Source organism: Cupressus sempervirens, chromosome 7 (assembly GCF_028749045.1).
Source record: "Cupressus sempervirens isolate cs-2001-9-10 chromosome 7, ASM2874904v1, whole genome shotgun sequence".
Taxonomy (NCBI): Eukaryota; Viridiplantae; Streptophyta; class Pinopsida; order Cupressales; family Cupressaceae; genus Cupressus; species Cupressus sempervirens.
The window spans coordinates 258,284,498-258,356,586 of record NC_143124.1 but is presented as its reverse complement, the minus strand read 5'-3'; the positions used below and the strand labels follow the sequence as shown (position 1 = coordinate 258,356,586).

General features: G+C 36.0%; 1 protein-coding gene, 1 long non-coding RNA gene and 1 pseudogene across 13 annotated transcripts; 1 reads left to right on the top strand and 2 right to left on the bottom strand.

Moving 5' to 3' along the window:
- The first annotated feature begins 17,440 nt into the window (after positions 1-17,440).
- On the top strand, positions 17,441-60,860 carry LOC149546429 (uncharacterized). 12 transcript variants are annotated; one of them, XR_016353717.1, is made up of 4 exons: positions 17,441-18,980; positions 26,849-26,920; positions 54,432-58,407; positions 60,305-60,860. It is a non-coding gene; the product is annotated as an uncharacterized LOC149546429 (long non-coding RNA). The 12 variants fall into 12 exon arrangements; XR_016353714.1 differs by lacking the exon at positions 60,305-60,860 and having other exon boundaries at positions 17,441-18,791; positions 18,909-18,980; positions 54,432-56,215; XR_016353724.1 differs by lacking the exons at positions 26,849-26,920; positions 54,432-58,407; positions 60,305-60,860 and adding an exon at positions 24,840-25,609 and having other exon boundaries at positions 17,441-18,791; positions 18,915-18,980.
- On the bottom strand, positions 28,480-31,602 carry LOC149546430 (wall-associated receptor kinase 3-like; annotated as a pseudogene).
- On the bottom strand, positions 58,102-62,004 carry LOC149546428 (wall-associated receptor kinase 2-like). The gene is made up of 3 exons (XM_089791205.1): positions 61,067-62,004; positions 60,293-60,475; positions 58,102-60,027 (listed from the first exon to the last, which is right to left on the bottom strand). The coding sequence occupies exons 1-3, from the start codon at positions 61,932-61,934 to the stop codon at positions 58,835-58,837; spliced, it is 2,244 nt and encodes a 747-aa protein (XP_089647331.1). The 5' UTR covers positions 61,935-62,004; the 3' UTR covers positions 58,102-58,834.
- Between the last annotated feature and the right edge of the window lie 10,085 nt (positions 62,005-72,089).

The following is a 72,089-nucleotide window of genomic DNA, read 5'->3' as shown; positions in this document are numbered from 1 at the left end:
TGAGTATATTCTTCCTTAGGATAGTCCTTTATTTGTTTCGATACAGGAATGTTAGGTGTGGTGGCATGAATAGGAGATATGGTGATGACTAGGTTCATCAGACTTGGTCCTTTCTACATCTTTCTCTTCAATATCTTTATGCTTTACTAGCCTTCTTCTCTTTGTCTAGCCTATAGTGGCTGACATTTTCCTCTTCTCTACACTTGTGACACTAGGTTTGGTGATCTTTACCACTCCTTTCTTGACTAGTGGCTTGTCACTCATTGTTGCCACTACCCTGGTTCTTGGTATCTGTGGTGCAGGAGGATAGAGGGGCTTGGGTGTTACCTTCTTTGCAACCTTCCTCACCTTTTGGCCTTCTTTACTAGTGGGGTGGCTAGTTCTAGGGCTTTACCCTTTTTCTTTGCACTCTCTTCCTCTTCCTCTTCACCACTGTCATTTTCTTCATCTTCTCCAAGACCTTGAGTAATCATCAAAGGTTCTTTTCTTTTGGACTATGTGCCTAGTTAACCTTCTAGGTCTTCAATCATCTTCTTTCTCTTCTTATTAGTAGAAACAAACTTGATATCTAATGTTATTCTAGCCTTTTCTTCTTCATACTTTCCAAAAGGGTCAAACTATGCATCAATTTCCTCATTAAGCAGTGCGGTAATTGTTGCACTCACATCTTCGCTATCAATTCCATAGCCAAAAGGTTTAAGCTAGGCTTTACTCGGCTTAACTGCCTATATAAATGTATTATCAATATCAACTAGAAAACATATATCATTATAATTCTTCATAACTAATGATGTTGATATCCTCAGTCTCTTTCTCATTTTCTATTTGAATTCTTCAAAGTATCCAACTAGAATATCTTCAAAACTTTCTCCCAAATTTGTTATATACTCACTAATCTACCTTGTAATAGGTTTTTCATTTCCTATACAACACTCCCAATAGCCAGAAAATTAATTATGAGTGTAAAAGAAAATATACAACATAAGACACTATCTAGTTGACTCGATTGATGAAACTTATGAGAGATCACAATCATAGAAAATTTGATTAATGGATCACTGGTGGTAGAAATGGACATCTCGCATCCATTCCACTTAGCTTTGGTATTTTACTTGATAATTTCTTTGGTTTAGAAACACATTTTCTTCTTTTTGTCAAATTTTGGGTAACCAATAACAACATGGATTATCTTCTTTGTAATCTTAACTAGTCCATTTTCTAGCCATAACTCCATATCATGAATTCTGCTAAGCACAACTTTAATTCATTCAATCTTAAAATTCCCAATAAAATCTAGGGCATGAATTAACCCTTTCCTCTCAACAATTTTAAAGTTATCCTTTAATATTCCTTCATCACATAATTTTTCATATGCAATATGAATCTCATAGTCTCCAACTTAACCAATTTTACACATGTAACAACTCCTCACATCATGAATCATAATGAATTTAGGTGGTATTAGTGATAATGTACCCATTGAGTCTCCTTTCATGGAAATTTTAGGGATAACATGAAACTTATGTGGAGGATAAGTGTCACTCTTCACCAATTGAACATTGCTTACCTCTACTCCTTGATTATTTGTTGTAGATGATGAAGATGCCATTTTCTTGTATTAGGGTTTTGAAATCTTTCTTTTCTAAACAACTCAGTACAACAATACTTGATCACTCTTCTAGTTTTAATTCATTTTCAGTTGCCTTAGAATTGCTTTGCAAGTTGCTAAAATTGCTCTATGCTCTCGAAATCTGAATGCAAGGTGTGTATAATATCTTCAAATTCTTGATATATACCTCCATTCATTCAATTTAGGGTCTCCATTAATGTTGTGTTCACTATTAGGTGGAATCCAGCTCTCTTGGTCGTTACTAAACTTTTCAACTTGGTATCCATTATAAAGCTCAGTAAATTCCATCCAACTCAACCTATTAATCAGTTTGACATTGGGATACTTGATCCATATTGCAATGCTTGGTCAATATAGACAGTGTTACTAATGCTCGACATCCAAAATTTAAATGATTCTTTTGCACTATTCTTTCCATAGATATGTTCTAATGCATCCTTTCTCATGCAAATATGAATTTTTGTACATTTTATGTTTGGAACTAATGTAAGATAAATCATTAAGTATATAGTTCCTTATATACCTTTTTTGATCAACTTGAGGTGGTGTGATCACATTCTCCATTGGATTGGATGATCTTGACTTCATTTCTTCCACTACTTTCAGCTTCCACCTTTTTCTTCTAGGTTTGATTCATCTTGGGATGACACCCACAAATTTTCACTATTGCAGTAACAAAGTTAACCTATTAGGGTTGCAATTTTGATCACTTCTAATGATCTACCCTATGAGGGGTTCACTTTGTTAAAAGCTTTAAGACTCTCAGGTCTACCTTGATTAAAGGATTTTACACTTAAAATGAAGTAAGGACTATGTTAAGAGATTTGCAAAGGTTTGTTAAAACCACTTTGTTAAGAGATTTTCCCCGATTCAATTTGTCAAAACTAATTCAGTACCTAATTCTTCAGTCTACACTTATAATTGTTGATTATAGATATCCTCCTTCCAATATTTGATCTCCTATCTAATATATCTTTTCTCAGTCATTCACTTCTTCATCGGGTTGTTAACTATGTTCACTTCACAACTTTCTCTTGCAACATCCAAAACTTAACTCCTTCACACGCTTTGCATTCTCTTCTACAATAGATCACTCCATGTATGAAAATAGGGTTTGGATCTACCTATTTAAAGACTTTTGTAGAGTCTTCTAGACACTTCCCATTTTTCTTCTTCATCTTATTGGTTGTTCATTCCTTAGATGGAACAATGATCCATGTCAAAATGTGTAACAACCTTTGTAACAAACTCTACGATCATTAAATGTTGTGTCCAAGTTGGCTCAAAACAATTTACCTCAAAGTTTCTATCATTCTAGACTTCTATGTTCTCTATGTGTTACTCAACACTCACTATCTATGATACTCAGTCATAATAGTTCTTCCTATTGTTGCTCGACCTTAACTGGACTTGGCTCGTGTATAGCTTGACATCTATGTGATCTTATCTGCTCAGCATTCACTATACTCGATGACCAAAGACTTTCTTGGCTCCTACAGAGCTCAGCTTATACATGATTATTTTTGAGTCTTTACATGATTTGGCCTATATAGAGTAGCTCATTTGCAGTGATGACTGACTTACTCTACCTTTTATGACTAGAAGTGTTTGACACTAATAGACAACAAGACTTAGAGATACCAAAAAATCCATGGCTACTCCATTTGATCAGTGATTTTTATTTCTCTTTTAGTCAAATTTTTTCTTATTTAGTCAAGAAACATCTCAATTTGTTGTCCCTCCTCATTATGCAATTCTCTCTCCTCATTTATCTAAAGTCAATTGGTAACTATCCATTTGGATCTAGATATAAAAAAACATATAGATATATCCCTTTCCATTCTAGTTTATAGATGACACTCCAATCAAGATCACAAGCTTTTGAAAAGACTATGATTATGTCTCTACTAGTGAAACATTTAGGACCACCATTTTACTTAATTATAACATCAAAATGTTGTGGGGAAGGGAATTAGACTTTCACTTCTTATGTTCATATCTATAAATTGTGAGCCCATGGATGGTATTTGCACCTACATTTTTATCAACTAGGTTGTTTGAGAGAACCCCTGCTACATTTGTATGAGGATCATTTTAGTTGTGCAAGATATCCCCATCTATCTTTCTTTTGACACCTTTTAATGTTTCAACCATTTTTAGGAACTTATGTGTTTTGTAGACAAAGGAATATTTTTTCCTAATAGAATTATTTTTTTATAAATCTAATATTATAATAATGGAAAATATTATTCTTAAACACCATGAAACATATTCAAACACATTCAAAAGAAAAACATCTATGCATTTGTAAGTAAATTAGGGCACATACAAAGAAATTAGACAAACATAAAAATGTGAATCCTAATCAATGGAGAGTATACCCTCAACTTCAACTTCAACAATTGAAAGTGACACTTCTTCATATAATTTGAGGTGATAAAGAATGCACATGAATAAGAAACAACTAGCCAAATTAGTTTTCTAGTAATTCAAGATGAAATTAATTTCATACACATGAGATGGTTGCCAAAATTAGGCATTTTTCTAGGTTTAAATAATAGCCTTTGAATTTGAGGATTGAATATTTTGATTTCTTTTAGATTCTTTTTAAAATTTTACATTAAATAATGACAATACTTCTCTAAATTGGTTTTGTTAAAGTAGGATCATTCTATCATTTGTTGTAACTTGCAATAGCACTTGTAGAATTTTATGTGTATTTCAAGTTACCTTCTCAAAGCATATGTATATGATTTTTAGAGGCACGCCTCCATAGAGACATGTCTCTTTAACTCTCATTATTTATCACTAGCATTTTCTTATTGTCATGACAAAGAGTAAGATATTGATCTCTCTCTCTCTCTCTCTCTCTCTCTCTCTCTCTCTCTCTCTCTCTCTCTCTCTCTCTCTCTCTCTCTCTCTCTCTCTCTCTCTAATGAATTAACTAGATATATCTCACACACACACACACACACACACACACACACACACACACACACAAAGTGTTAAATATATTTACATATATATTTTAAAATATCTTCAGTGCATTTTATCTAGCTGAAACTACACTACTATTAACACTTCCTCTTGGTTAGGGAGGATAAACACATGTAAATAAGACACCATTGGTAATATTTAAGCATAAAACATCAAGGAAATCTTTGATTAGAAGACTTCCACTATTTGATATCATATGAGTATTGACCTATCAAAATATCAACACATGATATTCACCAGATACTATTATGATATCATATTAGGTCACATGAGTATTGATCTATCTGAACACCAATCAAATGATATTCACCAAGTACTCAATGTAGTAATGGCCTATCAAAATATCAAGGCAAGATATTCAATCATATATCTATACAAACAACTTATAGACAATAGAATTAGTCACATTAAAAAGGGAGGTGATTTGATTAGGGAAGATAATGAGATAGCTAAGGAGGCCATTAGGTATTTCTCCTCTATTCTCACTAAAGACCTCAATTTGGCTAAAGAAGATCAAAATATTATCATTGATACTATCCCCTCGATTATCAATGAAGCTCAGAATAGGGCCTTATTGGCCATCCCCAAAATGGAGGAAATTAAAGAGGCAATTTTTGCTTTGCCTGCTGAAAAGGCCCCTAGTCCTGATGGATTTCCTACCTTTTTCTTCTAGATATACTGGGATATAATCCACTATGAACTAGTCAAAGATGTTCAGGAATTCTTTGGTGCTAAGAATCTGCTTAAAGAAATTAATGCTACCTTTTTAGTTTTGATTCTGAAAGTCACAAGGGCTGACTCTTTTGGAGCTTTCGAGCTTATTAGCCTTTGCAACTCCCTCTACAAGATTTTTGCTAAAGTCTTAACCAATAGAGTTATCAATTTACTTCTTGGGATTATTGCTCCACAACAATCTGGGCTGGTGCCTAGTAGACAAATTCTTGACTCTATCATAGAGGTCCATGAAGTTATTCATTCTCTACAAGTAGGTAAACAGGAGGGCTTCCTACTTAAACTTGATCTTTCTAAAGCTTATGATAGGGTAGATTGGGGGTTTTTAGATAGGATGCTTGAGGCTTTTGGGTTCAATTCAAGAGTGAGAAAGCTAATTTCTCAACAGTTCTCCTCCCCTACCTTTGTGATTCTTGTTAATGGTACCCCTTCGAATTTTTTCAAATCTTCTAGAGGTCTTCCTTAAGGGGGTCCTTTATCTCCTATTCTTTTCATCATTCTTGTTGAAGGTCTAGGTAGACTAATTAATTCTAAGAGCAGTAGGGGGGACTTGGTGGGTTTGAAACCTTCTTCAGGTCCTCTGGTCTTTACTCATTAGTAATTTGTGGATGATACAATTTTGGGAGGTGAGGCCTCAGTTCAAGAAGCTTGTAATGTCAAAGGGATCCTCAACATCTATTCCAAGGCCTCTGGTTAACTCATAAACTGGGATAAGAGCTCAGATTTTTTTTCAACACTCCTCCTAATAGATAGAGAAAAATTGCTAGCATCTTGGGCTATAATATGGGGACTCTTCCCTCCACTTACTTAGGCCTTCCTTTGGGTACCAAACCACCTAACTGGTTTTGGGATAATCTCATTGATAGGTTTAATAGAAAATGGACAGGTTGGAAAGGTGTTACTCTTAGCCAGGTTGGTAAAGTTTTATTGATCAAGTATACCCTCCAAGACCTTCCTACTTATGCTCTCAATCTCTTTACTATCCCTCCCAAGGTTGCAGAACATTTGGAGGCCATTCAGAGGCATTTCATGTGGTATGGAACCAAGGAGAACAAAAAATACCCTCTAGTGGCTTGCGAGAATATATGTAGACCCAAGAAAAAAGAGGGCCTAGGGATTAGAAAGCTAAAACAGATTAACAATTCTCTCTAAGAAAAACAAATATGGAGAATCTTCAATTCTAATGGAGAATGGAGAGATATTATGGAGCTCAAGTACATGGCAAACCTTAGTCTCATACAATTCATCAATAGAGTTGTGGATCCTAGGGGTTCTATTATTTGGAATGGTATTCTGAGGAATAAGAGTTTTGCCTTCAACAAAGCTAAATGGAAACTTGGAAATGGAGAAGATATCAACTTTTAGCATGATAATTGGCTCAGTGTTGGTCCTATTTGGGAAATTGGACCTTTCAGTAAATGGGCTAATGTTTGCATTAATAGGATTGGGAGTAGGGTAAGAGATTACAAGAATTAGAATGAATGGATTGATTTGGCTGAGATATCCTTGGATCTCAAGGAACTCATGGACCTAATTAGACATATTATGTTATCTCACAAGAAAGACTCCATCATCTAGGGAGAGACTATTAATGGCATTTACACTATGGCCTCAGGCTATGAGAATCTTCAAAATTTTGGTCCTCCCCCAGTGTGGGCCAAAGCCTAGTTCTCGGGGATCACTCCAAAAATCAACATCTTCTTCTGGATTATGCTTCAAAATTGCATCATGATGGTGGATAATCTCAAAAAGAGGGGAAATATGATGTCTAACAGATGCATTATTTGTAAAAATAAATGTGAGAGTGTTGACCACCTTTTCATCCACTACCCTTTCATTAACAATATATGGTCTCTTTTCATGTCCTTTATTAACATATCCTAGTGTTTTCCTTCCAACACCCTTGATGTGTTTGAGTAGTGGATCCAGGGGAGATTTGGGTGTGAAGACAAGGTTTTGTGGAATTGGACCCTTCCCCATGTTTGTTGGGGGGTCTAGAAGGAGCGTAACAATAGATTTTTTAGGGACAAGGAAACTAAGGCCGAGGTTGTTTTCCACAAATGCTTTAATTCTTTGATGGAGAATTATTCTACTATCAAAGGTCATATCCCCTCTATTAGCACCAATGAAAATAATAAAAGCAAGAGGGATGGGTGTATTTGGTCAATGTCACCTGAGGGATGGTGTAAAGCTAACTTTGATGGGGCAACCAAAGGCAACCTAGGGAAGGTTGGAGTAGGTGGTGTTATTAGAAACAACTTTGGCAAAGATATTGTTGCAGTGGTTACTCCCCTTGGAACTCAAACCAACCATTATGTAGAGGCTATAGTGGCTCATTATTCCATTAAATTGGCTTTGGATATGGGTTTGAAAAAGCTTTGGCTTGAAGGTGATTCAAAAAACATTATAGATTGCCTTAAGGAGAAGAATAAACCTACCTGGACAACATAGAACATTATAGAAGATTGCATTCTTCTCCTCAAATCTTCTAAAGAAATTCATGTGGCACATGAGTACTGTGAGGCCAATCATGTGGCTAATAGCCTGGCTAATTAGGCTATCAAGTACAATGGGATGGCCAAGTGGACAGAAGGTAATAATCTCCCATTAGAGATTAAAGATATGATTGAACAGGAAAGGATCCTGGGAAGATTGAGCATAATTTAATATCATTATGTTAGATAATACGACTTGGAGGAGGGTCAAAAATTTGATGTATAAATTAATTATGATAGTTAGTGCTTTATGGGGAATGTGCAAAAATGTGATGTAGAAGTACAATATCACTCGTACTTCTCACATCAATCATCTCTATCCTCTTAATTCAATGATAGACTTTAGATTGTTGGACAATAAAATTGATAACATTTTCAAGAAAATGAGAAGAAGCTCATTTGATACCAGGTTTCAAGTTAGCAATGAGAGTAAGATGGTTGGGGAAAGGCACATGAGGGAACCAGAGGATGAAGCCCAGAAATGGTGCTGGAGGTTGAAGGTCAGGGAAATTTTGAAAAAATGGGATCTCACAACTTTTATAAAAAGGCTTCATGGTTGGAAACCCTCAGTCACCAAGGTTATAGTGAAAAGTTGGAATGAGGGAATCATGCAAATTGATGGAGTTAAATTTACTGTGATAGAGGACATTATTTCCAAGTTCATTGGTATTCCCATCATGGGGAAGAAATTTTATAGAGACCAAAAAATCTCAACCCAAGTGGTGGTGGAATTTACCAAGGACCAAGAGGAGAAGAAAGCTCTTGCAAAGAGAGGTACCCATTATCTCCCAAGTTCCATAAAGAGGCTATGAAGGTTTGTTTTAAGGGCTATTATCAAGTATATTACCCTTGATACCAGATTTGATCGGCTATGCACTTATCACTTCATGATTTTAAATCACTTCATGTATGGGGCCAAAATTTCTATCCCCTTTTACCTTTAATCTTCAATGAATGAGAATATAAATGAATTTCAAGAGAAGCACACTAGGAATCTTGTGCCCCATGAGGGGCTTTTACTTTTAATTTATGAATTCTTCAAAGCTAGGACAATTGGTAAAAAAATTAAACCTACAAAGGATGAGAAGAAGGACATAGAGGTCTCAGAAGAGTTGGAAGATAACTATCTATTATCGGACACTAACGATAGCCAAGACATGTACACAAAGTCAGATAAGGATGATACTCCATTGAGAGGCTCTGGGAAACACAACACCAGATAGGAAAATAAAATTGATTCCACTCTGTAACCCAAGCAAGACCTTGATTCAGCCTCTGATAGGGAGTATAATGAAGGGGCTGAAGGAATGGACACAGGGGAAGAGAGTGAGGAAGGTGCCGAGGAGAATAGAGAAGAGGAGGGTTTGGAGAGGAAAAAGGGAAAGAAAATAATCACTATTAAAATGCCAAAAAATAGGGAGGATTCTGAGAATACTTGTCAAGGGTCAAAAAAGGAAACACCTTGAGTCAAAGAAGGAGAAGAACAGGTTCAAGGGGGGATGTATCAAAAGGTAGTAAAATGGATGATCAAATTCAAGGCTTTGAGGACTATGGCACCAGTCGATAGAAGTGCTCGATCGCTGGCAAAGACAGAGGTGATCTGGAGAAATTTTGAAACCGCCTTGGCCAAGATGGGGTTAAACAAAGAAATTATTAGAACTAAAGTTAAAGAGGATGATGAAGGAAAAATTCTAATGGAGCAATTAATCGATGTGGCCTTGATTATTTTTAGTGACATTGCAAAGGAGCACCCGGATATGAACGTCATCAACAATGCTAAGAACAATGCTGTCGAAAGCTTTCGTACAATAAAATGGATCTTCCATGAACTCCAAGACCTAAAGTACAAGGTGTGCAACCTTGAAAGAGATAACTTCAGCCTGAAGAATAGAATCATTGAAGAAGAAAAGAACAAGGATGACAAGGTGTAGGAAATCAAAAAATGGGTTGAAACTATGGAAAGATCCTTGAGGATTATTGTGGAACAAAGCTACAATATTCTTAAGGAAACCAATGAAAACCTCAAAATCCTTAACAAAAATATAGAAGACAAGAGAGCCAATAGGGATGAGGATCCGACCTCCCACAACACCAAGGAAAAGACCTCGAAGGATTGCTCTAGGAAGCGCACAAGATCTAGCATGAGGAAGAAGGATACTCTAGATTTTGATAAAGAGCATTTAGAGATGAGGGAGGTGGCAAGCAGACTTTCCAAGCTTGAAATTAATTCAGTTGAAATGTTAAGAGAGATTTCTTGAGCGCCCTGGCTTTTTTTGGGGTGGCCTGGATTTTTGTGCTTCCTCTTTGGCTTTCATTGGTTCTTGTCTTTTTGCAGGGAGTTGTTTCTTTTGTTTGCTTTTACTTACTATTGTTACTTTAAGCGATCTTTTATGACTATTCCTCTTTTTGTATGGGTTTCAAGGCCCTGTTAAATCATATTTTCCTTAATAAAAAACTTATAGACAATTAATTTAATGACATCTAACACTTAGTTGTTGATTTACAAGATAAAGCCCTTCATGATCTATTTCAACATTTATATAAAATGTAGATCATGATTTAAATTATTGTAAGATCGCCACCTTCCAATAACTTCTGCAAATATGAGTGATAATCATTTGGAAGTCATTGCTTCCTCATAATGTACATAGGGAGAAGGCTCGTACATGCATTACATCGAAAGTTCAAATGAATTCACCACAAATACTATCATGTGGTGTCATCATGACATCCACCATGAAACATATCAAAGAATAAGGTTTTACACCTCAAACTTATCTCTCATGGAAAAAAAATGTAATACAAAGGATAACACTTGGAAATTCTTCTTCATGAAGAAACACCAACCTTTTAACCTCCTTGTCAAGGTTACTAATAAAGTGTCAAAACTCCCTCTAAGTCTGATATCAACTATTATGATCTCTTAGTACAAGGTTCTTTCTAATGAAGTGTTAGACTCCCTCTAAATTTGTTATCATCCTTCTAACCTCCTAGTAGCAAGTCATGTCATGCTTCCCTAGTTTAGTAGGTATCCTAATAGTATAAGGTCTTACATACATGAAACTTTATCTCATGAATTATAGTCCTTTAATTGCTATAATTTCTGATCACTAGAGAATCCATCTCAACATGGTCTACTCCCTTTCAATCAATATGAACAAGATCATCAAAATTTTGACTGAACCATATCATCTACATGTTCCTTTTCTTTGTCGAAGATTGCCTCTAATAAACTATCAAACTCCCTCTTGATATATAAGGTTACTTCATAATCCTCATCATCAAAGATATTTGATTTAAGAGCCTCAATTTATCTAGCATGATCACTAGATGACAGATTAATTTTAGATCAAAACTACTTTGGACCCATTGTTGTAAGATTGCATTCTGTACAATATTTGGTAACATGTGTAAAGTAAAAAACCTTCCTTTCCTACAAGAACTTCTCCAGAGATAAAGGAAAATATCAAGGAAAATAGCTCTTATAGTAAGTATAAAATTATAAGTAAGGGAGAGATTATAGTGAGTAGATAAATGTAATACTCAATTATAATACATACGTATGTGCACATCAACATCATTGGTAAGATCCATATGCAATAAATCAAAAAATGCCTCCATATAGGTATATGTCAAACCATAATTTTCTTTTCATGAGGCCTTGTGCCAACCACAATTGTATCAATAGATCTGCATCAATTTCCTCATGTTCTCTATAAGCTTCCTAGACATGAGCTCACCTACTTCCACGATATGGCAACTATGCCTCAATGAGCTGAATAATTCTCTCAAAACATGTTCACGAATGAGAAGAAACAAAAAAAATAATTTCCTTTATCTTTTTCACATTGTATAACCATTTAGATGAAATATTATTTTGAGGCTTGGGAATTACCTAAGAAAGCATCTTAATGGCTAAGTATTGGCCGTTGTACTATCTTGTAATGCCTTTTGTGAAGGGCTCAATCTAGCTATCAATAATCTGATCTACACTAGTTTGGAGGGCTCCATTATGTAATAGCTCCCAATCATCATCATTTGATAAATGCTTCATTGCAATCATTATGTATGCTTCCATGCTATTGCACACTTCTCTATTCCTAGAAGTTAGTACGACTTCTACTCTACTCTCATATAATAAATTTCCAATCTATTAAAATCTATTCTTCTCTACACATCATCCAAATGAGCACCAATTTACTCTCTTTTAAAATTGAATGGAGAAACCATTTTTCCTTGACAATGCTTGGGTTGGATGGTGAAGGCAATTAAATTCTCCCACAAATATGTAACACCATCGAACCATTTACCATGACTTGATGATGAATCCATTGGACTTCATGAAATCACATAAATCCTCCTCAAAGAAGATAAAAACCTTACAAATGCACTTGAATTTGAGAAGAGCACTCGTCTACATATAGCTACTATGAAGTACCATGCGAAAATGTGTAGACTCCTCCTTGAACCAAAACACAAGAATAACCTCCATAGATGATGATGGTAAGAACCTGTTTCATTGGGCTTTCCTGGACAATAATGATAACTCTCTCACAAATACGTCTCTTTTCATTGTTGATGTGTTTGTAATGCATATGTAAATATTGATCATAGTATAATCCCTACAATCTCTCTAATGTGATGATGCTCGATACTCATATAGTAATCTATCACCTTCATCTGGGGGATTATGATTTCTCAATATTGATAGTGAAGAAGATAGTCAATATCTCTTTTTGGTTTTGACGTTAACATTCTTTATCATTGATACCAATAATATAATTTATATGATAATCATTCTCTCTGTAGTTAAACATGATTGTTTCTAGTGGCTTGGCTGTCGAACTTGGATCAAAGTTTTTCTATACCATTGGTCTTCATTATGATTCTATGCATATTCTCCCATGCAACAAAAATTTACCACATATATAAAACCATATTATCTTAATAATTCTTCATTTTACTTTATTTTCTTTATTATTTCGTCCACTTCAATCCACATTATGACATGTTTTTAAATTTTCAATGCCCCATCTATTAAATAAACTGATTCAAGATGAGCTCTATAATGTAATAAAATATTTACCACCACTGTAACAATTTTAAACTTATTAACAAAATTGTCGTGGCTAAAGCGAATAAAAGCTTGTTTAGGAGGTCATAATTTCCAATCTAGATGTTGAATCTCCACATTGCATTTCTTTGTAGTGTTTGGATTAATTATGGATGGTCATCTGTCCCACAAATTAAAGCCAAGTGCCCTATCATCTTTGTAGCACGGTCCTATATTGGCATCATTTAGAGAATTTGGTATTATACATCAATGAAATCAATAATGATAACAAATTGGCATCACTCATTAATATGAGCATGGAGCGATATCCTGATTCTGATAGATTTATCATTGCTGCAATAATGTTAACTTTTAAAACTTATGATGTCAAGCTTTAGGATTATCGATCGAAAAAGAATCTTGGACCTCTTGATGAAAAAAAACAGCCACCATCAACACCTCTTTTGATGCCAAAAAAAGATTGCCCTAAAACCTAGTTGTGGCAGTAAGTATTTTCTTGGAGCTTTATAAGCTTTAATGGTGAGTCTAACCCATGTAAATCATTAACAAAACATGGCTATCTCATAAGTTTTGCCTACCACCATTAATATTCATGTGTCTTTCGTTATTTTGACAATGCCACTTTTCTCTACCTGCACTATAAAGCCTCATTAAACACCACAATTTTCCCAATGATGTCACTAGAGTTCATGTTGTTGTTCAAACATAAGTTCTTGTTCACAGTGATAATGTTGAGCAGGGGCAATGAGTTCACAATGCTCATGCTTTGGTATAGAGATTCTCTGTACGATAAAACTCTTGTCCATATTGATGGCGCCGATTATTATGATCCACGGTGGCTCATTTTGAAGAGGTGGAGTAACCAGGACCATTGTTGCTTATGTAGTAGGAAATAAAGATCCATAAATATATAGATTCCTTTGGTATTATCAAGTGATATGGTAGTGCAGGGTATTAAACAATTCAGAGATGAAAACTAAGAATATGTATTAAATTTGTTTCATCATTTTCTCAATAATCTTATATTTCCGATCATAATCTTCAACCTTGCTCTGATACCATGTTAAATTAAGATCGTTCTATCATTTGTTGTAACTTGTACCAGCACTTGTAGAATTTTATGTGTATTTCAAGCTACCTTATCAAAGCATATATATATGATTTTAAGAGGCATGTCTCCCTAGAGACATGTCTCCTTAACTCTCATTATTTATCAATAACATTTTCTTATTGTCATGATAAAGAGTAACATATTGAATTTATTTTCTATTTATATAATGAATTAACTATATATGTCATATATATTAAATATTTCTAGTGCATTTTATCTAACATAAACTACACTAACATTAACAAGTTTGGTGGTGAAGAACTTGTACTCTTGAAAGAGAATTTGCAAGTTCAAATATCACATACGATAAAGTATACATGCTTCGATTGTTGCACAATTAGATGTATTGTTTATATATATAGATCTAAAAACAAATGACTATAATACTATTCAGAGGTTGGAAGTTCAAATATCATAGCAGATAAAGTATGTACATGCTTCATTTCTTGCACAATTAAATGCCTTGTAACTATACATAGATCCAAAAAGAAATGATAGAATACTATTCGAGGCTCGAAGGGCCCATTTGCTTGGTGGAATTAGCATGGAATTATCAATGTCGAATTTCAGAATTGACATGCTCTAAGTTTGTTTCCAAAACATAAAATAGAATAGGGATATTCGAGCTTAACTGCCTAGTGTGTACTATAAGTTGAGTGGTTGTATTGGACATTGATAAATCAGTCTTTTGGTGCAATAACAAACTCACTCTAACAAGTGATATCTAAGCTTGTTCACAAGTTCAAATCCTCAAACCCTCAAGCAACACTAAGGGGGAGATTGTTGGAAAAATGTTCAATGCTCCCCTCAAGATTCATGACAAGGGCTTAACCACCTCCTATGTACTATAAGTTGAGTGGTTGTATTGGGCATTGACAAATCAGTCTTTTGGTGCAATGACAACCCCATTGTAACATTAAGTTACCAAAAACAAGGGACCAAAATCATCATTTAAAACCAAAAAATAAAATACAATGCATTAATGGTAGAAACAAAGGGATACATGAATAGTATTCAACAAAATGACATCATCTCTACCTATTACCATGTCTTCCACACGAGGAAAATGTAATATAAGAAAATGCAAGGAAGGGCCAACACCTAATTCGAAATGGGCCGACAGGTGTGGTTGAATTTTGTTTAAAAGGAAGGAAGAGTGCATAATAGCATCCATTTCAGTGGTCAACTCAAAATAAAGACTGGCACTAGAGATCTAGACATTATGATTTGTCTAAATTAAAACAACAACGATTAACATAGACAAAAACATTTTATTTTCTGCAAGAGATATAATAATTGAGGATTATAAATAAGTATTCCAATTCTAGAATTATGGAACCAAACATAGAAAATGCATCTTCTCACTATAGATTCTAGGTGAATCAAAGACTTCCAACCATAATCCAGAAATTATTTAGAACTTATTAAATTGTCAAATACTGGAATTATCAAATTCCATGCCCATTTGTTTAACGTTGGAATTGAATTGGAACTAGTAGGAACAAATTATATAAAAAATTAATCCCCAATTTGGATTCATTCAACCAGAATTGGAAAATGAGTTTTGTATTCCCCTGTTGTTCCAAAATAAGGATTTGTCAATTCCACCTTATAAAGTAGAATTAGAATTGGAATTGGAATTAAATTAAATTTTCATTTTCATTATTCCCACACAACAAAACCCAATTCCAAATTAACAAATCTAACATCTACAAATTTTAGATATAAAAAAGAACCATTTGCTACTATATTTGTTTTAGTCCCACCATACAAAGCTCCTTAATTTTCCCCCTTTTAGAATGGATAAAATAAAACAATAGAAAATAATTGTCACAAAAGAAAAAATACACCATGTGGGTTCATTTTGTATTTTTGCAAACTTCATAACAAATTAAATGAAAGAGTTTTAATGATGCCCACAAGACCAATGGTCTAAGGGACCAAAAGAAGACCCATTAAGTAGTCTGTTGAGATTTCTCTAGGTTGTCCCTTTTGTTTTGGATTTGCGTTAGCAAGATGGTCATCTTGTGAAGTCTTGGCCCCTCAAAAAGCTTTTTTATGTTGTTCACCCATAAAGTGTCCTTGTAATGGTTGCGGAAATCCTCATATGTGGTACAATCTTTGAAATAATGTCATTCCAATTCCACCACACCCTTGTTGCGAAATCTACAAATTCTTTCCTCCCACCCTTCTTTAAGGACCTTCCATCGCTAGTTTCAGATCTCAAATCGTGTGATTCGAACCTCAATTGAGTAATTAAGTTTTTTGCCTTTCTTTTGATATCAACTCCTAAGTATTCTATATCGCCATGTTCACATGTGGGGTTGAATTCTTTGACATAATAAGCTTTTTTTCCACCTATTTGATTTGTCCTCGAGATAGTCCTATTTTTTTCTAACAACCATTTTTTAATCTCTAAGTTGGTTTTTGAGCACTCTTGGTAGTTAATGTTCCATTTGTTGAACCATTTCCTATTTTGTTTCTTCTATGTCTTTTTTTGACAGTCTAGCTCCTTGTCAACCACCATCCTAGGCCAGCAAAGTATATCCATCTTTCCCACTTTTTAAAAATAGTTTAACAAGCAAATAATTGCTGAGACCTCCATCGGGAACATGCATGCATCTGCCAAAAGAATCTCATAGAGAATTGTTGACTTGACTTTGAGGTTAGTGGTAATGAAATATTTTTGTATTCTTTCTATTTGTCACAATTTATTGTTTGAATGACCAGAATCACCAACAACCCAAAGAGGATTTTCCTAGTCTTCCAATCCCACAACTCCACTTTCCTGCACTTGTTTTGAAGAAGGTAAGAGGCCTTCCAACCCCCTTGTATTCTTTTTTATCTACATTCCTCTCAATCTAGCCGACAATGGAAATTGAACCCCAAATACTTGTATTCTTCCACAATTTTTAATGCGTTGTCCTTAAATATGCAATATGTTGCTACTTTCTCTTCTCCAAGGAGGAGACCGCGATCTTAGTCTTAGAGGAGTTGACTTCCATCCCTACCTCCGTGCAAAACATCTCTAAATTACTCAAATGTTCCCTCAACCCATGTGTAGTTTTAGCAATGACAATAAGGTCATCAACATATAGAAGCAATCTAATCACATAATTAGCTAGCTAGATTCCTTTGCCATTAGCTTTGTTTAGCCACTCCTCCAACTTATCAATATAAAGATCAAATAAAGTAGGGGACAACAGACATCCTTATTTGACTCCCATATTACTTTGATTCGTGAGGCATTCTGACATGCCCTCTTTAGTTTTGCTTTTTGCTTTAACCTGTTCATAAAACTTATAAACAACCACCCTCTATTGCTTTTGGTACTTCGAATAAAACTTCTTTTATATAAATAATAAAACTAGAAAAACGAAAGAAAGCAATATGTGTTTTTTTTAGTCAGATGCAAATAAATTAGTGCATAGACAGGGCACGCTAAGTCAAAACAGAGGAGGGTTAAAGAACTTGGTGAAATGTCTCAGACATCATTGAAGAATTAACTTTATGGCAAAATGTAGAATGCGCAGGGCAGGAAAGAATATTGCCAACCATTTCAAAATCTCGCGCTAAAATTCAGCGCAATTAGAATCTCAAATCCTCAACAATGGAGGATATAAGAAGACAGAAGAAAGCGGTAGGACAGGACTTGGTTGGCATCACACAGTTCTCGCGGCGGAAGCTGTAGAAGAGGCTCGAATGATGTTAGAGGTGGAGCGAATCCATGGAAAAACTGTGCTTTAAGCTTTTATCAATGTTACCATTATGAAGCTGTCCTTTAACATTTTTTAAAGGTTACCGTTATCAGAATGGAAGCTTTCAAACAGGCCGTGAACTTAGGTAAAAAAACACAGGAGAATGGAGAAACTTCATGGATTCTTATAGAAATCATTGTACCGACCAACATTAACGCCCAATGTTTTTGAAATCATTGCTTTATCCAAGCTTAGTGCAGAATGTAGAAGAATGCATAGGGCACATGAACATAATGATTGCCAGCTAAAATGAATTCTGACTGGCGCGATTACAATCTGAAACTTTAAAAATTTGAGAAGATAAGAAGACAGAATGAATTGGGACCTCCCAAATTACGCGTCCATTGGTCTGATCTTAGCCTCTATGCTTGCAAAATTGAGCACCATCGTTATTTCTTTCAGGAGCAACAATTTGCGACAAACCCTGTCCTGCGGAAGCCGTAGGAGAGACTCATATGTTGCCAGTGTCTTACTCCGTAGAACATGAGCGACTACATGGAAGAGCTGTGCCTGAAACGCTAGAAGAATATGTTAAAGCTTTAAGACACGAAACCCTAGAAAGCCAAGTTTTGCAAAATGAAACCCCAATACACAAGGATTCAACAGTTCAACCTCTAAAAGAAGGCGAGAAAATTAAGTTTCTGGAGGTTCAAACCCTAGAAAAGGAAGCTAACACCCCGAAAAGAAAGGGTTTAGACCTTCAAACTCTGGGAGAGGAGGATAAAATCCTGAAAGGAAGGGTTGGAGGTTAAAGCCCTGGAGAGTAAGGGCTTGGATGGGACCCTCGGAACGGGAAGTGAAGTCTTAGCATGTGAGGGGTTGAGGGATGAATTTGGAGCTGGGAGGGTGCATGATGAGAGCCATTTGGGCGAGGAGGCTGATTGTTGACAGGGTGTGGAGAGCATGAAATTGGATGGAAGCTTTTACTATGGGTGGTCAATCTGCAACAAGTATTTCGAATGATGTGTAGTTGTAGTTTTATGTGCCTTATAAGGTCGGTACGGAGGGACTGGGTACTGTTACTCGGCCTTCACCTTTTAAGATCACTGACAGGGTTAAATGGTATTGCTCATTTACATTCCTGTGGTTAATGTATGATCTGTTACTGTAGTTGCAGATATCGTAATGTTTTCCGGCTGTGGAGTTGTTTACTTCGAGGCATATTGCAGATCACCATTTCTATGTAATTTGTTTTCCTGTCTTGCTTCTCTATATTGCAATGATTTTGTGGTATTAATTAATTTTAGACTTTTGTGTTTTAAATTTTTTCCAATGGCATTCCCCTGCTTTTCGTATAACTATTACAACTCGTGCTGTGTATTCCTTAAAGTTTTAAACAGTCAACTATGAAACTGGCAATATTTTCAGTTTTTGAGGCTCTGGACTATGAACTTAAAAAAATTGGGGCATCTACACTGGTTAGTTCTTTTCCAGATTTCCATGGAAAAGTCCACAGTGACCCTTAAGTAAATGTTGTGCACCATTTTTTTATATGGTTTCTTCTTCAGATCTAGCATATTTCCACAATCCTTACCAATGCTATAAATGTTGTGCACCATTTTTTTAATGGTTTCTACTGATCTTTTTATCAGGACTTAACTTTGTAGTTTTTGAGTCAAACCTGATAGAAGTATCATGTATACATTGTATAGCATTGGTTTCTTCTTCTTAACTGTATACGTTGAGGTAGAATTAAGAGAAAAAAATGAAGTACATGTCGATTTCATTGCTTTTACATGCATTTCACTTTGCTTATTTCCACTCGTATTTTTAATATTCAACCCTTTACTTTTACTCTCAAAGTTGCAAATATTGAGGACAATTTTACAGAAAATGTAAAAGGTATTGGAACCTGACTGGAGGTTCATTTGTAACCTTTTAAGACTTTCATCATGAATGTTCCGAATTGAATGATACTGCTTATTTTATTTTACCATGTTTTGGGAAGTTTACCTTTCCCAAAATTTAGTTGGGAGAGGAGGATAAAATCCTGAAAGGAAGGGTTGGAGGTTTAAGCCCTGGAGAGTAAGGGCTTGGATGGGACCCTCGGAATGGGAAGTGAAGTCGTAGCATGTGAGGGTTTGAGGGATGAATTTGGAGCTGGGAGGGTGCATGATGAGAGCCATTTGGGCGAGGAGGCTGATTGTTGACAGGGTGTGGAGAGCATGAAATTGGATGGAAGCTTTTACTATGGTTGGTCAATCTGCAACAAGTATTTCGAATGATGTGTAGTTGTAGTTTTATGTGCCTTATAAGCTTGGTACGGAGGGACTGGGTACGGTTACTTGGCCTTCACCTTTTAAGATCACTGCCATGGTTAAATGGTATTTCTCATTTACATTCTTGTGGTTAATGTATGATCTGTTACTGTAGTTGCAGATATCGTAACATTTTCCGGCTGTGGAGTTGTTTATTTAGAGGCATATTGCAGATCACCGTTTCTATGTAATTTGTTTTCCTGTCTTGCTGCTCTATATTGCAATGATTTTGTGGTATTAATTAATTTTAGACTTTTGTGTTTTAAATTTTTTCCAATGGCATTCCCATGCTTTTGGTATAACTATTACAACTCGTACTGTGTATTCCTTAAAGTTTTAAACAGTCAACTATGAAACTGGCAATATTTTCAGTTTTTGAGGCTCTGGACTATGAACTTCAAAAAATTGGGGCATCTACACTGGTTAGTTCTTTTTCCAGATTTCCATGGAAAAGTCCACAGTGACCCTTAAGTAAATGTTGTGCACCATTTTTTAATATGGTTTCTTCTTCAGATCTAGCATATTTCCACAATCCTTACCAATGCTATATCAGTTTCTGGATTTGATTGTGTAAAGTATTTTGTCATCAATGTTTCAGATCTCGCTACATGATCCATCTTATGATCCTTTTGCGTTCTTGCATCTTGATGATGGATCATGTAGTGTGATCGATAATGTTGATGAGAAAGAACTCTACACAATCAAATCTAGAAACTGATATAGCATTGATAAATAGGAGATATTTCCACAGCAAGTCAAATTGTGATATTTTTATCAGGACTTAACTTCGTGGTTTTTGAGTCAAACCTGATAGAAATATCATGTGTAGCATTGGTTTCTTCATCTTAACTGTATATGTTGAGGTAGAATTAAGAGACAAAAATGAAGTACATGTCGATTTCATTGCTTTTAAATGCATTTCACTTTGCTTATTTCCACTCATATTTTTAATATTCAACCCTTTCCTTTTACTTTCACAGTTACAAACATTGAGGATAATTTTACAGAAAATGTAAAAGGTATTGGAACCTGACCGGAGGTTCATTTGTAACATTTTAAGACTTTCATCATGAATGTTCCGAACCAAATGATACTGCTTATTTTATTTTGCCATGTTTTGGGAAGTTTATCTTTCCCAAAATTTAGTTGCCTACACCAAGTTGTAATAGAGCACAATCTCCCTGGAAGAAATGTAGGGTAAATTAAACTTACATATTCCAGGAAGCTTTAACTATTCATTGGTGCTGCATAGGGTATTGTTGTGAGGTTTTCACACAATCCTCCCATTGTAAATGGGGATCCCCTCTTCTCGCTTCAGCAGTGGTCTTAGTTGTTCTTAGGAAGTCTCTAGGGTCTTAAAAAGCAGTCATTTCAAGTTTCCGGGCCCTAGCAAGAGTTTGATAGGGTCAGCTAGGGAGGGAATTTTGATAAGTTTAGAAGGCAAAGTCTTACTGTGTTATGGAAATCTGTCTTCACCAGTTGCCTAATTCAAATTGAGGTGATCATTGAAACCCCTTGGAGACAAAGTCAGGTCTAGGCTGCCTTCAAACTACGAAAGAATGTAAATCTTTAAGTCGAGGCTCATTGAAATCCTCAGGCAGGGGCAGAATGCATCCCCTTCCTAGGATTTTACCCTCTTGGTGGTGATTTTCCACCCCACAAATTGAAGATAAATCTGACATCTCTTAAAGGCTTAAGGCAAGTTGGAATGGTTGAAATCAGATCTGATAGGTGAAGTCTTGAGGAGGTAAAGTGAGACAGGGTAGTAAGAGTTGATAAGAATCCAATGAAGAGAGGAAGTCTTTTGGTAATTGTTGGCCATTTTTGCTCCCATTCCGCCCATCACTAATAACTGATCTAAGAGATCTTCAATGGTCTGGATTCTTTGCAGTGGATTAACACGTTTGAGGTTGCAGATAACATTTTGTGTTGACCATGTCTCTCTTTGACCAAGTGGCTTGGTTTCCTAGCATAGCTCGGTCTATTCTATTGCCGAGTAGCTCGGTCTATTCTATTGCCGAGTAGCTCGGTCTATTCTATTGCCGATAGCTCGGTAGTGTTGACCGAGTTGCGTGTTATTCCATTGCACTATTTTGTAGGGGTCATTTTTGGTTGGCTTGCGAAATAGCAAAAGTGTTTGTTGTTTCTTCCATTGTGCATTGAGAAATGTGCTGACTGTTTGATTAAAAGGTTTCTTCATCAACGGTTGTGTTTTAATCATTCATTGGGAGATTTTTGCAAAATATGGGCCGTCTATTTCAAATGGAAAGATCTACATCAACGGTCACCACTTTTGAGAAAGGTCTGATCTTTTCCACGTGGGTCAATCCCACAAGTATACGCAGATGGGTTAATGCTGCAAGTTATCCCGTCCCACATTTTTTGATAGTGGTGCGATTTGATCTCTTCCATCCAGATCTTTAATGCTGAGTGACTTCTTGGGCCTTCTTTTATGACGCCAATGTATATCCATGCCTCTTTATTGCTTGTAATGATCAAATCTTTTGGATTGGATCTCTCTTATGGCTGGGTGCATTCATTTTAGTCTCTTTCTATCACTTCACTGGGAAAGTTGCATTTCATGATCATATCTCTTTCTGATTTTCGTTTTTATTACTCCTTTGTAATCTAACTCCATTGTGGTTGGGGTTTGAACTTCATGGTTTCATTTGAGTTATGCTTGAACTCTTTAAAAAGAAAAGTTGTAAATACTTTTCTGGGTTCTTGTCTATTTGTATTTTTTGAGCAACAATAAGCTCTGTAAATGCATTCCTTTGCCTACCATTGATGAAATTCTCAGTTTTACTTATTCTTTCCATTCTACTGTCTTGTGCATTATGAATGCCTTGTAGTGAATGTTTCTTTTCTGTTTCCTTAGAATTGCGTGTTGTGTTTAATTTGTTGGTAGTTACTGCATAATGAAAATATCTTTCCTTTCAGCATTTGGTCAATTCCAAACCTGCATGCAAGTTCTTTGAAGATAGAATAGAGTTGAGATTTGTGTATTTGGGTGTCTTATTGATGTTTAGTGCATTCATGGGCAGAGGTAGTAACCATGTTTCAGTTTGGTGCATCACCCCCCATTCTCTTCAGCATTTTAATTTTAAGCATTCTCACCCCTTTTTCCCTCAAAGGTTTAGTTTAAATGCATCCTGATTGTAAGAAAGCCGGCCTTCTCCTGAGATTCAACCTCAGTGCGCAAGTCCCACACTTGGAGGTTGTTTTATGTTACACAAGGTTGCTTGAGGGTCATACCTCAAGCAAGGGTGCAGACTTTTGTGTCAACAATTATCTTTATCCATCTCTGATTTCTGCCTGACCAATGTGAAGAAATTCCTCTCTTCACAAGGATTTTCGCCATGAGGGTGATGACAATGAATTCTTCAATGGGCCTTATGTTCTGCTTTGGCAGATAAGAGTGAACATGGTGAAGGGTTGAGGCTTGGAAGGATTGATGGATTAGGGGGTGAATGTGGTAAATTGAGTGAAGTAAAAACACGAGAATCCTTGGGTAGGGGCGGAATCTGTCCCCTACCCAGGATTTCATCTCATATATATCAGATTTCTGCCCTCAATATTGAGCCCAATAAATACAAGACAAACCCAAGTATGAAAGGAATGATGAAAAACCAAGATAAGGAGAAAGGGGTCAGAAGTTTGGCAAATGGGAATTCCTCAATGGAGAACGGATTCCACCCTCCCATGAGGATTTTTGTTCTCTTCAACATCTGATTTCTTCCCAGCCCATATGAATCCTCAGGCTCCTTCAATTCCCGTCACAATAGGATGCATGATTGCTGGCACCTAAGTGTTTTAATGAGTTGATAGGGCCCAAGGATATCGTATCCTCTCACATGCTCCAATCGTGCCCAGCCTTGGGGATGTTATCAAAACTAACCTTTGATGCCTAGGTGTGAAGGAATCAAAGGAAACAATAGAACTTTGATGGGGATCGATTGTACAGTAAAGAATGGGACAGAATGCAGCAAGGAGCTGGACTGAGTTGAAGAAGGCAAAAGACAGGATTCCATAATCCTCAGCGGTTCATAAATTCTGCCCAGATTGCATAAAATTGTCGCCCACACTCAATTTTCCCGAAGAGATGGATACGATAGGAATGAGAAGAAGGAGAATTAGTAAAGGATTGAAAACACCGACATAAATTTGATGTCCCCTAGACTTGTCGGCCTGCATATGGGTAGAAAATGATTTAAGAAAATGTTCTCAATGGTTAAAGAAGGCCTAGTCAGCCTCATCGTGAGACTCTTCACTAACCCAACCTCCTATATAAGGAGGGTAAAATGAATCATTTTCACATCAAACAAAAGACAAAATTATCTATGCACTTAAGGCAGTGAACTCCTCCCTTGACTGGCATCGATTCCTTTGTTAAGACAATCATCTTCCTTTGTATTTGGCAATCAATTATTTCCCTAAGGCAGCCAGTTCCATTGAAGAGGGAATAAATCATCTTGATGGGGAGACAATTTCAGCAGTCTGAGAGCTCAAGGGTATTGATTTTGAGTAATTAAAGGACCAATCTCTTTAAAAATCTGAAAGCAAGTAGAGTAAGAAGGATTTAAATCTGGGGGTGTTGTGTTCTAACATCCTTATATTTTCCAGATTTTCTATAATATTATTTAAGGATTTGCAAAAGGAATGCTGGTTGCTTTGAAACTAGAGTAAATCCTTTCATTTTGATCTGTTGCAATTTTATTTTGAGGGAATTCAGTTTTCTTTATCTTTTTATGAGCTTAACACCGTTTCCTCTTTTGTCTTGCAAGGTAAGTTGCAGACAGGAAGCTAGGAAAGCTAGAAGGCAAAGAGATGCCTGAGATATGAGAAGAAGATTCAACATCAAGGCCATCCAAGGAAAGTTCAAGTAGAGAATGTGGAGGAATGCAAGTTTGCATTAAAAGAGTCTAAACACATGAGAATATCATCAAGAAATTCAAAGATCAAGAACACAAGTGCAGGTCAAGTTTACAAGTTCAAGCCACTAGTTCAAAGATGAAGCACTTTGGGAATATGAACCATCACATTTATCCACAAGAGATTGATATTTTTTTGGAAGAGTTAATCAAAGTTAGAAATGTTGAGTATGAAGAGAGAATTTCTCTTTGCCCAAAGATTAAATAGATCTACATGATAAGGATGATGAGGTGGCACCTGGTTATCTTCTCCAATCATAAAATTCTAATTTCAAACACAGTCAATCAAATCATACCAAGTGTACTATTTTCTCATTGGCTATCAAAATCATTGTAATTTTCTTACTGGTCCATCGAATGGTGCCTTAATGGAATTGGTTGACAATTTGGCAACCTAAATTAAGGTTTGTGGGGATTAATCTTGGCCTTTGATCTTAAAATGATTTTGGCCCCTCATTGTAATTGAACATCTATAAAATGCCAAGGCCTTCTCATTTGTAACAGTTAGTAGAGGTAGTAGAGAGCTAGAGTAGTGTAGGCTAGCTAAGGGGAAAATTTGATCAAATTGTTGCTATAATGCTATCATAGTGATTAATAATTCATTGTTGGATTTTCATGGTGAATTACGTAGTGTTGCATAGATTTCTTAATCTTTCACTTGGACTAGATTTGATTTCATGTTGAAGAAGTTTGGTTGGATGAAAGTTATTGTGATGTTTGATTGATTGACTTGACAAAATCAGGCCACTAGCCTCTTACTGGTTGTAAATGTGTGGTTAGCCGATGGTTGAGTTTGCATCCATTTGATGAGATTGAAGAGGAGATATTGACATGAAAACCATTGGAGTGTTCCTTAGAGGCTCGCATTAGATGGGTGGAATCACTGGCAAGATTGCATTTAGTGGAGTTCAAGTCCATCCACAACCCCTTCCATTCATAGTTAAGATTAAGAGCAGTTGAAGTTAGCAAGTTTTAAGTTTGAGTTGAAGTGGAAAGGTTGAATATATTTTTGTGCATCGTGATGCCAAATCTATAGAAGCAATTGATAAGTCTTGAATGATCTAGTGTAAGTCTCCCAAGTCATTACCAACTAATCACATCATTTGACTTACTGAGTATCCACAAATTGAAGGATCCTTGAAGTAATTTCATGATCTTACGTTGCAAGCTTAGCATAAGAGATTACCTTATATGAAGAGAGGATTGAATATTTGGTGTTTCACTCTGGAATATTGAGTATTTGATTTTGTATGTTGTAGTGGAACAAAACTCACATCAACAGGTATATAAACTATTTCTGGGTATGGACTATGGAGATGGGAAGAAATTCATTCTATTAATATTTATTGTAGAGCATATCCAAGTGTAAAGCAAAGTGGAATACATCCATCACAGCTAGCCAATCTGGCACACCTTGTGGGAGCAATGTTATATTTTCACAATTATATTGTCTAGGTTTTGTTATATTTTCACAGATATAGTTGGCAGTATTTTCACAAAAATTATTGATGGAAATCACAGGATAATATTTTATGATAACATAGGAGCAGATTGAACAACTAGTGTTTGTTTTGTTTTGCACTTGTGTGGAAACTAACTTGAACCTTGTGTACATAAAGGCCTATTTCTAGTTCATAACATAGGAGCAGATTGAACAACTAGTGTTTGTTTTGTTTTGCACTTGTGTGGAAACTAACTTGAACCTTGTGTACATAAAGGCCTATTACTAGTTAAGTTTGTAGTTGTCAAGCAATCTTCCAGGTTTAATTAGGCATATTCCATAGATCAATCCACTTTGTTATTAGATTATTTTTGGGCTAATGTTTTCCTTTATAGATATTGATTGTCGTTCTCTTTGACAGAGATCTCACAGACAGTTATCTGAGCAGTTCAATAACTAAAGAATTTGGTTTTCTGCCCATTTTGATAAATTTGTAAGTTCTCCGATCTTTTTACGCATATTAAGTGCTAGAGTACCACTGTGTTAACGTGTTTCATTCATGCAAGAATGCTTTCTCGTATGGAAAAACTCAATTAGATTAGGATTGTTCTTTCATTTGATGATAAAATATAAAATGCTTGTTCATTCTATAATCTAGGAAGTTGTTTATTAGAATTTAATGGACTGATGGGATCTGCAGAGAACATAAATTACAATTCCTCAAACTTCGAAGAACATTCTCTCTAGAGTCTTAAAGTCTTTTAGATTTCCCATATGCATATGGTTTGAAGGAGAATTAGTTGTGTGTGCAACTTGATGAGCATGTTCTTTCATGTCATTGCCCTTTACAAGTTGTTTAAATTCTGATATTGTAAAGGTGAAGGAGAATTTTAATTAGAGGATTCAAGTTTGACAGACTTTTTTTGCTTGCAGTTCTGACTTAATTTGTTTTTACATGTATACATAATTCCATGAAAGGAGAAAAATATTTAATTAAGGTTCAAGAAGCTCCTAGATAGATAGTGAAATTTAAATAACGTAATTACTAATGTGCTCTTTTAATATTTGAGCATGCTATAGATTGACAACTATTACTCAGTAATGACTCATGTTCACTTTGAATTGTTTCAGGAACACATCATGAAAACAACTTTGTTAATAAGATATCCTCAATGAAAGTTCACACATCTAGAAACATGTCAACTTACATCAATTTTAAGGCCATGTTTTACATGACACAAGAAAACTTAGGGACCATGAAACTCACGAGTAGTGTATGTTTCACAACATCACAAGTGAATGGTTTATGTCTAGCATCTCTATGTCCACTGCTATTGTCTCTATTGAAATTTCCATCCATCTGTTTGTGCCATTCATCTATTTAGTGGGAAATGCATTTAGGGTGGAAGAAGTGGTAGCCAATGAAAGTTGAGGACAACTATAATGTGTGTGAGCATGGATGTGAGAGCCAAGAGGGAAGAACTAAGTGAGAGCTTGGGATAGTTGCTTGAAATAGGAGAGGTAGTGAGAAGTGCATTTAGCTTATGTGACGTGGTGCTGTAAATTGTTTAATGTGGTGACAGTAGGTCTGGTAGTGGTACCTAAAGAGGCTTGGAGGTGTGATGTATCATTTGGGTAATAAGAATATCAATAGTATAGTTAGGAGGTGAGCTATAAACGGAAGAGTGAGTGGAAAACTGATAGGCAGGATGTAAGCTGTAAAGGGGAGGGTTAGTGGAAAATGGATAGGTAGGTGGAATCAGATCCACCAATATTAATACAAACAGTATACTGGAAAAGTCTATAATTTAAATGTCTTATTAGCAAGCATATCATGGAACATTTTGCCATCTTAGTATTTTCTGCGGTAGCCAAAGTTGTAAGTTCTGCGGTAGCCAAAGTTGTAAGTTCGTTTGCAGAGTCTTGCTGCTTGAAGTGAGCCTTGTGTTCATCATCCACACTATTCTCATCAGATATATTTCATTTTTAATTTATTTTTGTATCCAAAAAAAATTTAAAATTTCCTTTTCATCCGTTTTGTACATTGTCATTACAATCCCTATAATATACAATCTTCATCCCCAAGAATGTGGTTTGCTGGGTAATTGAATGGTTAGTATTTGCAATGCATTTATTTTGGTTCAGCTTCAAAGATATGTGTCCCTATGCTTGAACACTGGTATTTGGACTCTCACAGACTGGAGTCCTAAATTATATCAGGTATACTGCAAATTGTTAAAATAGGCTAGAAATAATTTACTTTTCCCAATGGCTCAGAGTAGGCTCGACATCTGAATCAGTGCTGTGAATGGAATCAATGGATCCTCTGATGTACTCTCCGCCGTGGATGGAAAATCGTAAACTCCTGAATTTGCTTGACATATGATGCTTTATTTGGGATATTTGTCTTCTGAAATATTGTGTCGTCACTGTCTTGGAACTTTGTCTTTCTTGTGCCACCTCTTATCCAGACAAGTTCCTTAACCACCAAATGAAGGCATACTTTTGCTAGTCTTGCCACATCTTCCATCTGTTTTCTGTTTTCATCCTGCAATACTTTGCTATCTAAGATTTCTCCGAGGCGGTCATCATAGAGTCTGGCAAGAAAAAGAGTAGATAAATTCCACTCGTCACTGATTCTTTCTGTACTCAGGGGTTTCAAACCTGTCAAAAGCTCAATCAGGACAACACCAAAACTGAATACATCACTTTTTTCAGTGAGTGATATGTTTGGAAGTACTCAGGATCGAAGTAACTTTTTGTGCCCATTATATTAGTTGTGTGATGTGTGTTATTGGAAGCAGAGATGAGACGAGAAATTACAAAGTCTGCAACTTTGGGAGAACATGTCTTACCCAGAAGAATATTAGATGACTTTACATTGCGGTGGAAAATGGGTTGAGATGCTCCAGAATGTAGATATGCTAAAGCCTCACCTGTCTTGATTGCAATCTGTAGACGTGATGCCCAGGGCAAAGTCTCCTCTCTGAATTGTAAATGTTCAAACAGTGTTCCATTTGGAACAAATTCAGATGCCAACAGTGGGAATTTAGTTTGTATGCAGCATCCTAATAATTTTACTATGTTTCTGTGATTTATTTGTGATAGAATAGCAACTTCATTAAGAAACTCATGGTCATCTTCTAGATTTAAAGCTTGCTTGGACTTTTTTATGGCCACAAGACTACCATCCAATAGAATGCCTTTGAACACAGTTCCGAAGCCACCACTTCCCAACACCATTTTGTTGGAATAATTATTACAAGCTCTTTCAAACTCATTGGCAGAAAACATTCTTAGGCTTTCTCTACCTCCTTTAGAAGTAATATATTTCTGCAACTGCTGATAATACTTGGCCTCCACAAGTTTCAAGTGGCGTTTCTTTAGCCACCAAACCAAAATAGATGCTACTACACAGATAACAAAAACTGAAGAGATGGATCCTGTATATTTCACCAGACCAGAAGTTGAAACAAAGTTATAGTTGGCAATAAAATAAATTCCCAAATGTCTATATTTTTTATCATAAAAAGGACAATTAAAAATAGGAGACATAATGCATGGTTGAAAAAGCACATTCTAAGTTTTGACTTGTTCAGATATCTCATCTCATTCTGTTTTCCAATAAGACAAACTGTTTAGTGTGATTTAAGCCGAGCCATCTAAATGAGTTGAAATCTAGAATGTGTTGTTTAATCCAGAACTAGAAGTTTACCTATTATTGCAGGAATGGTGGATTTATTTGAGTCTGGTGACTGACATTGTGTCCCATTTTGAAAGCCATCTCCGATAAAATCCTTTGCACATGAACAAGTGTAAGAATCAGGTAAATTGTGACATACAACCCCTTGTGATGGTTCAACGCACTGATCCAATTGTCGGCTGCATTCATCCACATCTGTACATCCATTATCATTGTCAAAGAGTGATGTGAATCTGGAGGGTAGTGATAGTAAAAGAGAAAAATATGCTGCCAGTAAGGTTGCAGTCTTATGGGAGCTGGCTCTATAATGGAGTGGGGTTCTCATGTAACAATAAAAAAATAATTTTTAGGATTAACTAGAAGTTTTCTTTGAATCATAGTAAGACTAAAACAAACAATCAGAATCTTTCTTTGAATAATAGTAATCCCTGTTTTAAAGTTTTCAAATTTGAGTAGGGTAGGACTAAAATTTAGCTCACTAAGATTCTTTTCCCTGCCACTTCTTAATCATCTGAGATTTTTGAATTCCCAACAATCAGGTTTTTGTTATTTCTTACTTATTTATTCTATTGGCTTGAATACACAAAATAATTAAATTTATTTTAGTTTGTACTTCCAAATTTGAATTGCACAAAGAAAATATTTCAAAGAAATATCTCAACCCACTGAAACGCCTACCACAACACTGTCAAATTGGACAAATTGTTGAAATCATACTTGTGCAACCGGTGCTGTTGGAGTAACCAATCGCTTACATAGCCTGGAAGACACTGGCATAAGTGGCCGGGCCTTGTTGCATTTAAACATTGAGCAGCCCTGGCGCAAGAGTAATTGCTTGTTCCATTCGCTGTCAAGCAGTTCCCTTGGCCGATGGCCCAGTCGAGGTGGAGGCCATAAACACCGCGGTCAATGGCGCCATTAGAGTTTGGAGGTAAGTACCATGTAGCTGGATCAAGAATAGTGGAAAATCCACATGCAGGGAAAGCCGCATACCTGATTACCCCTTCTGTGAAACTAATAACCCTGTGATTTCCCAGAATTCCAGATTCACAATGCCCATAGTTGTTGCATTATTTTGGATCATGCTGATTATCACATGTAGTGATTGTGCAATTCACTCCCCCACCAGGAACTTTGAAAGAACCTTTTGATCTGCAACTAATGACCACAAATTTGTTGGTGGCGGCAATAGTGAAGGGCCCATTTGCACACAACTCTAATATCACAGAGGCATCATCAGTCTTATGACAAGACATGGCTTTTAGAGAGGTGGAATTTATGATGAGAGAGCCTGTATAATTGAGCTCCATGATCTCTAATTCTGTCTCTGTACCATTCACAACAATTCCAAGAAATAAACTGTGCTCACCGATTGAATTCCTATTTCTACTACTACTACTTCTTTTTCTCCTTTCTTTCTTGTTGTTTTCTCCTTCTCCTTTCCCTCCTCCTCCTCTTTGCTCTTTGCTCATTTTTTAACTTCTTTTTTATTCATCTTCTTCTTCTCTTGCTTCTTATTTTTTTGCTCTTTGTCCACTCTTCACCCTTTCCTCCTTCTTTATCCTTTTCCTCTTCTCCGTGTGCTTCTTTTTCTTCATGTTCTTTTTCAATTTATTTTTCCCTCTTTTTACTTTTTTCCTCTTCTCCTTATAATTGTGGATTCTCAGTCCTAGTAGATTAATTGACCAATGAAAACCCCCTATCTTGGTTCACTTATCTTCGTATACAAGCTACAATAAATATAGTTTGTGATCATATATTGGCATTGAATTGTAACCAAATGAACTACAATACTATGTTTTGATTGTCAAGTATCTACATATGCTCAAAAAACGTATATTGTTGATATTAGAGAAGGCATATCCTATATATCCTACATGTGTGTGAGAGAGATTGAAATAACATCTTTCATTAAACTTGTGTAGGATACATGTAGAGAAATTGAAAGTACGTTGTCAAATCAATAATTCATTTGTAATCTAAATTAAAATTAGTATAAACATGAAATTCAAAATCTTAACACTCAACAAAATAAACGTTGATATCATAATTAAGGCTACACTCAACTTTACATCACAATTCATATTAATTTGTTAATTCTTATGTCAATTTGAAACTTGTTAAACAATCAATAGAAAGATTACTATTATATAATAGAAAAAGATCATAAGCATGTGGACAAACCAATATATGGCTAAATTTGATCATTTTTCTAAACATAAATAAAAACTAAAGAAATAACAATATATTGTAAATACTCTACATCAACAAATTTAAAACAACTAGAAAATTAATCTATTGAATTATCTTAAAGTAGAGATTCACAAATTAAAAAAATCACATCTACAAGATCACAAGTAATTAATATATTTTATTAAAAATGCATTCTTTCTTTCATACACTTAAGTATACAAGAAACTCTTGTTATTAAATTATTAAATGTGTTACTTTCACTTTTCCTTCCATTATTTGTAGTTTGCAGCTTTAAGAGTGAGGATTCACCCATGGAAGTAATTAAATTAAATATAATAATAAGTTAATTGTTAAATAAAACAATAATAAATTAATTGTTAGTTTTGAGAAGTTATTCATGTAGTTATATTACATATGGAAGATAATGGCTCATATAGAGTCCACATATCTCAATGTAAGTGCATAATATGGCATTCCAATTAAGTCAATAGAGCAATTCGATTAAGGTTCTATTTACTTAATTGGAATGTCATATTATGCACTTACACTGAGATATGTGGACTCTATATGAGCCATTATCTTCCATATGTAATATAACTACATGAATAACTTCTCAAAACTAACAATTAATTTATTATTGTTTTATTTAACAATTAACTTATTATTATATTTAATTTAAAATCTTGTACAATAGTATGGTCATTAAATTTAAATTTGATGGAAATTGCTGTGTAGTTTTTCCTATTTTCTCTACTTTTTGTCGACTTCCTTACCTTACGCCATTCATAGTGTTGAGGATAGGAACCCTTTTACAAACCTGTTCGAGAGCATCTCCAAGTTTGGGGCTATGTGTGACATGATCATCTTAGGAGAATTTAATGCACAGACTAAAGATCTCTAGACCCCCTAGTATGATTGTGGGTTCGACTTGATTTGTACTATTGAGAGGGATCCTACTAGTATGGGGCTTCAACATTTGTCCGAGGATCATAGTGAACCTCTAACTTGCTATGGTTGCCACCTTCTTCAGCTTTGTGAGTCCTTCGACCTGGTGATTCTGAATGGCCTCTCTTGCTTTCTGGGTTTTGAGCTTTTTATGTGTTGGCCTCATAGTGGGGGTGCGAGCGTGGTTGGTTATATCCTCATTGTTGCTTCTTTCCTCCCCTCCATCCAAAACTTTACTATCTCCCATCTTCCCTTGGCTGATCATGCCCTCCTTAGCCTTTCAGTTCGTGTTTCTTTCCACCCTCTACCACCCACCTCTAGTCACCCTGCTCAGATCCACCCCCATACCCGTTTCTGTTTTGAGGATAGTAATCAAGGCCTCTTCATTTTCCATTTGAGAAGATTCCTCTACCCTGCTAGCTTCATGGATCACAATTAGGTGTCCACCATGTTTCACTCACTAGCTACTGCGATTTGGGAGTCGACTCTCCTCTCTATCCCCCACCGCTCCATTCCCAACACTCCCAAATCTGTTCAACGAAATACTTGTCCCATGAACTAGTGGTTTGATGATGCTTGTAAAACTTTCCACCGTTCCTTGCGCTTGGCTTTTGATACTCATTCTCCCGCTTTCACCAATTTACGACTCTCTTACAAATGCTTTCTTCGCCATAAGAAACAATTATTTATTGCTTCATAGGGCAAATCCCTTTGTGACACACTTATTTAGTATCCCAAGCTGTTTTGGTGCATCATGTTCCCCCAGCGTAGCCAACCCCAGTCCACCCCCGACCTTCACCTCCTTGCCTCCCATGTCTCCATGTTGTATGACATCCCAGGTCAGCTTGCTCCCCTTCCCAGTCCACTACCCCATTGTCACTTATTCTCCACCTCCAACATTTATGAGGCCATCAGACTTATGAGATGCAACAAGGCAACTGATGAGGAGGGTTTTCAGGCTGAGCTCTTCAAGCTCGGTACCACCATCCTGGGCCCTTATCTCTGAGCACTCTTTAATAGAGTGGCTTGGTTTGTTTTTTCGGACTCATGGTCGGGACACGTTATTCACCTGATCCATAGGTTTGGGTTGGCCTCCGATCTTGAAAATTATAGGACCATCATGGTTGGGCATACATTTGCCAAACTTTATGCTACAACATTGAATACTATCTTATCCAGTGAGCTTGACAGGAGGAATTGTAGGGCTAAGGATCAAGTAGGATTTATGATAGACTACCATACCATGGATCATATCTTTACACTACGGGCTATTATCAAGGAGGCTCGATACCACTCGAAGAAAGTCTACTGTTGTTTTGTGGATTTTTGTAAGGCTTTTGATCCCATCCCTAGAGTGGCCCTTTTTCAAAGACTAAGAGATATTGGTATTTTTGAGATCTTACTGACGACTATCATTAGGTTATATGAGACAGTGATTGGCAGACTCAAGACAACAGAGGGCCTCTTCGACCCTATCCAAAGCACCATTGGGGTAAAGCAAGGCTTCCCCCTCTTGCCCACCTTGTTCGGGATCTACATTGATGAGCTTGAGGCTTTTCTCAGTGACTCCTCGCTTTTAGGTGATGGTTGTCATCTACACTAGGTATTGATCTCCATCCCTCTCTTTGTTGATGATGTGGTTCATCGTGCCTCTTCTCCTGAGGGTCTTTAGAGGCTTTTGGATAGACTTGCATCTTTTTGTGACATGAGATAGCTATTCAGGATCCTTGAGAAGACTCGTGTTATGGTCTTCAATGGTTTGAAGACCTCACATCTCCATTTTCACTTCCAAGGTCGGGAAGTTGAGATTACATCATCTTACACATACCTTGGGGTTAAGTTTTCTGGATCTCATTTCAACTTGAGACCAACCATTTAGCCTTGGATCAGTAAAGGGTTGGGTTCCCTTGCCATGCTTGAGAGACAGTGCTTTAGACACCACTTTTAGGACACATTGTTTAAGCTATCCCTCCTAGATTCCTTAGTAAGACCCATAGTGCTCTATGCTTTGGTGGTTTGGGGTCCTTCCCTTTTTAGGCTCGGATTGGGCTATGATCGAGCGTATCAAGACTCTGCTCCTCCGTTGGACTATCAGATGTCATAGATCTACCCTCGATAGTATTATTTTGGCTGAGTTTGGAGCTCACCCATTTATGCTTGCAACCATTTTTGACCTGATCTGGTTTCTCCACCATCTTCATGGCTTTGTAGACTCGGCTGAAGGCCAACGCAGATACCCTTACTTAGCTTACTGCTCCTCAGTTGCTATTGCATACTCCAATCTAGCTACTAGAGCCCACTGTTGGTGTGCTCAAGCTACTATCCCGTTGAGTTCAGTTGGGATAGACATTGATGGTCTCCCTCCCTACCAGTTCTCATTGGATGCTCTTGCTCACCTACTCCCCTCCTGACAGGAGTTGAACGGGCATGTCAGACTTGACATTTATAGGCAGTATATCATATGGACTTGGGTGGATCCTCCAAGGGGACTATGTTCGAGAATGGCTTTCTACGTTGAGCGCTTCTTAGATATTCGGGATGGGATTATTGTATGCCTTGAGTACTTACATATATACTAGACATACACCTTGCATATCTCCCTTGGCTCCTTCAGGGTGGGCTCGCACAGACTCCAGATCCAGGTCAATGACCATATTGCTAGAGGATTGGGTGTGTAGACTTTGTACCTTAATAGAGGTAGAATCTGAGATCCATTTCCTTTTCAGATGCCCCATATACTACGAGATTAGAGGGAGATTTTATTGTCTGTTTAGAGATTGCAGATCCCTCTTGGATTTTTTCAGGTACACAGATCAACATTGCATTGCGCTCTATCTCTGCGAGTCCTTACAACTTCGTGACCATACTTTACAGCTATCATTTCCCAGGAGTCAAACCCAAGCACAACTTGTTACGACCTTTTTCTCGCCCTTAGCTTCAACTCGTGTGAAGCGACCATACAGTTTTCCTAACATGGGCTATTCTAGATTTGTGAGACCTCGCAGGGGGTCTCTTCACCAATGACACTCCTCTCGTAGCACTCAGCTTCATCACAGGGCCTTTGGTAGCCACACATATCAGTCGCTATTGGACTTTTTCCCTGTGAGGACAGTTACCTAATCTTTTCTGTGATGTTTCTTTCTTTCTTCTTCTTTTGTTGTACTTGTTCTTTTTTGGACATCGTTTGGTGCTCCATTTGTCTACTTTCTTCTTGATGTAAGCTTCCAGTCCCATAGACCCACGTTGTGGTTTTTTGTTGGACATTAATAAAATTATCTTATCTTATCTTATCTTATCTACATGAATAACCACACAAAATAAAAAGATGAAGATATAGAAATCAAGGTTTTCATGCATGATATTTTAGTGACAACAATATATTGCTAAATCAAATAACATGCAAAAGAGGCTATAGAGCATCTAAGATAAACATGATAAAGTTAATAAGGATCAATTATTTTTACCACTAACCCTTTCAAAGGTTCCCCATAACACAATCATCTTATGGCTCAAATCCAGAGGCTAAATTCATAATATTTTACAACAAATTCAAAATCTTAATATCAAACAATGTCTAGATCATTAAATTTACATTTGATAGACATTGTTCTTATACAAAGGAGTGAAGTATTTTACATAATTTCTTCATAATTTTGGAGAGAAAAGAGGGGAGCATTCCTAGTGTCACCTTGATTTCTCATTGAACCAGTAGATGACAACAAATAGATTGCTTCAAATGATGCAGTTAACCTTTGCTCAGGTATTAGCATTAACATTTGTCTCCTCAATACCCATACATAACACCACCCACTCTGCTCATGTCTCCACTTTAAATAGTACCCCTCCCCATAGTGAAAAGCTTATCGACTTAATTATTTTAATATGCACATTTCTGTATGTATATCATAGACATGAATATTTGAGTATTCGTACACCAATTAATTTATTCAACTGCAGGTGGTGTTTCAAATTAGCGCCCACCCATGGCTGGACAATAGTAAGGAATGGACAAAAAGCTGAAAGTCTTGGATAGTTGTTAATATATAGATACACTGTGTTTGGAATGAAGGCCTCCAAAGTGAGCCACATGGAAATATTCTAAAATTGTGCAAAGTGTAGAACTGTGTTGTCCCCTCAAATCAAGCGCTTCAAAAACTTGTCCAAACTAAACATGGAAATTTGTGATAGAAGGTGATCACATGACCAAAACCATTTTGCATGATGATCATCAAGGATCAATTTTTTCACCGTCAAAGTTGACCTTTCAAAAGTGGGCCTTTTAGATAAATCTTCTAGGGGTATTCTTGTATGCCTTAGGAAAATTTCACCACATGCACTTCAAATTTCTTAAAAAGGTGAATGCACCGACACTTCCTTTGGTTACTACTTAATAATCCTTGCAAACCCTTTTATATATTTTAAACATCTACTTAGACCACAACCTCCTTAGGAGTTGGGGCTTTATTTGATTGTCCAGGAGAGGCCATGGTCAAACAACCCAATCTTGCTAATAAATACCTCCATAACGTAACTTTGTATAAGGTTGGTATTGGTCAAGAGATGATTGCATTCATCCTCTATCCTATAGTGAAGTGGCTAGTTAATAGTTTGTATGCCTTCCTCCCTCTAGTAGATTCATGTGCAAAATTTGGAGTTACAAACAAGGAAATGAATTTGATGCCTCAAGAGATGTCATCGTAGGGACTTTAACGATCTCCAAATTAAATGGATTTCTGTGAAACTATTTTGGAAACTCTTAAGTAGATGCACTCGACATTACACCCCACATTGGTTATCATTCTCATTCTAATTTTTTTCAAGCAAATGTAGTTGGCTTGAGTGCAACCAAAGCTTTTACCATCTATGCCTAATGACGTCTTAAAAACCTCTATTGAGATCAAGACACCATACTAACTTAGCTCAAAGTAAACTTACTATTCCTTTCTATCATGGTATAAATATAAGTAACTTAAATACCTTGATGTTGTGCCTATGCCTAGCATTAATTCTAATATTTAAATCATTTCTTCTTTTCCAATTACACACTTTCTGCTTCATGTTACATTAAATTGAATTGTCCTTTCAATTTATTGATCTTTTTGATGATGAGATGGTCAAAACTATATGATTGTATGCAATGATGTGATATCCCATCCCTCCCCCCCACCCATTGGGAATAATTTGTCTCGGCTTATTAGAAAGTTATATTTGTTAAACTCTTTAATTTTTTGTGTTACTAGTCATTTTTATTACTTTTGAATACCTTATCCATGCATCTCAAGTGTGTATTTTCTCCAAATGGAAAAATTTGTAAAAATATTATAATTTTGAAAAGATGTATATTGTTTAGTTTTCTATTCAATTGGCATTTTTGCTTAATCCAATCCTTTGTTTTCAAAACTCAAGTTGTTTTTTTTTTTTTTTCTTAAAATAGGTCTATAGAATTAGAGGAATTCCCAATAATCTCAAATATGCAATGTAATATTCCTCACGATAAGGGATAAAATCAAATCCAAAGTTTATCAATGACATAACAATCATTAATAATGTTAAGTTTTTCTATGTCACCCTAAATTTTCATTAATAAGTTGTATCTCAAAATTACTTTTTGCATCCACCTTAGGTTGGCATAGTTACGACTAGCCAACTATTCTCACAACATCAAAGTCCATTAAGAGATTAAATTCATCTTTGTAAATATCATGAAACTAATTAGTGATTGTGGATATATAATGCAACAAAACCTACTTTTCCTAGTGTCAAGTGAGCTTCAAGAGCCAATGCTTGAACTTGATTACTCTAACACCTATGTAAAATCCACCCCTTGGACACTAATTTTATTTCCACTAAACATTGACAAATAACTTAATTGACCAAGTGACTTCCATGTAATTTAGAAGTGGTCAATTAAAAACTCATTTGTCTATAGTGTCAATGAATCAATCGTGCAATATATGGTTACACTTGATAGTACTAAGCTTCAATAATTAGGGTCATCCCTTAGACCTTGACCTAAGCCTTGAGGATTCACTCTTGATGACCCTACTTACATATCCTCTTGAGTGCAATCAGAGGCTTTGTATTATTCTCTAATGTTAGGATCAACCACAAACATAAATAAAAATAACATGCAAATATAATTAATATCAAAAAATATTAAGTCTCACAAAAGAGTGCACAAGACACAAGGATTTAACTTGTTTCACCCAATCCTTGGGCTACATCCACCAACAACAAGTCCAATATTATTATTATCCAGTTATTACAATCTGCAATCCCTTATAGTTCAATAGCACCGCAAGAAGCTACAATATCACCATACATTATGAAATCCCTAATCCTAAACCATTTTATACAAGATTTTTCTGCTTACAAAATTAGGGCTAGAATCACTTGTCCAATAGAAAAATATTAGCCGACACCCTTTACAATAGTAGGGCCATTTTTGGCTTTGGGGGTGTTGCCTCCAAACCCCAGTAGAAATAATCTGGGGGAAACCACACTGAATAAACCTTGGAGTTTGACGAGGCTCCACATTACAACAATCTCCCACTTGGAGACTGATCAAACTCCACAATAATAACACCTAAGAGAGAATTTACTCTCTCATCTTAATGAGATCTTTGATCTCTCTTTAAATGATGACTAATAATTAAGTGCACTGTATTAACTTAGTCATGTCTCAATAAAAGATAATTGTTTCTATAAGGTGTTGGTTCCATACCTATCATCACCAGTCATTAGTTGTACCAACTTATATATACACATGTGTCATCTCACAAATCACACACATGATTATCTTGAGCATACATCACATATACATAATGGATTAGCTCATACGAATCTCATGTACACAAGATTGATAAGTTTACCATACATCATGTACAGAATGAGTAGCTCTATCATAGATAAATAAGATAATAGTGACTAGTTTGAATTAATGAATTACAAGAACAAAAGTGACTTGGTCATAAAATCAATACAATTATCGTAGTGACTGATTCATACATAAATCACAAAGACAATAGTTATTGGCTCATACAAGTATCATGAATAAAATGATGACCAACTCATGTACAGTGATTAACCATTCCCCATCCAACGTGCATCTTAAAGAGATGGAATGTTAGTGTATTGCACACTACACCATAGGTCACATTTATTTTCTTGGTCTTTTCTTCCAAAAAATGATTTGGAAGAGGACTTGATGTATCCCATAGTACACTAGGGGTATGTCCTCAACCCGATAGAGTCAAATATACCATCAAACAACTAAACAATATTCAATTTATTCCATACTACACCATGGGTCTATCCTCAATCCCAATGATATTTGCAAGTAGTAGACCAACCTAGGTTAGTGGGTTTCAAGTGCAATCACTTATAGGCCACAAGCGACAAGTCTATACAATCCTTAACAACACTTGGCATTGATCATTCCCATGCTATACGTGATTACTAGTGAACGCTTCTAATGCAACAATTTGCTACGGTTATTACTACCTGCATGGTAAGATAATTGCATGTGCAACCATTAAGGTATCATTTTTGAATATCCCCTAGCAAACATTAACCTTTTTGAAGTAGGTGACTATTGGCTAATCCAAAATATACATCAATAGCCATATATATCCACATTAGCCTGGTCCAATGAAAACCTAACAAGTATAGCATGACTAATTGATTGATTTAGGGTTAAGCTATTCAAAGACACAACATATAGAATAACCTCACTTTAGAAAGATATAACACAATGATATAGGATTGTATTGTTTCTAGAGAGTTAGGTTTCTCACTCAAACAACAACTAGCAAACTAGAACCTTACATGAACAACTGTATACTGGCATTTGCATATGGGTAGGGTGCAAGTGTATAGCTGATAGCTTTGGGGGTTACATTTGTGGGAAGAACATATTTGTTGCAATGCCCAGGTGGGAATGAGTGTAAAATTATTGGATTTGCACAATAATTTGAGGTTTCGACATGGGTGGGAAACATTTGTCAACTATACATCATATGGGCTGCAATTGGGAGATTGTGTTGTGTTCAAGTGTATATCAAGTCTTTGTTTTGAGGTTAAGATATTTGGTAAAAAATGAATGTGTGAAAGATATCAAGACTCTTTGATTTGAGAAAAGAAACTTTGAAATTTATATTTGAAGTGCTTGAATCAATTGAAGAAGTTAATTGATTTGGTTTTCGAAGAGGAAAATAACTATACATCTGAAACAATCAATTTTTTCATATTTTATTTTACAATATCTATTCATATATGTATTATATTAGTATTTCTATAAATATTTAATGGAACATTTATCTAGATATTATGATTATTTAACAATAGAACTATATTTTTATTAATAAGAACATAATTATAACTAGATTATTATTGTTCTTGATGATTATCTTTCCAACATTTTAATCTTTAAGGCTATTAAATTTATGAAAGCATATGATCTAAGACTAGACAAATCCAAAGATGATCTGATAAAGGAGATTTAATGAATTGAATTGGAGTACAAAGTTCAAGGTAAAAACATGATACCTTAGTGTCTAGGTTCAATAAAACCAAGATGGATGAAGATCAAACAATTATGTTTAGTTGACAAAACATGGAGGAATCTAGAAAAGAGGAAATTATTTTTCTATTTAAGGGATGGGCAAGATGTTCATTGTTTCTAATCAAGTTGAAAAAGAAAGTTGATAGCTAAGAGATAACCGAGCAGAAATGCAGTGTGAAGATCAAACAAAAAAAGTACTATGTTGATGTGTATGTGAGTCGATCAACAAGAAGGGAGTAGAAAGGAGAAAGAGGATGAACAAAGGAAAGAGATTGAGTGAAAAAGAGATTTGATCAAGCAAAGTGAGTTGCTAATCTTAATAGATCATTTCAGTGTTACTTTTTAATCAGTGTAGCAAAAAAATATCTTAATTGAGTAGACTTAACAAGTCTAATTTGTAAATCCATTTGTATTGTAGCATTCAATTGAATATTTTGTAATTCCTTTAGATAAGGCCCCTCCATAGATATTTTAGGAGTGATAAGGTCTCGATGATATTTGGTGGAAATCCTCTAACAAGTTCACATTTGACAATGTGTATATAACCTTTTACAAGATTGGCTCCTAATAGAGCTTACTTCAAAAGAGTGAAATTTATGGGTTGTTGGTCCCGAGTGGTTTTCCCCTTAACAAGCGTTCCACATTAAATACTTGTGTCAAATTGTGTAAATGCTTATTGTGCTGCATGCTATTTTCATGTTTACTACTTATTGTTGGAGTTTGGTTTACACAAAAAGCTTACTCTGATACTTGATATATGAAGTTAACAATTTACTTGTAAAAGTTTGATTTGATAGATCTATTTTGTAAGCATTTACAATATTTGCATTTAGATATTTTCAATTATATTTTTTCTTCATTGTACAATTTCTCTCTCTATATCTCTTTGGTATACATTTTGATTATAGGAATATACCACCTTGTTGTCACTCTTTTCTCAAAACCTTGATATTGTTTGTGTTCATCATGAAAGTTTCTAGGTTGGATTGGCACATGCTATAACTAATATTATTACATTCTTTCTTACCTCTCTTTCTCAATATCATGAAGTGAATCATGCTTTCTTAAACTTGATGATATTTTTATTCCTTCATGCAAATATCACCTATGGCATTATGAGATTATAAAAACAAATATGTTCCTCCCTTATAAAGGACATTCCAAGATCTTTATCAATATATTAAGTGGTTTTGTTTTCAAATCTTAAAGAGATGCATAAGTCTAGTATAAATAACATAAAGGCCTTTGTAAGAGACATATTTTTTAAAAAAAGTATCTTGCTCTTGCTTCAACTTCCGCTCTTGCCTGCACTACTCTTGCCGAGTTTCAATCTTCGATGTCTCTCGCCCATTTTTCTCTAGCAAATAATGGGGATGATATTCACTCTTTGGCTGTGGCGATGGATTCTCTTCATCACTCTGCTACAGTTAGGGTTGGCATGACTATTTCTCTTGTGGCTCCTACTGTTGAGGCTCACTGTTCCCCTACTGCTCAGTCTCGGGTTGAAGTGGGGAGATCTACTATCTCTTATGCTGATGTTGCTGCCTTTGATGCAAGTATTGTGGGTCTTGTTGTGAAGTCGAGGCTCCATTCGGCTATGCCTGTCTCTGTAAGTATCCCACTTGTACTTCATTTAGATCAAAAAATTGTTGATGAGATTTCCACATATGTGGAGGATTACTCTTCTTCAGTTGTTATTTTTTGTTTTAGGGGATTTTGGCCTCTCTGTCAGATTTGCATGCTTGGATTTCCAAATATTGGGAACCTATCATTTTAGATTTAGTTCAGATTTACCCTGTGGCAAGGGGCTTTTTTATTGTGAAATTTGCAAATGCTAAAGATAGAAATTCCATCCTATGTCGTGGTTTCTCTTGGGAGGAGAGGTTCCCCTTGATGGCCAAACCTTGGTATAAGGATTTTGACTTGACATCTAAATCCTTTGATAAGATTCCTCTTTGGGTAAGGTTGCCAAATCTTCCTCTTCACTTTTAGTTGGATTTAGTCCTAGAGGATGTGGGGGAGGCCCTTGGGGACTTCTTGTTAGTTGATTCAATTTCTTCCAATGTATATAGAATGACATATGCTCACATTATTGTGGAGATTGATGTCTCCAAGGGGCTCCCTAAAATGATTAAGTTGGCCTCTCCAAATGGTTCTTGGATTCAACTTCTTGATTATGAGGGCATTCTCTTTAGACGCTAAAAATGCCATAAGACTGGCCATATCGATGTGCGATGCTCCTTTGATAAGGTTAGATCGAAGAAATCACCTTCTTGGTGGTTGGGGGTTTTGGATGATCACTACACAGTTCAGAAAGTATCCACAGTTGTGGATAAGTTGGATAGCTCTTCTCAGAATGATCATTCTTTGGTGGAGGATTTTGTTTATGTCTCTGATGATTCAAATGTTGTCCCTATGGCAGTGACCAAGAATGTTACAACTATCCCTTCATCTGCTATTGAAACTATTGATTCAAATGTTGTCCCTCTAGCGGCTTTGGTTCATAATGGTGTTGTTGTCCCTTCTTTTGTTGTTGTCCAGAACACGGGTGTTGGTGCTATTTCAGCTATTTTATCTCCTACAGTGAGGCTGTTGGTGTTGGACTAACCACCAGCCTTCCCCTTTGAGATTCGTGACATGGCTTAATCGTTTCCTGTGTTGTATAAGTCTAGTGGTTGTATCAGGCATTGACAGGTCAATCTTTTGGTGCAACAACAACTCTAGCTTGTAACAAGTGGTAGAGCTTGGTCATAGGTTCAAATCTCCTCGGGTAATGGTAAGAGGCAAATTGTTGGACTAACCACTAGCCTTGCCCTTCAGGATTCGTGACATGGCTTAACTACCTCCTATGTTGTATAAGTCTAGTGGTTGTATCAGGCATTAATAGGTTGATCTTTTGGTGCAATGACAACTCTAGCTTGTAATAGTTGGGGGTTGGTTGTGGGGCTAAATGCCTTGATTGGCTGAAGGCTATTGGGAACGTGGAGGATGGATGGACATCAACAAAAAGAAAAAAAGTCAAGTGTTCCAAACCTTTGTTTGATATGTCTTTACATTCTTAAAAGATGGGACCAAAATGTAAATCTTGATGGTTGGTATTGTATAAGGTTTCGGGTCCTTTCAAAACTTGTTGCTCGCCTACTGTTTTTGAGGCTATCCCTTTTTGTATGGCTCTCCTGTCCTTCTTTGGCTCGTTGTTTCTTTGTTGTTTGTTTTGGTTTAGGACTTAATGTCTATTTCTTTTGTAAACTAATGGGTTTCAGGCACCTGTTAAAACCTGTTTTACTTAATAAAAAAAAGCATAAATGCCTTTGTGAATGAATCTAACAATAATGTTAATCCTCCTAAACCTACTTCTCAATTGCTCACTAGTCATTCTCAATGCCAACATTCTAGAGATTCTGTGATAGAAATAACTAAATCTCCTATTCCTCGACCTCCTATTATACACACTCTCAAATTTCTAATTCCATTGATGCATATCATAACCTTAATCATAATCTAGATATTAGACATTTCTTGGATAATTTATCTCCAAGAATATTAGATAATTCTCCTTATATTCTACTCACAAAAATCAAGCTAAGTTTTTGTCACACCAAGAGAATAAAGATCCTAAGGAATAACATGTTCCCCATGATAATTATTCTTTGTGCGACATGTTGAAACAATTGATTAATTGTGCATTGTCTTTGATGTTACACAAAATGTCATATCATTACCAGTTAGTGTATGCCAAGCTCACTCGGGCATTGAAGAAAGTTTTTTTGTGTTTACCGAGCATTTCAGAGTTTGCCTAGTTCAGAAGAAAGCATCTACCAAGTTCACTCAGGCGCCAAAAGAAAAGTTTGTAGAAGTTGAGTGTTAACCGAGCTCACTCAGTTAATGAAGGAAAAGTTGGATAGAACTAGTGTTAACCAAGCTCACTCGATTACTAAACGAACTTTGCAAAGTATACAATGTTGATCGAGTTCACTTGGTTAACAAGGGAAAATTATTTTTGAGTTAGTGTCTACCAAGTAGGGTTGGCTAACAAAGGATTTTCTTATTTTGGCATATTAAGTTCAACTGATTTGTGTGTTGGCTCTAGCCGACTGAGGAGATGAATATTACTTATTCTAAGTTGTATTCTAGCCGACTTTTCTATATGAAAGATATAAATATAGGTCAAGTTGAGTTTTAGAAAGTGTGAATGCATGGAAGATAATTGAAGATTTAATGATGCTAAGAGGAAGTGAATTAGAAGGATAAGTAGAATATCCTTAAGAAGCTGACAAGATATATTCGATCAAGAAGGATCAAGTATACAAGCCAGAATTGAGATCTGTAATCAACAATTCTGTTGTATCCAAATCAGGTCATGTCATTGTTACTTTCCAATCATTGTAGCAGTGATCTAAATCTCTTAACAAAGTTGGCTTAAAAACTATTTGTGAATCCTCTAACAAGGTGACATTTCTATTGAATTGTCTAAAGACCTCTAACAAGGCCACTCCTAACAGGGTGATTAAATCCTCTAACAAGGTCACACTAACAGTGTGTTTTGTAACTTTTAACAGGGTTGGCTCCTAATAGGGCTTACTTCAAAAGAGTGAAAATAAATAACTAGTTGCAATTGGTGGTTTTTCCCAAATTGGGTTTCCACGTTAAATCTTGGTGTCAAATGTGTTCATGCTATTTCTTTTATGTGTTTGCAACTAAATTAAAGTAATGGTAATCACATATAACATCTTAAGGTTTTCATGTTAAGTATTTGGAAAGCTATTTCAGTGTTTACCGAGTTACAACATTTTTTTGTGTGTTTGCCGAGCATCAACAGAGTTCAGTTTTTAAAATTTATTTTGCACTGACATCTAAGGGATTTGGGATTTATTTTGTGGTAATTGATTCACCCCTCCCCTCTTAGTTACTCCTCTAATATTTCCAACATCACATCCTCCTACCTTACCAACACCTTCTCATAATATTTAACTTTATAAGGATAGTGAAGCTTTAGCCAAATGAATCTATGACTCCTCTATTTGATTAGTGAGTCTTATTACTTTTTTACTCAACTTTTTGCCTAAAGGCAAGCAACCATGTCACTTCTTATCCCCTCCTCGTTATGTAATTCTCTCTTCTCATTTCTTAAGTGTTAATTAATAACTAGGCATTTGGATTTAGATAAAAAAGATCATAGATATACCTCTTTCCATCCTAGCTTATAGATGACACTCCAATCAAGATCATAGACTTTGTAAAGACTGTGATTAGGTCTATACTAAAGAAACATTTGGGACCATCATTTTACTTAATTATACCATCAAAATGTTATGGGAAAGGGAATTAGACTTGTGGTTCTTATGTCCATATTCATACAAGGTGAACCCATGGATGACATCTGCACCTACATTTTTATCAACTAGGTTGCTCGAGAGAATCCCTACTACTCTTTTATAAGGAACATATTAAATGTGCAAGATATCCTCATCTAGCTTTCAATTGGCACCCTTTAATGTTTCAACCATTTTTAGGAACTAGAGTGTTTTATAGACAAAGGAATAGTTTGTCCTAATATACTTAAATTTTTATAGTTCTAATATTAGAATAATGGAAAACATCATTCTTAAACACCATAAATCATATTCAAACACATTGAAAAGAAAACATCTATGCTTTTGTAAGCAAATTAAGGAACACACAAATAAATTAGACCAACTCACAATTGTGAATCCCAATCAATAACAAGTATATCCTCAACTTCGACTTCAACAATTGAAAGCCTATGACACATCTTCATATACTTGGAGATGATAAAGAGTGAAAATGAATAAGAAACAGCTAGCCAAATTGGATTTGTAGTAAATCAAGATGATATTAATGTCATACACATGAGATGGTTGCTAAAACTAGCCATTTTCTAGGTTTAAATCTTAGCCTTTGTTTCAAAGTATTGAATAGTTTTGATATCTTTATGAAAACTTCTTTTTAAATGTTCACATTATCAAATGATAATACTTCTCTAAATTGGTTTGGTGGTGAAGAACTTGTACCCTTGAAAGAGAGTTTGCAAGTTCAATTATCATAGATGATATAATATGTAAGCTTTGATTGTTGCATAAATAGATGTCTTGTTGTTATATATAGATCCAAAAATAAATGACTAGAATACTATTCAAAGATTGCAAGTTCAATTATTATATATATATAAAAATGTATGCTTCATTTGTTGCACAATTACATGCCTTGTTACTATACATAGATCCAAAAAGAAATGATAGAATACTATTCTAAGCTTGAAGGGATTGTTTGCTTAGTGGAATTTTCTTCAAATTATAATTGTCAAATTCCAAAATTGACATATTCTAAGTTTGTTTTGAAAGCATAATATGAAATAGTGATTTGTTAATTCTCATTTACCTCCAAACCTTGGAGTAATCTTCCATCTAAAAAGGTGTAATTGGAAAGTCAATTTCAATTCCAATCCCACTTAAATGAGAATTGGGGATAAATGAAATTTTATAATATTTGGGTTCTACTATAATAATTTTATAAATTTTCTGTCATTTTCATTCTAATGGATTTGGGCAACATTGTGTAAAGATTTGTTAACAATACCAAATCAAAGCCTATGAAAGAACAATGTCATAAAGCATGATTTCCAATGACCAAATACGTGGTAAAGATAAACACATTAATTAGTAACAAGTGCCATTTGAAGCCCAAAAGGATGGTAGAACTAAGGAAATTTTGATCTTACTTGTAATGTATTAACAACTCTATTCCAATACTATGAAGTGACTAAAAATAAGTAATAAAAAGCATCATTTAAAACAAAAAAAATGTAGTGCATTAGTGGCAGAAACATAGGGATATGCATGATAAATATTGAATAAAAATGACATCATCTCTTGATAAGTAGGAGATAATTTCCACATCAAGTCAAATAAAAATGACATAATTTCTTCCATTCCTCACCTTCCACACGAGGAAAGGGCACTACAAGAAAATGAAAGGAATGACCAACACCTAATTCCAAATGGGGCAATAGGTGTGGTTGAAAAGTTTTAACAAGAAAGGAAGGGCCATCACCCAATTCCAAATGGGGTGGCAAGGGTGGTTGAAAAGTTCTAAAAAGAAAGGAAGAGTGCACAATAACATCCCTTTCAACGTTTAACTCAATAGCAAGTGACATAAAGACACATGTTTTATTTTCTACAACATATACAATAGCTGAGGATTACAAATGAGTATTCCAATTCTAGAATCATGGGACCAAATGCATAAAATGCATTGTCTTACTATAGATTCGAGGTAAATCGAAGAGTTCCATACATAATCCATAAATCATTTAAGACTTCTTAAATTATCAAATACTAGAATTTGTCAAATTTCATGTCCATTTGTTCGTTGGAATTGAACTAACATTGGTAGGAACAAATTCAAAATTAGAAATTCTCATTTTAGATGTGTCAAACCAAAATTAGAATAGGAGTTTCGAATATCATTTTGGTTAGAAATGAGGATTTGTTAATTTCACCTTCGGAGGTGGAATTGAAATTTCCATTTCCATTTCCATTTCCATTTTTACCCAACAAAACCTATATTGAAACTAACAAATCCAACATTAGATAAATTCCAATATAAAATAAATGCAATATTTGTTAATACTAGTCAAAGTAACTCTTATTATTATTTAATTCTACCATAATGACAGACCTTTTAAATTGATGGAGGGTTCAGACCTGTAAGACGACCTAACAAGACACAAAGCATGCTAGCTAGCAGCGAGTGAAGGCCACCACCTAATTCTACCTTTTGAAAATAAAAGGATAAAAAATAGGAGACTCACAAAAAGAAGATAAACATAGTCCTTGTTGTGACGCATAAAAGTCACCACGTGGACAAGCGCCACCGCTGACGGTTGGAATGTGGAGAAAACTCCGTTACAAAAAGAAAAAAAACCTAGGAAAACGAAACAGAGCTTCTTGAGCGCAACTGCACAACCAAGAAGAAAGCTTGCGAACAGGCTGTGACCATATGACAAAACACAGAGGAGGGTTGAGAAACTTGGTGAAATGTTTCAGACATAATTGAAAGATTTAACTTTAAAGCAAAAATGTAGAATGTACAGAGGGCATGAAAGAGTACTGCCAGCTATTTCAAAATCTCGCGCTAAAATTCGGTGCAATTAGAATCTGAAATCCTCAACACCGGAGGAGATAAGAAGACAGAAGAAAGCTGTAGGAGAGGACTTGGTGGGCCTCCCGCAATTCTCGCGGCGGAAGCTGTAGAAGCGGATCAAATGATGCCAGAGGTGGAGCGAATTCATGGAAAAACTGTGCTCGAAGCTTTTATCAATGTTACCGTTATCAAAGCTGTCAATTAACATTTTTTAAAGGTTACCGTTATCAGAATGGAAGCTTGCAAACAGGGCGTGAACTTAGGTAGAAAACACAGGAGAATGGAGAAACTTCGTGGATTCTTATACTAATCACTGGACTGACCAACATTAACGCCCAATGTTTTAGAATACATTGCATTATCCAAGATTTTTGCAGAATGTAGAAGAATGCATAGGGCACAGGAGAATAATTATTGCCAGCTAAAATGAATTCTGATTGGCGCGATTACAATTTGAAACATTAAAAAATGGAGGAGATAAGAAGACAGAATGAACTGGGGCCTCCCAAAGTACGCGTCCCTTGGTCTGATCTTAGCCTCTATGCTTGCGCAATTGAGCACCATTGTTATTTTTTTCAGGGGCAACAATTTGCGATGACCCGTGTCCCGGAGGAAGCTGCGGGGGACACTCAAATGTTGCCAGTCTTAATATGTAGAATAGGAGCGAGTACATGGAAGAGCTGTGCGTGAAACGCTAGAAGAACATGGTAAAGCTGTAAGAAATTAAACCCTAGAAAGCAAAGTTTTGCAAAATGGAACCCCAATACACGAGGATTCAACAGTTCAAGCTCGAAAAGAGGGCGAGAGAATTAAGTCTCTGGAAGTTCAAACCCTAGAAAAGGAAGCTAACACCCCGAAAAGAAAGGGTTTAGATCTTCAAAACCTGGGTGAAAAGGATAAATCCTGAAAGGCAAGGGTTGGAGGTTTAAGCCCTGGAGAGTGAGGGCTTGGATGGAACCCTCGGAACGGGAAGTGAAGTCGTAGCATGTGAGGGTTTGAGGGATGAATTTGGAGCTGGGAGGGTGCATGATGAGAGCCATTTGGGCCAGGAGGGTGATTGTTTTGTTGGTTTATTTTTTTAATTATATTTTTTTATAGCCGAAGTCTTGATTGTTTATTTGTTATTATTGTTAAGATTAATTATTATTATGTGTTAATAGTGAGTAGATTCGAACCCAGAGAGGCTCACAATTTACCGATGTGTAGGCTCTTGCCTGAGGAGGGTGATTGTTGACAGGGTGTGGAGAGCACGAAATTGGATGGAAGGTTTTACTATGGTTGGTCAATCTGCAACGAGTATTTCGAATGATGTGTAGTTGTAGTTTTATGGGCTTTATAAGCTCAGTACGGAGGGGCTGGGTACTGCTTCTCGGCCTTCACCTTTTAAGATTACTGCCAGGGTTAAATGGTATTGCTCATTTACATTCTCGTGGTTAATGGATGATCTGTTACTGTAGTGGTTGATATTGTAATGTTTTCCGGCTGTGGAGTTATTTATTTAGAGGCATATTGCAGATTACCATTTCTATGTAGTTTGTTTTCCTGTCTTGCTTCTCTATATTGCAATGATTTTGTGTTATTAATTAATTTTAGATATTTGTGTTTTAAATCATTTCTAATGGCATTCCTCTGCTTTTGGTATAACTATTACAACTCGTGTTGTGTATTCCTTAAAGTTTTAACAGTCAACTATGAAACTGGTAATATTTTCAGTCTTTTTGGCTCTGGACTATGAACTTAAAAAAATTGGGGCGTCTACACTGGTTAGTTCTTTTCCAGATTTCCATGGAAAAGTCCACAGTGAACCTTCTGTAAATGTTGTGCACCACCTTTTTATATCGTTTCTTCTTCAGATCTACTAGATTGCCGCAATCCATACCAATGTTATATCAGTTTCTGAATTAGATTGTGTAGAGTTTTTGTCATCAATGTTTCAAATTCCAATACATGATCCATCTTTTGTTCCTTTTGCTCTCTTGCATCCCAATGATGGATCATGTAGTCTGATCTGAAATGTTGACAAGAAAAACCTCTACACAATCGAATCCACAAACTGATATAGCTTTGGTTTCTTCTTCCTAACTGTATACATGGAGGGAGAGTTAAGAGATAAGAATGAAGTACATGTCAATTTCATTGCTTTTACATGCATTTCACTTTGCTTATTCCCTATCATATTTTTAATCATCAACCTTTTCCTTTTACTTTCACAGTTGTAAACACCGAGGATAAGTTTACAGAAAATGTAAAAGGGATTGGAACTTGACTGGAGGTTCAGGACTTTCATCGTGAATGTTCTCAGTTGAATGATACTGCTTATTTTATTTTGTCACGATTTTAGAAGTTTATCTTACCCAAAATCTAGTTTCCTCCACCAGGTTGCAACAGAGCACAATGTCCCTGGAAGAAATGTTGGATAAAGTAAACTTCCATATTCCACGAAGCTTTAATCATTCATTGGTGCTGCTGCATAGGGTATTGTTGTGACGTTTTTACACTATCACTCCATTTCAAATGGGGACCCTCTCTTCTTATTTCAGCAGGGGTCTTAGTTGTTCTTAGGAAGTGTCTAGTGTCTTACATAGCAACAATTTCAAGTTTCCAGGCCCTTGCAAGAGTTTGATAGGGTCAGCTAGAGAGGAAATTTTGTTAAGTTTAGAAGACAAAGTCTTACTGTGCTATGGAAATCAGACTTCACCAGTTGCTTAATTTGCACTGAGGTGATCATCGAAGCCCCTTGGAGACAAATTCAGGTCTAGGCTGCCTTCAAACTAGGTAAGAATGGAAATTTTGAAGTGAATAGGCTGATTGAAATCCTCAGGCAGGGGTGGAACCCATCCTATGCCTAGGATTTAACCTCTTGGTGGTGATTTTTCCTCCCTACAAATTGAAGATTTGACATCTCTTAAAGGCTTAAGGCAAGTTGGAATGGTTGAAAGAGAAATCATATCTGATAGGTGAGTAGTAAGAGTTGATAAGAATCCGATGAAGAGAGGAAGTCTTTACATATCAGATTTCTGCCCTCAATATTGAGCCCAATAAATGAAGGACAAACACAAGTATGAAAGGAATCATGAAAAACCAAGATAAGTAGAAAGGGGTCTGAAGTTTTGCAAATGAACTTCCTCTATGGAGGGTGGATTCCGCCCTTCCATGAGAATTTTGTCCTCCTCAACATCTGATTTCCGCCCAGCCCACATGAATCCTCAGTCTCCTTGAATTCCTGCCATGATAGTATGCATGATTGCTGGCACCCAAGTGTTTGAATGAGTTGAGAGGGAGCGGTGATATTTTTGAGGAGTGCAGATGAAGTGAATGAAGCAAAATCCTCTACGACCCCAGATTTCTGCCAGCTAATGGGGGCAATCCTGTCCTCATATTAATATCTGCTTTGGGTCATTAACACTAAAAGAATTGTCTTTGGCCTTCCAAGCATGTGAGAAGAAAGAAAACAATGAAGATGATAGGAGTTGGTACAAAATTAAGGTAATCCTTTGAGAGATGGCGGATTCTGCCATCTCCCAAGGCCTTGGGGATGTTACCAAAACTAACCTTCGATGCCTAGGTGTGAAAGAATCAAAGGAAACAGTAGAAGAACTTTGATGGGGATCAATTCTGGAGTGAAGAATGCAATAGAATGCAGCAAGGAGTTGGAGTGAGTTGAAGTAGACGAAATACAGGATTCCATAATCCTCAGCGGTTCATAAATTCTGCCCAGCTTGCACAAAATCCTTACCCACACCCAATTTACACCAAGAGATGGATCCGATAGGGATGGGAAGAAGGAGAATTGATTAAGGATTGTACAGACATAATTATGATGTTCTCTAGACTTGTTGGCCTACATATGGGTAGAAAATGATTTAACAAAATATTTTGATTGGTTAAAGAAGGCTTAGTTAGTCTCTACATGAGACTTCACGAACCCAACAGCCTATATAAGGATGGCAAAATGAATCATTTTCACATCAAACAAAAGACACTATTATCTCTGCACTTAAGGTGGGGAACTCCTCCCTTGACTGGCATCAATTTCCTTTTTAAGACAATCGTCTTCCTTTGTATTTGGCAATCGATTCTTTCCCCTAAGGCAGCCAGTACCATTTAAGAGAGAGTAAGCCGTCTTGAGGGAGAGACGATTTTAGCAGTCTGAGAGATCAAAGAGCATTGATTTTGAGTAATTAAAGGACAGATCTCTTTCAAAATCTGAAAGCAAGCAGGGTGAGAAGGATTAAAATCTGGGGGTGTTGTGTTCTAACATCCAGATATCTTCCAGATTTTCTATAGAATCATTTCAGGATTTTCAAAAGGAATGTTGGTTGCTTTGAAACTAGAGTAATTCCTTTCATTTTGATCTGATGCAATTTTATTTTTAGGCATTTCATGTTTCTTTCATCTTTTACGAGCTTAACACCTTTTCCTCTTTTGCCCTGCAAGGTCCTCTTTTGTCCTGCTAGGTAAGTTGCTGAAGGGATATGAAGAAAGCTAGAAGGAAAAGAGATGCCCGAGATATGAAAAGAAGATTCAACATCAAGGCAATCCAAGGAAAGTTCAAGTAGAGATCATGGTGGAATCCAAGTTTGCATTAAAAGAGTCTAAGCACATAAGAACATCATCGAGAAACTTGAAGAGCAAGAACACAAGTGCAGGTCAAGTTTACAAGTTTAAGCCGCAAATTCAAGTCAGACAATGAGGAAAACTTTCAGAGGATGGAGAAAACCCAAACGATGAAGCAATTTGGGAATATGAATCATCACATTCATCCACAAGAGACTGATATTTGTTTGGAAGAGTTAACCAAAGTTAGAAATGGTGAGTATGAAGAGATAGTTTCTCTTTGCCAAAAGATTAAATAGATCTATAGATAAGGATGATGAGGTGGTACCTGGTTGCCTTCTCTAATCAGAATATTCCAACTTCAAGCACTTTCAATCAAATCATGCCAAGACTACTATTTTCTCATTGCTTATCACAATCATTGTAATTTTCTTATTGGCTCATGAATTGATGCCTACATGGAATCGGTTGACATTTTGGCAACTTCAATTAAGGTTTGTGGGGATTAATCTTGGCACTTGATCTTGGCCCTTCATTGTAATTGAACATCTATAAAAGGCTAAGGCCTTCTCATTTGTAGCAGTTAGTAGAGGTAGTAGAGAGCTAGAGTAGAGTAGGTTAGCCAAGGCAAAGACTTGATCAAATTGTTGCTGTAATGCTATCATAGTGAAAGTCTTGATCAAATTGTTGGTCTTTCACGGTGAATTACTTAGTGTTGCTTTCAAGTGCTGCACAGTTTTCTCAATCTTTCACTTGGAATAGATTTCATTTCAAGTTATAGTAGTTTAGTTGGATGAAAGTGATTGCAGATAACCAAGCCACTAGCCTCTTGCTGATTGTAAGTGTGTCATGTGTGTTTAGCTGATGATTGAAAACACTTCAATTGATATTTAATCTTTAGTTTGCACCCATTTGATGAGATTGAAGAGGAGATATTGATATGAAACCATTAGAGTGTTTCTTAGAATCCCACACTAGATGGGTGGAGTTGCCTAGGAGATTGCATTTAGTAGAGTCTAAGTCCATCCATGATTCCTTGCATTCTTAGTTAAGATTAAGAGTAGTTGAAGTTAGCAAGTTTAAGTTTGAGTTGAAGTGGAAAGGTTAGATATATTTTTCATTGCGAATTGGGATGCCAAATCTATAGAAGCAATTGATAAGTCTTGAATGGACTAGCGAAGTCTCCTAAGTGATTACAAACTAATCACATCATTTCACTGAGCAAGTATCCACAGTTTGGAGGATCCTTGAAGTCATTTCATGATCTTATTTTACAAGCCTAGCATGAGAGATTACCTTATATCAAGAGAGGATTGAATATTTGGTGTATCACTCCAGAGTGTTTGATTTTGTGTGTTGTAGTGGAACAAAACTCATATCAACAGGTATATAATCTATTTCTGGGTATGAGTCATGACTATGGAGACAAAAGAAGAAATTCCTTCTACTAATATTTGTTGCAGAGCATATCCGATTGTAAATAAAGTGGAATGCATCCACCACAGCTAGCCAATCTATCACACCTTGTGGGAGCAGTGTTATATATTCACAAATTTGTGGCCTGGGTTTTGGCCAGCTATAGATATTGTTGGCAATATTTTACAAAATTATTGATGGAAATTACATGATAATATTTTATGATAATATAGGAGCAGATTGAACAACTAGTGTTTGTTCTGTTTTGCACTTGTGTGGAAACTAACCTGAACCTTGTGTACATAAAAGCATTCTAGTTTGTAGTTGTCAGGCAATCTTCCAGGTTTATCATTTGCCTTATTACACAGATCAATCCACTTTTCTATTAGACTATTTTTAGGCTACCGTTTTCCTGTATAGATAATTATTGCTGTTCTTTTTGACAGAGATCTCACAGACAATTATCTTAGCAGTTCAATAATTAAAGAATTTGGTTTTCTGCCTGTTTTGATAAATTTGCAAGTTCTCTGATCTTTTTACTTGTATTAAGTGCTAGAGTTCCTTTGTGTTAACGTATTCCATTCATGGAAGATTTCTTTCTCGTATGGAAAAGTTCAATTAGATTAGGATTGTTCCGTCATTTGATGATAAATATAAAATGGTTGCCTATAATCTAGAAAGTTGTTTATTAGGATTTAATGGACTGATGGGATCTGGAGAGAACATAAATTACAATTTCACAAACTTTGAAGCACATTATCTCTCGAGTCTTGAAGTCTATTAAGCTTCCCATATGCATATGGTTTGAAGGAGAAATAGTTGTGTGCAACTTGATGAACATGTTCTTCTATGTCAGTCCCCATTGCAAGTTGTTTAAATTTTGATATTGTAAAGGCCACAGAGAATTTTAACTAGAAAATTCAAGTTTGAAGACATTTTGTGCTTGCAATTCTGAATAATTTGGTTTTTAGTCCATGAAAGGATAAAAAGTATTTAAGGTTCAAGAAGCTCCTTGATAAATAGTAATGACCCATATTCACTTTGAATTGTTATAGGAACACATCATGGAAACAGCTTTGTTAATAAGACACCCTCATAAAGAAAGTTTACATAATCTAGAAACATGTGATCTTAGGTTACTTTTAGTGGCCACATTTTCCATGATACAAAAAATATAGGGACCAGGAAACTCACAAATAGTGGATATTTCATAATATCATCAGCGAATGGTTTATGTCTAACATCTCTATGTTCACCGCTGTTGTCTCTATTAAAAATTCCATCCACCTGTTTGTATTATTCATTTATTTGTGGGAAATGCATTTAGGGTGGAAGAAATGGTAACCAATGAAAGTTGAGGACAACTATAACGCGTGTGAGGAGCATGGGTTTGAGAGCAAGAGGGTTGAACTAAGTGATAGCTTGGGATAATTGCTTGGAATAGGAGAGGTACTCAAGTGCATTTAGGTTATGTAACGCACTGTTGGAAATTGTTTAATGTGGTGACAGTAGGTTGAGTAGTGGTAGATAACGAGGCTTGGAGGTGTCATGTATCATTTGGGTGGTAAGAATTTCTGTAGCATAGTTAGCAGGTAAGCTGTAAAGGGGTAGGTTGAAAATTGATAGGCAGGATGTAAGCTGTAATAGGGAGGGTAAGTGGAAAATGGATAGGTAAGTGGAATCAGATCACCAATATTAGTACATTAAGTATACTGTACAAGTCTAAATGTCTTATTAGCAAACATATCATGAAATATATTCGCTTGCTATTTTAGGAATTTCTACAATAGCTTAAGTTGCAAGTTCATTTGCAGAGTCTTGCCGCTTGAAGTGAGCCTTGTGTTCATCATCCTCACTATGCTCGTCAAATATATTCAATTTTTTATTCATTTCTGTCCAATAAGAAATATTGAATATTGTTTTTCATCTGTTTTGTACATTGTTATTACAATCCCTGTAATATACAGTCTTCACCACCAAGAATGTGGTATGCTGGTTAATTGAATGGTTAGTATTCGCAGGACATGTTTATTATGATGCAGCTTCAAAGATGTGTGCCCCTTGTAATGACCCGTACCAATAGGCCACTAAACAAACTCTAGATTTAACACATTGCTAAAATATATTGCTGAAATAAAAGAAATAATAGTACCAATGTATTCATTCAATAAAAACCAAATGTTTTTACAAATGATATGGCAAATTTCAGCACCAAAACATTATGACATAGCACATTACAGAGAAACTCTAATTGATTGTGTATACAATTGAGAACTTGTTGCAACTACAGATTGAAAAGAAGAACCTGGATTGATCAAATACTGGAGACTGACTATTGAAGATGATATGGTGAAAGCGCAACTCCAACTGAAACTCCAAATCAGCAATTAAGCAGAAATGAAAGGACTGAAATATCTTTCCCACAGCTGCAATAATTCAGGTGATCTCTCACACCCTCAAAATTGCGAACCAATTGAGAGTTTTCGTTCTCAATGGCCAATTGTGACTATTTGCAGAAACCCTAAGCTCCACAACGCACATAAGCAAAAGTCAAAATAAGTTTCGATGATAGAGAATGAGCCCTCAATGCCTATTTATTCTTTTTTTCTTGATAGGTCGGCCTCACTTTTTAATTTTTCTCCGCTTCTTCCAGCAACCTCTAGAAGCTTTTTTTATTTAATTTATAAAGTTACCTTGTAATATTTTTTAATTGATAACTTTATAATTAATTCCTCAAAAAAATGGGACATTACACCCCTATGCTCAAACACTGGTAGTTGGACTCTTGCAGACTGGGGTCCTAAATTATATTATGTGTACTGCAGTGTGTTAAAATAGACTAGAAATAATTCACTTTTCCCAAAGTCTCAGAGTCGACCTGACATCTGAATCAGTGCCGTGAATGACTCCTCCGATGTACTCCCCACTGTGGATGGAAAATCATAGCTCCTGAATTCGCTTGACATTTGTGATGCCTTTTGTGGGATACCTGTCTGCTGAAATATTGTGTTGTCACTGTCATGGAACTTTGTCTTTCTTGTGCCACCTCTTATCCAGACAAGTTCCTCAACCACCTCTTTCATTGATGGTCTCTTTCTCCTTTCTGAATCAAGGCATACTTTTGCTAGTCTTGCCACATCTTCCATCTGTTGTGTGTTTTTACCCTGCGATACTTTGCTATCTAAGATTTCTCCGAGGCAGTCATCATGAAGTCTGGCAAGAAAAAGAGTAGATAAATTCCACTCCTCGCTGATTCTTTCTACACTCAGGGGTTTCAAACCAGTCAAAAGCTCAACTAGGACAACACCAAAACTGAATACATCACTTTTGTCAGTGAGCTGATATGTTTGGAAGTACTCAGGATCTAAATAACCTTTTGTGCCCATTATATTAGTGGTGTGATGTGTGTTATTGGAAGCAGAGATGAGACGAGAAATTCCAAAGTCGGCAACTTTGGGAGAAAATGTCTTATCCAGAAGAATATTAGACGACTTTACGTCGCGGTGGAAAATGGGTTGAGATGCTCCAGAATGTAGATATGCCAAAGCCTCCCCTGTCTCGATTGCAATCTGTAGGCGTGATGCCCAAGGCAAAGGCACCTCTCTGAATTGTAAATGTTCATAGAGTGTTCCATTTGGAACAAATTCAGACACTAACAATGGGAATTTAGCTTGTATGCAGCATCCCAATAATTTTACAATGTTTCTGTGATTTATTTGTGAGAGAATTGCAACTTCATTTAGAAACTCATGATCCTCCTCTAGATTTAAAGCTTGTTTGGATTTTTTTATGGCCACAGGAGTACCATCCAATAGAATGCCTTTGAACACAGTTCCGAAGCCACCACTTCCCAACACCATTTCCTTTGAATAATTATTAGAAGCTTTTTCCAATTCATCGGCAGAAAACATTCTCAGGCTTTCTCTACCCCCTCTAGAAGCTATATATTGCTGCAATTGCTGATAATACTTGGCCTCCACAAGTCTTAAGTGGCGTTTCTTTAGTCTCCAAACCAAAATACACGCTACTACACAGATAACAGCAACTGAAGAGACAGATCCTGTATATTTTACCAGACCAGAAGTTGAATCAAAATTAGACTTCACAATAAGACAAATTTCTAAATATGTAGATTTTGGATCATAAAAAGGATTTTTAAAAATAGGAGACATAATGCATGAATCACATTCTAAGTTTTGACTTGTTCAGATATCTCATCGCATTCTGTTTTTAAATAAAACAAATTGATTACTGTGATTTGAGCTAAGCCATCTAAATGAGTTGAAATTTAGAATGTGCTGTTTAATCCAGAACTAGAAGTTTACCTATTATTGCAGGAATGGCGGATTTATTTGAGTCTGGTGACTGACATCTTGTCCCATTTTGGAAACCATCTCCGGTATAATCCTTTGCACATGAACAATTGTAAGAACCAGGTAAATTGTCACACACACCTCCTTGTGATGGTTCAATGCACTGATCCAAGTGTCGGCTGCATTCATCCACATCTGTACATCCATTACCATTGTCAAAGAGTGATATGAATCTGGAGCGTAGTGTTAGTAGAAGACAAATATGATGTCAGCAAGGCTGCAGTCGTACGGGAGCTTCAGGATCTATAATGGAGGAGCAGGGGTCTCATGAAACAACAAAAAGAATATGTATATGATTAAATAGATTTTTTTTCTGATTATAGTAAGACTAAAAATACAAACAATAAATATAACACAGGATCAATCGGAGTTTTTCTTCGAATATTAGTTAGTAATTCCTACTCTTTAGTTTTCAAATTTGAGCAGGGTGGAACTAAACCTTACCTCACTAAGATTGTTTTCCCTGCCACTTTGTTAATCATCTGAGATTTTTCAATTTTCAATAATCAAGTTTTTGTCATTTCATACTTATTTATTCTATTAACTTGAATAGACAAAATAATAAAATTCATGAGACCGCGAATTTTTTTCATTATTTCTTGAACTTATAGTTCCAAATTTAAACTGCACAAAGAATACCTACTTCGAAATATTAGGAAAAAATCTCAACCCAATGAAACCCCTACCATAATAGTGACAAAATTGGAAAAATTGTGGAAATCATACCCGTGCAACCTGTGCCATTAGAGTAACCAGTCCCTTCATAGCCCGAAGGACATTGGCATACGTGGCCGCCCCCTGTTGCGTTTGAACATTGGGCAGCCCTGGCACAAGAGTAATTGGCTGTTCCATTGGCCGTCAAACAATTCTCTTGGCCTATAGCCCACTCAAGGCGGAGGCCGTAATGACCGCCCCCAATTGTGCCAAATTGGTTTGGAGGCAAGTACCATGTATCTGGATGAAGAATAGTGGAGAACCCACATGCGGGGAATAACTGGTACTTAATTCCCCCGCCTGTGAAATTTATAACCCTCTGTTCTCCCGGAATTCCAGCTTCACAACACCCATAGGTGTTGCAATATTTTGGATCATACTGATTTAAGCATGTAGTAGTTCTACAGATCACTCCCCCACCATCAACCTTATTATCATCCCCATTATAAACTTTGAAAGAACCTTTTGATCTGCAGCCAATGACCACGAACTTGTTAGTTGAGGCAATGGTGAAGGGCCCATCTCTAGGCAACTCAAACAGCAGAGAGGCATCATCGTTCCCACTACAGGACATGGCTTTTAGAGAGGTGGAATTTATGATGAGAGAGCCCTTATAGTCGATGTCCAGGATCTCTAACTCTGTTTGTGTACCATTCACACCAACTCCAAGAAATAAACCTCGCTCACCGCTTGAATTCCCATTCTCTTTCTGCTTGCAGCTGATCTGAAAACCAGGGTATCCACAGCTTGGATTGTCTATCCAAAATGGGTAACTCACATTCTGAGACCCACATAAATGAATATTGCATTGTGCAACAGTTGTGGCGGCCAAATTCAACCAAATAATTATCAGTATTGCAGCACCCATCTGCCAATGCATTTGTTGAAGTCACGGTTTTTTCTTTCCAGAAGCCATTAAATTGAAGGGTACATGGCCAATGGTTGTAGCATTTAACGAGGGCCATTTTAGAGTTGGTTCAGTCAAAACTGTCTGCTTGGAAGTTGACTTTGTATGCTGCGTCAAACCTACTTTTAATTTAAAATTCGAAGAAACCGTGTCCCTTGAACTGCGGGATGGTTTGAAGTCGAGTGATAACAACGTTTAATATTTTGTTTATATAAATCTTTGAAAGTGTATAAAAAATGCGAGAGATTTATGTATTATAAGATACAAATTTTTGTATATTCAATGATTAATACTGTATATACGATATTGACTCCTTGTCCGAGGTAACTTCTGTTCATCTATTATTTTGTATAAAGTCAAACTCTTTTTTCAAATTAATTAGCCGATAGGTTATTATATGCGAGCATTTCAAACAAACCTGTCCTTTAAAACCACTTACCACCATTTACCATTAGTTGTATACCATGAAAACTGCACACCAGCAATACTAACTGGTTTACTTAAATCTTTGATATTTGAGATCTCCACCGACCGTATTAATTGGTTTGCTCAGATATTGTTGATCTCAGCGGACCATATTAATTGATTTAGCGTAATATTGGAGATATTTCTAGATTTGAAATGATCTTATAAGATCCTTGTAATCTAATTGATTTAGTGCAATATTGGAGATATTTCCAGATTTGAAACGATCTTATAAGATCCCTGTAATCTAGCTCATTCGTTGTAATCTAGCTCATTCGTTGTTAATAATATTTAATATGTTTCCAGCTGCTTGCACCTTCTATAAATATCCTCAGACTGAGAAATGAGTTGATAGCTCAGTGTTGCAGTTAGTGTGGGAAGTTTGCATGCACCATTGCTTGCCTTTGGTGGTCTCACTGTGCATAGTCATAACAGGGGAACAACCCGTAGATTGTTCTTGGGCGTGCTGACTCCTTCCCATGTCCTATTTGTTTCCCATGGCGCAGAACCATCGAGTTTGGAACTGCATCTTCTCTTGCCCTCCCGATAGCCCTCGTTGGTGAATTAATACTCGAGTATTCATTCTCTTCAAAACAACAATGGCCTGTAGAACAACTAGAATTTCCTCATGCATGAACACCCCCTTTTTATTTGACACCATTATCATTTTGAATAGCAGGTGGAATCTTGAAAATCGGAGCTGTCTTATGAGCTGACATTTTTACAAGATTACCATTTACCTCCATTTAGCTAAAGTTTGGCGATTTTCTCTTTTTCTTTCATTATTTCAGAGTTGTAATTTTCCTTGCTTGAAAATCACAAATTGCTTTTGAAGGATTTTTATGGATTAATGTATTGTATATGTAATTGCCCTTTTATCTCTTGGCCGCCTTAGATATTGGAGCTAAATGTGTACGTTTCATATATTCAAGATCGACACTACACATTTAAGGCTGACATAGGAGACAAATCGCAATTCTTTAAGGGTTCGTTTGGTTCGTGGAATTTAAAAAACTCAGATTTCTACAAACCTTGGTTTAGCCAAATCAAGGTTTTGTATATCTTCATTCCGATTTTTGAGATTTTACTGAAACCGTTTGTTTCACTCGGAAGATGCGTGTGAAGACACATTTTTATGCGTAAGCTTGGAGTTGAAGGTAAATTTCAAAAACTAGTTCAATCTATTGTTTTTACACTCCGTAAAAAACAAAATCAGATTTTGATTTTCAATTCCTAATTTTTTTAGGAAGTTGGAAAACTTGGTTTTAGGCAAAATTGGAAGTCTCGTATGCTAATTCCATTTTGCAAATTTTGAAACAAACGCACAAATTTTCAAATCTAGATTTTGAAAAAGCCAATTCCTATCATCTTCTAGGAACCAAACGGACTCTAAGTCTCACCCATATATTCGATATGAATGGACTAAGCTGAAGATTTAGTGACTATAATTTCTTGTACTTCTCATGTTGTACGTCTCCTTGTGAAATGGCCTTGCAATGTCGTAGGGATCAAAGAAAAAGAGAACATACAAACACTGCATTTTAGTTTTGTTTCACTAGTCATCCATCACTTGTGAAAGGAGTATTCCTTCCAAGTAGCCCAAACATGTTCCCTTTGATTAATGCTCTAGTGAACTCTCCTTCACGAGATTGTAAAGCCTTTCTTGGGAGCCACCCATTTGGATATTCATTTCAAAAGTAAAAGTATATAGAGGAGAATGCCTTGTTTACTATGCGAACTTGTGTAAAATCACATGCACTCTATAGGATTTTAATTTGAGCAATATTTACTTCTCTAGTAATAAAATTGATATAGATGTGAATTCTCCTGTGCTATTTATGTTCAAATACTTTTTGCATTTAATAGGTGGGTTACTCCCATTTTCTCATATAAACTATGAGGCTCAATAGTGTACAGTGATAATATATGTATTCAATTATAGCTATTTATGAAAGCCAATTTGAAATACAGCTAAAAGATATTAGAATTTTATTTCAGAAAGATTTGATCATGTTTGAAAGAAACAAATAAATGAAAACTCTTTAATAGTATCGATCACAAAAAGATGTCAGATGTAGTGATTAATTTGCAGACTTATTTACCAATAATGACGATATACTTGAAATTGGAGGATGGCTATGGTGCTTTCTGTACACAATGACTTTTGCATAATTCTTGTGAAGAGTATTTGGCCTGGAAATATTTGTAAATCAAACTCAAATCAAAATGCTTGTCTTCATAGACGGATAGATTTTGAAATTAAAATTTGAAAATGAAATTATGGCCACCATTTTCACCATCGGGACAACAAATTAAACTGCACCAATGTCGTGTTCTATGGCATTGCATACACACATTAACTATTAAAGATGGTCTTGTGATGGTTTGTTTCATATCTCAGTACAGAGAATTTGTGCTGGTGCATATTATAAATTCTTATTGGTTTTGCAAGTTGTGAAGGACATGGGAAAATTGCATTGAAGAGAACAACGTGTCCACAAGAGGTAAAAACTAAAATGGATGGGAGGAGAGGAGTTTTGATAGATTAAATGCAAGTCTAGAGAATATGTGAAAACCTTGATGCCATAAAGAAATGTGCAGAAGAGATGAAGGTTCAAGATTCTTGTGTATTGTGAGGGAAAAAATATGCAAAACATAGCATAAGTGAGTAAAGATGATAGATGAATTTTGATGAGAAGTAACAATGAATGATTTCACTTGAAGTGAAATAATTTAACGTAGATAGTGGAGAGTTAGGTTTCACATGAGATAGTAAAAGGAGAAAAGGTTAAAAGTTTCAATTACAATGAAGAGCGCTTGGGAAATCATTTTCAATAGTAAGGGGCAAAATCTTGATCAGGTTTTCTGAATATTTTCACCATATGAATTTGATTTTCATGTGAATGCAAGGAACATGTGGATTGATTGTAGAATCATTGCATTTTTAAATTTTGATCAAAAGTTCTAGTTTTAAAATAGCATCAGAAATTAATTTGAAATTACAAGTGAAAGAAGTTATTTTAACAATTTTTAAGTGAGTTTGGGCCCACATAATTTCATTTTTGGGTCATGGGTCCCCAGGGGTCCACAGATCCACGTGGGATTCCCCTAGGTCTGCACAAGGTCCCCCCAAGTGAATGTGAGTTTGAATCTATAGGTCCAATTATGGACCTTAGGCGAATCCAGAACATTCCTATCCATGAATCTAGACACAGTTCGAGGGTCCAAGGTGTGAATCTAGTAAAGTAGGTGTTGGGGCATGGACAAGGTGAGGAGTTGAGTAGGGGTAAAGTTTCTAATTGTAGATTCTTTGTGTTTGCCCAATATTGGACAATGTTTTCACACAAAACAATATATTTTCATATTGATAAAAACTTAAATATATGCACATTAATGATGATGTAAATAGTGCGCACTATTACTATTATTAGTTAATGGTTATCTATTTGTAATCTATTGAAAATATTAGAATGTTTCTAATATTAGTTAGTCTGTAAGAGTATGCAGGATATGTAAAATGTTCTTATATCTTGATGACAGAGTGTGATCCGAATGTTGATGCTAAAAATACATACACAATCAAGGCCAGAAGAAGTTCATGCATTCAATTCAAATGGATCATAGAAATCTGATAAATTTGACTGTGTCAGTGATCAAAGTTGTTTAATATCAGACTAGTCTTGAGCTATGAAGTCCTTTTGTGCTACCATATGACACAAAATTATAGGACCACGTGGGACAAAAAATAAGCATATGCCATAATGGAATTGCAACTTAGACCACACTTCCCCTTAACATTTATATTGTAAGGACTAGATGCTACAATTTTGGAAGATCCGCAATCTAAACCAAAACAATGAGCATTTTTTACATTTAATGGATTGTTGTAAAGTATAAATTTTTGACTTACAGAAAGTACTTTTGCTCCATATGATTTGGAATTGACATTTACAACTTGCTTCAAATCAATCTGTGTTGACTAATCATCCTTATAAAAGTCACTTCTCCATTCAAAATATATAATTGTTGGCTGCAATATAAAGGGAGATTCAAAGAATGAGACATATTTTTGTTTAGAGCAAGATTGAGACATAAATAGGTAGCCGCTGAGCCTGATATTTTCACTCTTACATACATTTTATTTACAATACGGAAGATAATTGGAGCTCTCCATTTTTAACCAGCTTGTTTGTGTCGGCAACGAATTGTACTTCCATATTTTCACACTTGTTTTGAATTGTGTTTTAGTTTATGTATTTAAAATAAGTTGGACAAATTTAATATTGTATACTAAATAATATAAAAATATATCAACTTTTATAATATGATAAATTTTTATTTGCATAATCAAAATATCTTCTATTTATCAATTATTTTTTCATTATATTTCACAATAAATAGAAAATTGAAAGTTTGATTATTGATTATTTTAGTGAGCATCCAAAATTGATATGCCCACTATAATAATGCTTGCATAATGTCAATTTTGGGTTTTGTTTTTTATATAATAGTTCTATAGGATAAATTAATAATACATGATATTATAATAAATTTATGCACACAATTTGTTTAGATAAAGTAATTATAAAATAAATGTTTAGATAAAATAATATAAGGAAAACTTTAGATAAATTATTGATATGATAGATTTGATCTTGAAATATAGACAATAAATCATAATGGAAAAGTATTCAAAAGAGACACAATGCGTTCATTATAAGGACAAGTAAAGGTAGAATAATAGAGAGAGTTGAAGGGAATTTAAAAAATATTAATAATTATATTATTTTAAGAAATAAATAAATAACAATAGAAATTATATTATATGAATGAACTACTGATTTCTACCAATTCGATTACTTAATTCAAACTACCAAAATATCTAGTAGGTTTGAAAGGTAGTATTAGTTTAACAATTTATAAAATGGTATAAAAAAAATTAGAGCAAGATCGTAAAATAGTAGCTAGTAAAACAGTGTAAACTCAAAGAAATAACATTTTATCATTGGCAAAAATAAACATCAATGTAAAACTAATAAATATATTTAAAATAAGAAACATAAAATATTTAACTACATATTTCAACTTGTAAGAAAAACAAATTGTGATAATTAATATTGATTGGACATTCATTTTTGTTCAAAGTGAAACATATAAGAGAAATAGTTGAACAAAGTGAAACATATAAGAAAAATGTAAATAATATTTAATTTTTAATTATTTAAAGCCTCTATATTAGATTATGTATACTTAAACAAGAAACCACATGAGTATATCCTTTATTTGTAATAAAAAGACTTTAAAAATACATTTAAAAAATCATTTAATATTTATTCTTCCAAATTTTGATGGTTCTTCTCCAACTATGCATGCAATGCGATCTGAATCGTTTTATTCAGGGGAGAGCTCTAAGCTGAAAAAAGTTAATGGTTGTTTTCCGCGTAGCCATGATTGCCCTGTTCTGGTTATTCCTCCAATGACTGTGATGGAGGACATTGATTATTGGACCAAGCATGCTTTGATATGCAAATTTCTTGGAATTCGGATTTCCCTATCCGCTCTTGAGGCATGGATCCATCGCTCATGGCAGGTGGAAGGCGATATGGAGATTATGTTGGCAGGGAATATTTATTTTTTTGTTGTATTCTCTTGCATGTCTGATCAGGATCGTGTTTTTGAAGGAGGCCCTTATTTCTACAACCATGTGGGGTTATTTGTCAAACCTTGGCATTTAGGTTTTAATTCTGCTGAGGATCTCCCTTCAACAGTGCCAGTTTGGGTTCGCTTGCCTCGTCTTCCCTTGGAATTTTGGTGTGAAGACATCCTTCGACAAATTGCTGCTTTGTTGGGGAAGCCAGTTGCGATCGCACATCAATCCCTCGATAAAAAGGTTATTTCTTATGCTAGAATTTGTGTTGAAATTAATTTGAATAACCCATTACCAGATTCTTTGAAAATTTGTATGGGGGATTTTTCTTGGGTGCAACAATTAGATTATGAATCTCTCCCTTTCCATTGCCGGATTTGTCATGAGTATGGTCATTTACTGCGTCAGTGCCCTTGTAACTCAAGTTTCAAAGGAGTGGATGGTTCTACAGCTGGCAATACTGGTGGTTTGGTAGATACTACAGGGAAAGGACAATCTCATATGGCTAATACTACCAAAGGGATGAATCCGCAAGATAAGGATGGATTTACCCCTGTTCGCCCTTGTGCTAAGGGCTGTGGTCAAAAGAGGCCTTTGAAAGAAAGATTATCTGATTCAGGTTTTAAACGCTTTGAGGTGCTAGATAGTATGGTTCTAGAGGAGGGTATTCCTCCTCCTATCTCTTCTGATCCAGTTTGCCCAGATGAGAGATCTGTTCCTAATGATGCTTGTGGGGCATCCCAAGTTGTAGTATATCAGAACTGTGAGGTCCCTGTAGCTCCTATGACAGAGGCTCTGGTGACTCCTGCAGTGTTGGAGGATAATGATGTTGTTTTAGCTGACTTGGTTAAGGATGTGCTACCATCAAGTAAGAGCAAGGGTTCTCCTCTCCCCTTGGGGTTGATGTCTCGACCCTTTAAGCGGGTTTCTTCTACTCCTCCTCTAAGGAGTGGGCGCAAAACAGACCAAGAGAAGATTAAACTCATAAGAGATATATTGATTGAGTCTGGTTCAGTGAAACCTTTGGATTCTCATTTTCCCAATTCTACCCAATGATGATTATTCTCTCATGGAATGTAAGGGGGTTGAATAGCATCCCTAGACAAAAGGCTATTCATAACTTGGTGGTTGATCATAGCCCTGATGTTTTTTGTATCCAAGAGACTAAGCTCTCTGTGGAGTCTATGGTCCAACATGCCTCTAGTATTTGGTCTCGTGGCCAATGCTAGTGTGTTGGGGCAACAGGCAGTGTGGGTGGTTTAGCTATATTTTGAGATCCTCAAAAAATTTCTCCTCTTGGCTGGATGTCTTCTCGCTCAGCTCTCTCTATGGTAGCTTTTGCTCTAGACTCAGGAGAGGTAATCATGGTTACTAATGTGTATGCACCTGTTGATCTTGTGGGAAAGGAGGAACTTTGGGAACATATTCAATATGTTAGAAATTGTCATCCTTATCATCCTTGGGTGTTAGCAGGGGACTTCAATTCAGTTTTAAGTCTGGAGGAGAAGCATGGTGGTTTGGCTAGATTGGGGCCTTCTTCTGCTCTTCTTTGGCAACATATATCTCTTTTGCATCTCTCTGATGTTAAGCCTTCTAATGGTCTCTATACCTGGAATAATCGAAGGACTGGTGTTGCTGCTATCTCAGAACGTCTAGATAGATTTCTTGCTTCTTGCTTCTGGGTTAGTGGCACCCTTACTATCTCTTCAGAAATCCTTGACTGGAGGGGTTCAGATCATTGGCCAATCAAATTTTCCACTATAGGGGCTTATGTTCCGAAGCATCCTCCTTTTAAGTTCCAGTTGATGTGGCTTCAAGACTCCTCTCTTCATGATTGTGTTTTCTGGTGGTGGAATGATGGTGCTCCTGCATATGGTACAGCAATGTTCTCATTTTCTAAAAGGCTTCAATATGTTGAAAGACAGCTCAAGATATGGAATAGGGAATGCTTTGGGAACCTTCACTTTATGAAGATGCTTGCTCAAGAAGATCTTGATGTCATCACAAGGGGGATTAGAGATCGAGGTTTCTCAGAGGATCTTGGCAAGGCTGAATCCCTTGCTTCTAGAGCTCTAGAAGAATGAGAACTTTGAGAGGAAATTTTTTGGAAGCAAAAGGCTAGAGTTGATTGGCTCCAGGAAGGTGATCGTAACACTGCCTTTTTCCATAAAATAGTGCAATCTCGCCGGAATCAGAGCACTATCTCTTCTTTGGTTAATTCTCAAGGTATCCAACTGAATTCCTTGCCAGCTTTGTTCCAGGAGGCTATTTGGTACTTCTCTACCCTCTTCTCTGAGGACTCTCCTCCTGCTAATAATGAAGAAAATCTTATTTTGTCCTGTATTCCTTCCCTTATCACTCAGGAAATGAATGATTATCTCATGCATCCTATTTCTTTGGAAGAACTGGAGGAGGTGGTCTTTGGCATGCCTAAGGGGAAGGCTCCTGGTCCTGATGGCTTTCCAGTTGAATTCTTTCAGGAATTTTGGGACATCATTAATCATGATTTGTTGGAGGTGGTTAAAGAATCCTATGCTAGCAAGCAGATGCTTCATGCTTTGAACTCTACATTCTTGACTCTTATTCCTAAGAGAGAGGGTGCTAATCAATTGGAGTTTTTTAGACCAATTGCCTTATGTAATGTGGTTTACAAAGTTATTACTAAGTTGATTGCTGAGAGATTGAAAAGGTGGCTTCCCATTATTATCTCAGAAGAACAAGGTGGTTTTGTTGCTGGCAGACAAATTTTGGATGGGGTGGTTATTGCTATTGAGGCTATTCACTCTATGACTACTTCAAGGGAGAGAGCCATGTTTGTTAAGCTGGATATGGCTAAGGCCTACGATAGAGTTAAATGGAGCTTCCTAAGGAGTATTCTTCTTTCTTTTGGATTTAGCTCTGACTGGGTGAGTTGGATTATGAGTTGTGTTACTTCTGCCTCTTTTTCTGTTCTTATTAATGGTCAACCTTCTCAACTATTTGGTGCTTCTAGAGGCCTCCGCTAAGGTGACCCTCTCTCCCCATATCTATTCATCATCATGGCTGAAGGCTTGGGCAGATTCATTAAGCATCAGGTGTCCCAGAATTCTATTCAAGGCTGGCGGTGGGGTAATGGCTTACCTTCTCTTTCCCATCTTCAACTTGTTGATGATTCTGCTCTTATTGGTCTTGCTAGGATCAAGGAAGCTGAAGCCTTTCGACATGCTTTGGACGTTTATTTGGCAGCTTCAGGCCAGAAAGTTAATGAGCACAAATCTTCCATTTACTTTTTAAACACTCCTGATTCTATTCAGCACAGGATTGTTGGTATCCTACGGTTTCAGATAGGATCACTTACTTTGACTTATCTTGGCATCCCTATTGCTGTTTCCAGGAAGTCACGTCTCTTCTGGCAAAATTTGATTACCAAGCTTCAGGATAAGGTAAATCATTGGACTCATAGATGGCTTTCTACTGTTGCTCGGGTAACTCTTCTTCAAGCTGTTATCCAAGCTCTTCCTACTTATCGAAGCATGGTTCATGCTGCACCTATTTACTTTCTCAAGGAGTTTGATGCTCTTTCTCAACAATTCCTTTGGAGTGGTAATTTGCGTAGTACTAAATGGAGCTTGGTTAATTGGGCAACTGTTTGTAGGCCTAAAAAGGAGGGTGGTCTTGGTCTTCGATCTGCTCTATTGAGTAGTCAAGCTTTGGCTGCTAAACTTTATTGGCGATGGTGCTCTGGACAACATCAACTTTGGGCTCGTATTATCACTCATAAATATTTTCATCGTGCTAATCCTTGCTCTGTTTTTGCACTTCCTCTTGAAGGTCATGGCTCAATGGTTTGGCATACTTTGAAGACAGGTACGATGTTGGTAAAGAGGGGTCTGTTTTGGATATGTAAAGGAGGATCTCAGGCTTTGTTTTGGTCTGATGCTTGGGATAGATTCCCTTCCATTTTATCCATTTACCCTCATCTTCAGCCTCTTTGTGACTCTTTTCTTGTCGCTAGATGGGATAAAGTGGCTCATTAC

Excerpts from the sequence above, each read along its gene's own strand:
- LOC149546428 (XM_089791205.1), bottom strand. The coding sequence starts at position 61,934 with ATGCATTGGCAGATGGGTGCTGCAATACTGATAATTATTTGGTTGAAT. Across the intron at positions 60,476-61,066 it reads TAATGGCACAGGTTGCACGG|ATGTGGATGAATGCAGCCGA; the intron begins GTATGATTTCCA and ends ATGGATGTACAG. Across the intron at positions 60,028-60,292 it reads CGCCATTCCTGCAATAATAG|GATCTGTCTCTTCAGTTGCT; the intron begins GTAAACTTCTAG and ends TAAAATATACAG.